Source organism: Myodes glareolus, chromosome 4 (assembly GCF_982192425.1).
Source record: "Myodes glareolus chromosome 4, mMyoGla1.1, whole genome shotgun sequence".
In the NCBI taxonomy this organism is placed as follows: domain Eukaryota; kingdom Metazoa; phylum Chordata; class Mammalia; order Rodentia; family Cricetidae; genus Myodes; species Myodes glareolus.
In genome coordinates, this window is record NC_142029.1 from 35,220,603 (window position 1) to 35,292,691 (window position 72,089).

The window sequence follows — 72,089 nt, forward strand, 5'->3', positions numbered from 1 at the left end:
TTTAGTCTCCTTCCTACAGAGCTGACTCTCTATCCATCATAAAATTTAAGTTTCAGAGTTCTCGAACTCTTCCCCACTTACTTCTGTTCTTTTCACCAGTTATTTCTAATGCGAACTACATTTCCACTGACATTATTCTAACTTCTCTTTGAGGAAAGTGTTGATATGGATTTGCAGCTCTCCTAGAAACCACTATGTCAAATCATTCTCCTGCCTCGGCTTCCCCAAATCTGGGATTAAAGGCATAAACAATCATGGAGGTTCTTTTGCTTGTTGTTTGATGTCAATGTCATAAAATCTGAGACTTCTATATACTTTGTTTTTAACTACTTGACAATCTATACTGTTTGTATATTATCATTGTTGTTTCATGACTAGAAGAAACTAGATGACAAAATTAAAGGAAGGACTAAGGTTACCAGTAGGTGGCAGTAACAACAGATGGAGGAAAAGCATTCAGGTGCAAGGCCATAATTGTCAGTGGGAGTAGAGCAGAAGTCCTAGGGATGTGAAACCCACACTTGGCTGGAAGAGAGCCCTGGACTCTGCGCAAAGGAGGGGAATGTTAAAGGGTCTACAAGTCTACGTCAGAGAGTGTACTGAGTGACTTTTTGGGTATTTATGAAAGTAATATCTCAATTTCTATTTCATATAGTTCATTGTTATTTGAGATAGAATGAAATAAAATGTTTAAAGACATACTTAACTCAGGAAAATAGTAGAAAAATGCAAAAATCTGGTGAACGGAATTGAAGTCACAAATTAAAGGAAAAGTGTCTTGGTCTCATGGATAGGAGAGTAAATATTACGATGTCCATGTTAGCCGAGTTGTTTGCAAACTCAAACAATCTTTGCTAAAGATTTATTTATTTCTTATTTATTTATTATTTATTCTTATTATTCAAATCTTATTTATTTCTCATAAGCTGAAAAGATACCTAGAAGTTCATAAAAAACATCCAAATAGCCTAAGTGAGTCTTGACAAAAGAACGAAACTAAAGACATTATGTTTTCAAAATCCACAGAGCTAATGAAAACGTATGATTCAGGTATAAGAGCAGTAATATGGACCAACAGAATGAAACCAAAAGCCCAGAAACCAGACCAGGTGACTCAGGACCAACTCTCTTTAAAGTAAATAAAGATAGCAATGAGACACCATGAATAAAGAATAAATAAAGTCTTTAAAGCATTGGGAAAACAAGACATTAGATACTAATTTCACAGCATATCCTAAAATCTATTCATCATGGACTTAAACACAACAAAGACTTAAACAAAAAATATGAAACTATAAAAGTACAAAGCATAGAAGAAACACCTTGATGAACATTCTAAAAGCATGATGTCAAAAGCATAGACAACAAAATAAATGCGATGACATGAAACTGAAAATCTGCACAACGCAGACAATAGCCACTAAACGTGGAAGCACACAATACCAACAGGGAGGAAATATTATATGCGCGTGCACGCATGTGTGTGTGTGTGAGAGAGAGAGAGAGAGAGAGGGACAGAGACACAGAGACACAGAAAGAGAGAGACTAATGTTCAAGTATATGATGAAAATCCCAGACAATTCCATACCATTGATTAGATAACATGATTTTAAAATCAGTTAAGAGAAATTTTGTTTTAAGGAATGCCTAGAAATTGACACTAATCACACAAATAGATGCTCATGACTGTCACTAATCTTGCAAATGCAAATCGAAATCACAGTGAGATGTCATCTCACATGAGTTTAGATGACGTTAATCAAAAAAGAAAAGAAAGATCAAAAGCAAATATTGATGAAGGCAGTAGGCAGGGCAAAGCTTGAACATTGTTGGTTAGAATGTAGACTGATGTAACCATTATAGAAAAAAAGGAAGTTCCCCCCCAAATTAAACATAACTACTATACAACTATTGGTATGTTTCATGACTATATATTCAGAGGAAATAAAATGATCACTTCATAAAGATATTTGCATTCTCATTTTAATTGAAATATTATTCACAGTAGAAAATTATGGAAATAACCAAGATATTAGTAAATGATTGGATTAGCAATTGATTAATTAATTGTGATATACATAGAGGAGGAGAGAGGGAAATAAAAATACCTTATGATCTGAGTTCTCTATGTTATTTAAAAGTATCAACAAGAACATGGAAACAAAGCTAAAATGGTTGACACAGGGGGTATATAGGTAAAAACAAAGAGTAGTGCAAACTTGTAGTTATGTAAAAAGAATAAATATAGATAGTGAATGCAGAATTGAGGACTTAGTTAATTATATTGGTTTTTCTTTTATAAAAATCTTTACATTGTTTTTATTGAGCTATATGTTTTCCTCCTCTCTCCTCTTTCCTCTTTTCTCCCCTCTCCCCTTCTACCCTTTCCCATGATCTCCATGCTCCCAATTTATAGGCGATCTTGTGTTTTTTACTTACCATGTAGATTAGATTCATGTATGTCTCTCTTAGGGTCTTCTTTGTTGTCTAGAATCTGGTATTGTGAATTGTAGGCTGGTTCTATTTGTTTTATTTCTAAAAGCCACTTATGAGTGAGGACATATTATATTTGTCTTTCTGGGTCTGTTTGACCTCACTCAATATGATGTTAGCTGGGTGGTGGTAGCACACACCTTAAATCCCAGCATTTGGGAGGCAGAGGCAGGTGAGTCTCTGTGAGTTCAAGGCTAACCTGGTCTACAGAATGAGTTCAAGAATTGTCATGGATACATGTTTTTGTTTGAAAGTCAAAACAAAATAATAATAATAATAATAATAATAATAATTATATTGTATTGTCTACTGACAACTTGCCAAGAGAGTAAATTTTAAACATTATCACAATTAGAAGATAAGAGCATGAAGTGATGAGTATATTAACACTAATTATATCATTATTTATCAAACATATCACACTGGCCATTTTTAGCAAACTCCACATCAAAAATAAAACAAATGAAATTAATATATTTTAGTAGAAATAGAAAGAATCACAGGATTTGAAAGATACTGAAATAACACATTCCAAAAATGAATCTTTAGATGTATTGCTTGGAAACTCAAGGACTGACTAAAAAGGATAGTGAAGAAGTATGAATGGCAACAGTTGGCGAAACGAAACCCAAATAGTCTCGAGCTGAGGGTACAGTAGAGTAGATCAAGGCACAGGGGAAGAGCCAGACTGAAGAACACTATTCCTGCAGTGAATGGCTACTGTCAATATCTAAAAACTTCTGTGTCTAATGCTTCTGGGCTGGGCATGGAGGGTCCAGCCTGACATCTGGAGTGGATACCCATAGCTAAAGCCTTATTTCTGCCTCTCCCCTTTCTCTCTCTTCACATCACAGGATGTTTGTTCTCCAGTAGTTCCTTACAAAGACCTTTTAGGTTGGCAGTTGACTGTATTTTGAATTCTACCATGTCTTCCTTCCTGCTTCAGCTGACTTTTGATTTTTCCTAATTATCCTTGTGTCTTAGTTCTTGATAGCTGTTTCAACATCCTTGAATAATTTAATCACCCATAGGAAAGCAAGAATATCACTGACAGTGTTCCAAAACCACCACATCTTTTCCCATTGTTAAGCATTCCTATTATCAGTACTAAGCAGTCTGAATTTTAAAGTCAATTTCACCTCTCAATGTTACAGACACCACATTTATATTTTATCATTCATGCCTGTGGGTTTGAGAGAAGATGTTTATGGCAGACTCATTTTCAACCTTGCAGAATATAGTCCTACATTTATTGTCTTCCCTCTGGCATGGCATGAAATAAACTACCTGATATTTACAGCCTGCCCTTTTCCTTTCTACATACAAATCACCTTTAACTAAGAATTTTGATCCTTCTATAGAACATTGGGTTCTAGTAGCATTTCTAAATTGGAGAAATGGATAGTTAAACTTTTATCTAATACCCATGTTCAGTGTCACCTTTCTGAGTGCCTTTCAGCATGAGAGATTTCTACCACCTGTCCCCCTGCCTCCTGCCAAGTCTCAAATATTAGGTGCTGCTTTTTGTCTTACCTTTTCCCTTGTTTGCCTATTCATGAGGTGACCTGCAGCATCCAACCAAAAAGCCACAGCAGACATTTCTTCAAATTTGTTTGATAGGAAGAAAGGAATGTTGCATGTGCAAGTGTAAATGAATAAAAATTAAGTAGGATAGTCTTAAGTGACTGTCAATTCACATGACTATGCTTTGACCTTTGATGAGTGAGTTTCACATTAGATATGATCATTGTCTAAATTATTTGAGAAATAGAGTCAACTATATAAGGAACACATTCCAGCATGCACACAAACACACCTCAAGGTACTGTTTTCATATTCATAAACTAAAGAATCAGAGATTCTCTCTATTGTACTTATCACAGGGCCCACTATTCAATTTTCAGATATTCAATATTCAGAATGAATATTCAATATTCAGAATGTGGGGGAGATCACTGCAAATCTACAGCACTTCATGATTTTGAATTGTTGCCCGTGGATAGAATATAAGTTTTAATTCAGTGTATCTCATCCGCATGTTGCTATTACAATATCTTTTATATTAATGTCTCTTATAGAACTTCCCTAGGGTGATGCTCCCCACCCCTATGCAGCACCAGCCCCTCAGTCCACTCTCCAAGGGCACACAGCTACTAGTGGCTGACAAAGTCCTCTCAATGTTAGTAAAAGACCCGGTGAACTACCACAGATGCCAGAGAGGACAGATTGACAGCTCCAGGACCTCATTACCTTATAGTTTGTTCTGTCATTTTAGGATTTAATATGCAAAAACATTGGCAGTACACACTTAGAAGGCTAATGCAATGTTCGGCATCCATATGGTATATTAAGCAGAACCACTGCTTTGTGACTGAAAATTAGAAAAATCACAGAAAGTTGTATATTTTGGAGACTTTGCCTAAATGACAAGTCTATATTACCTCAACTACTTAACATTTCTCATGACCAGTAAATGATCTCCTTCTGAGCCAAGTGCTAAAGGAAACAAAGAAGGCTTGCAAGACCAACACTGCGTCAGAAAATCACTAAAAGACTTGCAAGAAAATAGATGTTTCTGCCAGAGTCATTTTCAATCTTCACCCTGGGACAATCATGATCAAAGTGGATTCATCTTCAAAAATTAAAAGCCAAATATGAAGAGTATGGATTTTAGTTATTTGGTTTTCTAAAATTTGCAAATATCTAGAACATAAAGAAATTGAGAGCATGTAAGAGGTTCAAAGAGACTGACACACTCATCTGACAACATTTGCTGTGTGCCAAAGAACATGTGAAAGTCATCACAAATGGAAAGGTGCACAGTAGCATTGGTTTTTATGAAAGTTAAACTATAAGTGATGATGTAACACAAGAAGAAAGAACTTTTTTTTCTAGAAATTTAAACCAAGAGAAGGACTCAGGCAAGAGGGCATTAAGTCAAACTAAGTCTTAAAATTACAGTCTATAAGAAAACTTCCAACCTGTGGTCAACTCAAAAGAACAAAGCTGAGAAGAGTGTCCTGTATGTGATACTCTCAGAGAAAATACCCAAAAGGCAATGGGGTACAGAGTTGGAACTATTACAAATCTGGACCAAATTTACCAAACATAGTTAGACTCATAGATAGACTTGAAAAAAACAAATGAATCATGAATGCTTATTTTCTTTAAGACAAGGATCTTAATACTCAGTTCTATATCACGTACATAATGAGTACCCAATAAATATTTGTTGAATGGAAGAGAAAGCAAAGAAATGAAGTTATCAAGAAAATATCTCCTCTGAGGATTCACAACCATACTATGTAATTATTGGCATTTTATGTAGATCAGAAGTTGTTAGTCTCAGTTGCATAGATTATTTAAAGTTATGAAATTAAAAAGATCTTTCAAAGCATAACAGTATAAGATTAGGCATTATAGATGAAAATTTTTCTGATGTCCTTTCATAACCTTAGTCTTACTTCCACTGATACAATATCATTATTGCTATCATTTATTTATTTGCTTTCTACATAAATTTGTATTATAAGTAAAATATTCTATAGCTTTGAAAATTTTAAAATATTATAGATGAATTATAGATTCTGTGTTCTGCAAATTGCAGTTTATTACATTTGTGAGATTATGCTCATGAAATTCTCCCACATTCATTTTTATGACTGCATAATATTATAATACATAAAATACCATAACTCATTTATTGTCATCTTTCTGTTTGGAGGCTATTGCAGGTAATGCAATTATCAACAGCTATAATTCACTCATATAAATTATTTGTTTATGGAGGTTTTTAAAAAATCTTTCTTTCATGTCTTTGAGGTAGGACAGTGAAAGACAAGAAGCCACATAGTAAAAATTAAACTCGGTAGCTGTGGCCATGCCTGTATTGTAACTGCATGGAACTGTTTCTGTGGATGTCTGTGGTCTCCAGGGGAACTCAAGGACGCTCATCAGTAAAGCTCTCATTAAAGCTGCCAGTTCATGTGCACACCTCCAAAGTCACCATTTTTTATCATATTTGTTCAAACTCACCCTTTTAGTTCAGTTTTTGGAACTATTTTCTCAGTTCCCAGAATGCCCTGTGATGTAAGACTTCCTTTCAGTCTCTGTCACTCAGGAGTTCCCCTAGGCTCTCATCATCCACCTGTTCAGAATGTACCATGGTTGTCACTATAATAAACTTGTTCCTGTTTTTTCTTCTGTCTGTCTTTGGATTCTTTTTTCTGATGGTGATAAGCATCTCAGGAACCCCTTGTCCTTGGCACTCTTCTGTACAGGATCATAAGGACATTTTTCTAGGCACTCTTACAAAAATATAGAAGGATTTTATTTTTCAATAATAATTAATTTGATTAAAAATTATTTTTAAAGTGTATGAAACAAAAAAAGTTTATCCAAATTTCTGTTGTAAATCTGTGGAAACTTTTGACACATGGGTTTCTTTCTCCCAATGGGAGCTATGTCTAGAACTGCTAATGGACTGGGTTGTGCCCTCTAGTTTCATATGCTGAAGGATTATCCCCTGGTGTGACTCTATTTACCTAAAGATATCTTCGAGATAAGAAAAGATGGGAAGAATTTTGCTACAATCTGATATGATGGGCATTAATGCAGAATCTACGTAGGCTGAAAACATAATGGAGAAAATGCTACTTAAAGTCATAGTAAGAAGACAGTAATGTCTAAGACAACTAAACCTTTCAATATTTCATCATGGATTTCTGGCCTCCATACGATGAGAAAAATTTAAGCCATCCACTCTCAGGGATTTTGTCATAGTAATTTTTGAAAATCATTTCATGATTTCTTCATAACTCCCCAGCCCTTCCAATGTTAGAAAGCCTTAGTATAACATCTCAACTTGATACTTCCTGAAGAGGTAAGGCATGAAGTGAGCCCTAACTCATCACATCCACCTAGGATTTCCTGGACCTTTTGTTTCTCGACTCTTTCTGATTGCACAGTTAAGCATTTGTTGTGGAAAGACTGTTTTCCATCTCCCTATGTTTTTAACTAAGTGTGCACTTACACCTGACTTTCAGGCTTGTGCTTCTATCTGTGCTTAGTCCTGTATCTTGTGTGCTATAGAAAATCCCCCTGTGGCAGGCTGTCAATATATAAGCTCATTTGAAAACAACCATAATTTCAGAGATTTTTTTCCACACTCTTGAAAACAGACAATGAGCTTAGAGTAAACGTCATTTGCAAAGGACCTACAGACAGAGCACATGGGAAATCATCAAGATTTGATTTTTTATTTCAAGTCATAAGTATCTTACCTACAGACAGAACATATGGTAAAACATCAAGATTTGATTTTTTATTTCAAGTCGTAAGTATCTTACCTACAGACAGAACATATGGTAAAACATCAAGATTTGATTTTTTTTATTTCAAGTCTTAAGTATCTTAAATCATATACCTTTTAGACAAATGAGATCAAAGTTGGCATCTCGATTATTGTAGTTGTGGCCACTGGTATAATTACCAGAATGAACTCAGGATAAAGCAAAAAACAATGACAGCATTCAAAATATTTCCTGAAAATTTAAAAATTCCTTATGATACTCCATTTTCTAATCATAAAATAACACAATATTTATAATTTTATTGAGATTTAAATTCCTTATTATTTTTAGAAGATTTATGCTGTGTGTGTATGTATGTTGTGTGTGTCTGTAGTCTCCTTGCCTGCTTGTGAGAGTTTATGTACACAGTGTACATACATGTAAGTACATGCAGAGGACCAAAGAGAGGATCAGATCACCAGACTGTAGTTACAGGTGGTTGTGTACCTGTATGCATGTACCTGACATGCATACGGGAATCTAACCTGGGTCACCTGCATATAGTCCATGCTCTTAATGACCTGGCTATTTGCTCAATCCCATAGATGACTTACTGACAACAGGCATTTTAGTTGTCATAGGATTGCTTTCTCCAATGTTTTAAAACTATAATCTATGACATAAAACACCATGTGCAATGAGTAGAGCGTAGTGGTGCAGAGTGTGGCTAGCTTACATGAACCCTTAGGACCCCTTAATGAGTCCCGTGCTCTAAATGAGACATTTATGTCACACACCCTTGCTTTCAAGGCATAGGGGTCATTTAAGAAGAAAGAACAGAAAGTCTATAAGAGTCAGAGTTAGTGGACAGCTGCAGACAAATAGAGTTTTGCCAGGCATTACAAAGTCACTGTACACATGAACTCACAGCACCTGTGATGGCAAGCAAAAGATCTGGACAACATCAAGCCAGCCAAACCCCCCAACACTGATGAAGGGGGCATTTTTAAAGTTCTCCCACTGGCTAAGGTATTATTAGAGTAGGGGTGTGCTCTCTAAGAGGTTACTCATGTTCTATGGATGCCCTACACCTGTGCATATACCTGCAACGTTAAGTGGACTTGGTTGACTAAGAAACAGAATGCATGATAAGTGGATTCCACAAATTCCTACCTCTAGGTGAAGAGTTGCTTTTGTTTTCTCCAAAGAAAGCTCTCACAATCACAATCATTATCCAAACCTAGGTTGTCAGCCATGAATCCATATGGGCATAGGGGCAAAGTTAAATGGACTCAATAGGTTGTGTGTGTGTGTGTGTGTGTGTGTGTGTGTATACATACATATATAATAGTGTTAGTAATGAAAGAAGAATGTGTGAATTTGGGAGGGAGAAGGGGTGACACAGGAGTAGTTGGAGGGGTCATAGAAGAACTGGGGTGATGTAAATATAATACTCATATATGATGTTCTCAAAATAAAATTAAAACATTAAAATTATCTTATAATGTACTATTCATGTTTTTTTCAAACAGTAACTCATGTTCTGGAAAACTAAATTTAATTCACACAGACATTGAAAAAGAAAAGGAGGTCAGAGGTTCATTCTTTAAGCCAAAATAAATACAGCCCCCCCTCAATTATGCTGTAGGGGACTTCCCTCAAAGAATAACAAGTCTTGCAGAGTCAACTGCAAAGGCATCCAGTTATGGAGGGAGACTGTCTTTGTAGATACATATTGCGCAGAGGTGAACATTTTGTGAAAACTCCACTCATCAACTGTTTAGATTGTCTGAGCCGACTATGAAGGAATTTCCATGCTCAGCACCATGAACCCAGATGCGGGTCACATTTTTTGTGTTATCATCCTGACTCTGAGTGAGACTCAGTGAATCCTTCCGAGGAGGATGCAGCACATTCACATCAAAACTGATGATCTACTGGTTAATTGAGGGGCCTTAGCAAAACTTGAAATATTCCTGCAACTCAATCTTGTCCACATGCTGAGATGATTGCCGTAATGAAAAATAATAAAGAGAAGATCTTTCTGAACCCAGAATTTGAGACTTTTAAGGGTTTACTGAAAACAACAACAGAAGGACGGTCTAAAGGAGCTCGTTAAAAGCAGAGAGAACCACATCACTGCAGTGTGATTAGGAATGACCCTGTAGAGGCACTTACCCATCACATCCCTAAAGTAAACGTGTATCAAGCCCTAATAGTCACCACAATAGCAGCTATTATTCTTACAGGGTGGTGGATAGTTCATCACCCTAAGATGATAGCAGCTCCAGTAGCAGAGCAGTTTCTAACTCTCTTACTAACAACTGAACTCATGCTGCTCAAATAACTCATGATATCTCTTGATGCTTTCATGTAAGATGCTACATTGAGGAGTTATTTTCTTAGCCAGTGTGCCTAGTCCCAGCTCTGCTCTTGGGATTCTTCTCTTCATTTTTTTCTCTCTTTAAGGGTTATTAAGAGACCTTTTTGTTTATAGCTTACCAATTTAATTCTAATGTAGACAAAACAATAATGCCAAATTGGAATTTTAAGAACGATGTTTATTTCATGAGTTTCTACTGCTGTCTTCCCAGGGAATCATATTCCTTCTTAATGCCAAGTACATATGGGAAATTATAAAAGCTTGAGAATGGAAATATAATTATCATTTAATGAAAATCTATACAAAGTAAAATTCTGAGATATATTCTATATTATTTTCATTATATGTGAAATAACATCTAATTAAACATATACTAATGAATAATCAAAAAGTTTTAAGAGAGAATGCTATGTAAGGAAATGTGTTTGACAGTTTTGAAAATAAAAATGGTACACTGCACTGAAAAAATTAATAATAACTATTGAAACCAAGATGTGATGGTATATGCCATTAATCACAACACTTAGGAGACAGAGGCAGGCAGCTCTCTGTGAGTTCAAGAAGCCTGTTCTACATACCAAGTTTTAGGCTAGCCATGTTTACATAGTGAGACCTTGTCTAAAAATGAAAACAAAAAGGAAAAAAGAAAGGAGAAGTGGCATAACCATTCAGATCAAAAGGGTATAAAGTTCTGACAACTGGAAAAGAAACAAAATAAAACAGAGCACATGGCATTGGAAGTAAAAAGAGATAGCAAAGGAATTGGCGGGAACAGAATGGAGGATCGATTACTCAAAATGCTTTCTAATGTGGGATTCCCTCAGTATGCTGTGAATATGTTTTACTACTATTGGTTAATAAAAGAATCTGCTTCAGCCTATAATAATGCAGAATAAACAAATAAACAGAAAATGATGAAAAATATCCCCAGAAGTATATTGCATAATGCTTAATTGGCCTTGAATTTTCTTAATTCTAATGAGAAATAAACCACGACTGCCGAGAGACATTGGATAATAGAAAAAATTACTTCTAAATCAAATCAGTCCATGTATTTCAAGGTTGTATTGACCTCAGAAAAGAAAGCTAGAGATGTGTTACATTGGGGAAGGGGTTTTGCCTTTGTTTCCACAGGAGAAGAAAAGCCATGGATGCCACCAAAATTAATCAAGATTTGGTTTGAAAAGGAAAAACCTCTTGGCAAAGAGAAATGACAGCTTATCCACAGAGGTGACAATTCTACAAGTTGTAAGGAAACCTTATAATGGTTGGGCCAAGGCTCTGTTCTTGTCTTTGCAGGAAAATAACCATCTTTGAAAAGTCAAGAGACTTTGGACTTTCAGATGCCTAAAGAAGAAAAGATAGCTATCAGAAAGAATCAGAAAACAAAGAGAAATCTGACTTATGATATCCATATCCTTTGAAGGGTAAGATCTTACTGACATACATATAATAGTAGTTGCCATTTATTAAAAATGAAAGATGGCTTTGGAGTTGAACAATGGCTGTCCTCTAAAACTAAGCATGTTGTTAAAAGAAACATTCAGAGTTTCTGTCTCTTATCAGGAGTCACCTTGTGTGGGACACAAGGAAGATAAAACTTAGGGACTACTATTATCAAAACTTAGCTTTCAAATTTTTTTTTACTTCTCCATATACCTATTTTTATCTTTCTGGGACCTTTCATTGAATGTATGTCTATACGAATAATATTTAAGTTTTCCACAATAAACAATAAATTTTCCTGCTGTAATTTTTGAAATTTTGAAGAAAAAGATGTCTCCCAACAAAGATTCTACCTGGTGGATATGATTCCATTATGCTAATAGCACTACTTTAGGATTGGTTTTGGGTTACGAACTGTTAGGGTGATTCCAATTTGGATAGCTGAGATGGTGAACCTTTTTACAATGTTCTGTTCATAACTTCAAATAAAACTTCAGAAAAGCCCTACTAACTACTCACAGACTATTTGTAATTATACCATATAGTAATCTTGAAACTTTTAGTTTTTTACAGGTTCCCATAGAAATAACATCGCCCCCATGACAGCTGGAAGTAATTCTAAAAGACAAAGTCCCTCTCCCAAAAGATTTTTTTCCTCAAAGTTAGTGGTTGTTTATAACTGGTATAGGCTTGGGGGTGGAAATGAAGTAGGCTCAGGGAACTTTCTTGAAAAAAAAATAAAGGGGAATGAATGAGATGGGATAATAGGCAGATTAGTATGAACTCACACTAATAATAATAGTGAGTAACAGTGAGATTACTTATGAGCTATAATTCATAGACAATTTACATTAGTATAGATTCTTGTATATTGATACAAATTCAAATTATATTTGTTATATTGAATATGTTGCTATTTTTGCTTACAATATTTGTACACCTATGCAAAGTTATTTCATTATATTGTATGCATGCATGTTTTTACCTCTGCTTAAGGTATTTTGTATATTGATGCAATTTGAGTATATATTTATTATATTGTACTATACATTTCTAACTCTGATCAAAATACTTATATATTGTTTACATTTTGAGGTCATTGTCCTCATCTGCTGTACAGATGTTTAAATATTGTTTAATTTTTTAATATGAAGTCATAGTCTTTAGAGTATATAGATATTAAAAATTGCAGGTCAATAGTCATCCATATTTACCATACTTAAAGTTAGACTAATCAGACTTGTTAAATGTGTAAAGATTGTATTCCACATAGATAGGTAATAAAACACTTCAAAGAACTATAGAAAATGGCATTTAAATAATTTAGGATTCTGTCAACGTGAGACATGATTGCTCCTGGCAGCAATGATCTATTCCTGAGAGAATGTTGGGATCCAAAGACAATTGGAGCTTGTTTTCTTCTTGGCAAAACTGCCCTTTGGGCAAAGAACTGTTCCTGCCTCAATCGCTGACAAAATATACAGTGTCCAGACTGGACAAGCAGGATACAAGCAAAAAGATTGCCAAATATTGCCAAGACAAAGTAATATGGCTTTTCAAATTTTCCTGCCTCTGAAAATAGTCTGTCAACAAACTCTAGGCCTTAGCCAAAGTTGGTTGCCCCAAAGTAGCAAGTGAGATTATGGATGATTGTTCAGGTAGCCGGTTATCTCTGTCATTTCTTGCACCTTTCGGAAGTTGCTTGATTGCACTTCCTGTTTACTCAAGTACACAGGTCTTTGATGGAGTTGAAGACTAGATAGTCATAGTTTTTTTTTCCTTTCATGATTTAGCTAAGCCATTTTTAACATAAGACTTAGACTCCTCAGAATAGAATAACTATTGAAACATTTAGCACATATTTCTTGTTTGATGTTATTCATGCTGCTTGTATTTCTACAATTTCTGCTTTTGCCTCTTCTTTTCCCTGGACAATATTTGATATTTGTTCTTATAGTATATTATTTTATATTAGGCTTAGACCTCTCTTATTTAGACAAAATGGGGAGGTTCTTTAGGAACTCCTTAAGCCAATAGCCTTTAAGATACTGGCCCACTTTGGTCATGGTCTCATGTACTATAAATGCAGATGAAAAGTGTGTACAAGTCTCTTGACTGTCTGAATTCGGTTCCAGTTCCCAGCACACACAGAGGACTGCAGATCGTTACCCTTTCAGTGAGTCTAGTCCCAAATAAATAAACTTTGTTATACTTCATTCTGGGCTATTGTGGATTTCTTTTGTATGCTGACAGTTTTCTATGAAAATATAAATTTCTCAAGTAGTAAAATAATACAGTTTAAAAACACTGTACAGAAAGTGAGAGACATTGGCACTCTCAGTCCTAACTGGAACTTGTTCAGCAAATTCCTCCACTTCCAAACCCCATGGATCTGTGTGGACGAGGAGACAGAAACACTATAAGGGTCATGGGTGAAGGAAATGGTGTCTTCCAGACACAACTGTCATGATCAAGTACTCTTTATATTGCTCTGAATTTCTTTTGTGTATATCTTAATGTTTCTCTGTTCATTTCTTATTCTGTTATTTTGGGTTGTTTCTTGTCCAGAGGTCTGTTAATTGTATTTGCTTTCACAAATAAATGCATTCATTGAAAAAAAATGTCTATACAGTTTTTATAGCATTCCAAGGTTATTCTCTGATTCTCTGAATGAGGACTATGCAACCAACATCCTGGTGGTAAAAAGCAGACATTAAACTTAGTAACATAGATCAATTGACTGCTTCACAGGTTACAGTAATGGTATAGGATTGATAAACTCAGTAACGGAAATGTATGCTCGCAGAAGGGAAGATGTGAGAAAGAAAGCGTGCAGGCTCTATACTTCATGTAAGAGATGATTCTATTATAAGTTAAGATAGGCAGTTCAGATGCAAAGAAAACAGAAGGTTTCAGAGATAGCTGTAGTGATTTTATATATTCTTTCTTTTGTTGGTGTGCGTATGATGAGTGAGTAGGAAGTGAGCATCACAGTGTGCACGGCCAGATCAGAGAGCATTTTTCAAGGGTCCATTCTCTCCTTCCACATTGTTGAGGCAGGGCTCCTCTTGGTGCTGCCTTCCTGTGTACTCCAGCTGGTCCTCAAGCTTCCAGAGCTCATTCTTTCTGACCACCACCTCCATATTGCTTTAGGAATTGTGCAATTGAAAGTGCAATCACACTCAGATTTTTTAAAACATGCTTACTATGGATTGAGTTCCAGTCCTCAAGGTGCAGAATAGCACTTTTATCCACTAACTCATCTTACCAGCTCTATGTTTTCTTTTGATAGATTTTTAATCATGATATTACTGACATGGCAATTCAAGAATTATAAGGCAAATAGCTATTGTTAATGATTAAAAAAACTGATATATAGCTTGGTAAAATATTTTAGATGAGAATCAATAATGTGCAGAAAACTGCACATAATTTTTACACCGAAAACTTTACATTTATAATGTATGCATTTCATCCATCTGAAAAAATATTCTCCCATCAACACTTAATATGAATACTTGACAAGTCTGTAATTTTTTAAATCACTGAAGCAGAATACACAGTGTGAATACATCTTCGGCAAATATAACCTCTCCAAACATCTAATTTACTTATTGCTATCCATCAGTAATTATTAAAAATGCAGGAAGAAAAAGAGGATAGAAATCATGATGGTTAACTTTGACTGTCAACTTCACAGGATTTAGTATCACTTTGGAAACAATCTTCTGGCATGTGTGTGAGAGATTTTTTTTTCAATTAGATTAGCTGAAGTAGGAAGACTAACCCTAGTTAAGCAGAATCACCATATGGAATAGGATCCTGGGTGGAACAAAGGGAAGGGGAGTTGGGCAGAAGATATCATCCCTCCTTGCTTCCTGATTGCAGATTCAGTGTCATCATACATTTCAAGCTCTTCCCTTGGCTTCCTTTCTAGATGGACCATCTCTCAAACTGAGCCTGAACACAACCTCTTACATTGCTTTTGTGGGGCTTATTGTCATAGCAAAGGATAAAGTAACTGAGATGGGAAGCAAAGAGTAAAGGGAAGGAAAGAAGAAAAAAAGGAAGGGAAGGAAAGTGGGATAGAAGAAGATGAAGAATAACTAATTATAAAGGGAGAATTATTACTCCAGCATATGTTAGATTTTGCTTGCATTTTAGCTTTAATAGGGAAGTCTTGAAACTAGAATGCCCATTACCTTATGACCGAGTTTCTCTCAAGAATTTATTCTGTAGTTTAGCTATTCTATTTGACCCACATCCCATGGCAACTGCCGTTATGACCCAGATGTAGATCAGTCAGGGAGTGAGATACCAAAACGAATGAAGAACTGAAAGAATTCTCAATCCACCAGTTTCATCACCCATCTGCACCAGCTAACGCTGCCCTGAACACCTGTTCTGTTCCCTGTCACTAAGCCTACTGAAAACAAAGCTAAGGTCTGTTTAGATTTAATTTCCTATCTGTAGTTATTCTTCATATGGAAAATGTTTAGATTACACAGTTATATTATAATAAAACAACTATTAAATAATAATTATTTTTTAATGTTAGTAAAGAAGAGAAAACATAAATTATTTTTAGTAATTTCTCTTTGAGTATTTTGGTCAATAGTAAATTTTATTGTTCTGAAACTGAAAAAAAGAATATTACCTTCCTACAATTTAAATTTCCAACTTGAGTTACTATGTTTGAAATGGCAAATACGCTTTATACTAGGTGTGAGTTGAAAGGGATTGCACAGAGACTACATACTTCAATAATCATTACAAAAGTAGATAATACATTCGTGTATACCTAGAGTTTGCAAAAATAAAGTTTGAAAACCATTTGCTTAACTAGATTTATTAAATTCACTTGAATTTGAATGAAAAACTACTTTACTTGCATTGAAAATTTTTAAAATGCCCTCCCTCTATCACACCATGGTATAGGCCTGCTTACTTCTGACGTGAACAAACTTCTCATTTTTATATAGGAACATATCGGAAAACGTTAGTCTCCGCCAAAATACACCTAAGCTAATTCTGTCACCGAGACTGCTCTTCCACAAGTTCATAAATAACTAAGACTCCTGGTGTTTTGCCCTCATGTTAGTGTGCTGGTAACTTTTTAGAGGTGTCTTCTAACAGTGGCCAGCACTGCTACTCCTCAGGTGCCCAGAGCTGCAACAGGTGTTGCTATCTAAACTTTTCCCTGCCATGAAAATTCACCAAGCCCACACACTCCAGGGGACTTAACTCAGAGGTCCTATCCACATCCTCAAGTGACAGGTTTCCTTTTTCACAGAAATGTCTTGCTGTTGAGTTTTCCGTGTGACTGTTGTTTTCCTGACACTTTGAAGAGATGCAAACAATTGAGACATGATAGAGCCAAGATCACCAGCATGAACATTGGATATCATCTACTTATCATTAAATTGTACTTGCGCTGGGTCTACTACTGAAGGAGCCCCCCATTCCAGCATCCTTTCACACTTTTTAATCATGTAGTATTTAATTGACTAGCAGTTCTAAAACTGTGTATAATCTCACACACCACATGTAGGGTCAATATGGTGTAATGCCTAAATTTAAGAACTGACAAATTCTTTGCCTCACCATTATCCTTTAGCGCTTTTCATGAGTACACTGATTTTTTATTACTTGTGGTCATCATGTGATGGAGTTGATCTACTGAATTTTTTATTGATTTTTTTATAAAAGTTTATTAATTTATAAAAGTTTCCATTTCTGCCCCTCCTCCCAACACCCTCCCAATCCCCCTACTCCTTCTCCTCCTCCCTCTCCATCCCTAAGAGCAGTCAGGGTTTCCTGCCCTGTGGTAAGTTCAAGTTCCTCCCCCTCTCCCTCCAGGTCCAGGAAGATGAGCATCCAAACAGTCTGGATCCCAAAAATCCAGTATATGCAGAGGAAACAAGTCCCACTGTCATTGTCAATGGCTTTTCAGAAAGACCCCGTGCCAGCCACATTCAGAGAATCCGGCCACATTCAGAGAATCTGGTTGGATCACGTGCTCGTTCAGTCCTAGTCCAACTGGCCTTGGTGAACTCTCATTAGATCAGTCCCCTTGTATCAGTGGGTGAACGCACTCCTCACGGTCCTGATTTCCTTTTTCATGTTCTCCCTCCTTCTGCTCCTCATTTAGACCTTGGGGACTCAGTCCAGTGCTCAAATGTGGTTCTCTGTCTCAATCTCCATCCATCAACGGGTGAAGGTTCCCTCTGTTGTTGCCTTCTCTGCTCACGTTTTCTTTCCTTCTGCTTCTCGTTTGGACCTAAGGAGTTAAGTCCAGTGTTCCAATGTGGGTCTCTGTCTCTATCTCCATTCATAGCCAGATGAAGGTTCTATGGTGATATGCAAAATATTCATCAGTATGGTTATGGGCCAAGGCCGGATCAGGCACCCTCTCCTCTGTCCAGAGAACAATCTGGGGGTCTTTCCTTGAACCTGGGATCCCCTTTATAATCAAGTCTCTTGTAAACCCTAAAATGACTCCCTTAGTTGAGATATATACTTCCCTGATCCCATATCCATCCTTTCTCCCTCCCCCCATCCCAATCCCCCGAGATTTCCCGATTCCTCCCCTACTGCCTTCTCTCTAACCGTCTCCCCTTCCAACAATCCCCCCACACCACCCCCATGCACGCAAGGTTGCCTGGCAATCTTGTCTACTTCCAATCTCGAGGAGGATAACTACATGATTTTCTTCAGGTTCACCTTCTTATTTAGCTTCTCTAGGATCATGAATAATAGGCTCCAAGACCTTTAATTATGGCTAGAATCCACATACGAGTGAATACATACCATATTCCTCTTTTTGGGTCTGGGTTACCTCACTCAGTAAAGCATTTTCTATGTCCATCCATTTGCATGCAAAATTCAAGATGTCATTGTTTTTTACCGCTGAGTAAAACTCTAATGTATAAATGTTCCACACCTTTTTTAACCATTCTTCTATTGAGGGGCACCTAGGTTGTTTCCAGGTTCTGGCTATTACAAATAGTGCTGCTATGAACATAGTTGAACAAATGCTTTTGTGGTAAGATAGGGCATCTCTTGGGTATATTCCCAAGAGTGGAATTGCTGGGTCTTGAGGGAGGTTGACTCCCAGTTTCCTGAGAAACCGCTACACTGATTTCCACAGTGGCTGCACAAGTTTGCATTCCCACCAACAATGGATGCGAGTTCCCCTCTCTCCACATCCTCTCCAGCATGAGCTATCATTGGTGTTTTTGACTTTAGCTACTCTGACCGGTGTAAAATGGTATCTCATAGTTGTTTTGATTTGCATTTCCCTAATCTTTAAGGATGTTGAGCATGACCTTAAGTGTCTTTTGGCCATTCGAAGTTCTTCTGTTGAGAATTCTCTGTTCAGATCAGCACCTCATTTTTTAATTGGATTAATTAGAGTTTTAGTGGCCAGTTTCTTGAATTCTTTGTATATTTTGGAGATCAGGCCTTTATCTGATGAGGGGTTGGTGAAGATCTTCTTCCAGTCCGAAGGTAGCACTTTTATCTTACTGACGGTGTCCTTTGCTTTACAGAAGCTTCTCAGTTTCAGGAGGTCCCATTTATTCATTGATTCTCTTATTGTCTGTGCTACTGGGGTTCTACATAGGAAGTGATCTCCTGTGCCTATATCTTGTAGACTACTTCCCACTTTCTCTTCTATCTGGTTCAAAGTGGTCAGATTAAAGTTGGGGTCTTTAATGCATTTGGACTTGAGGTTTGTGCATGGTGATAGATATGGGTCTACTTTAATTCTTCTACAGGTTGACATCCTGTTATGCCAGCACCATTTGTTAAAGATGCTTTCCTTCTTCCATTGCCTACCTTTAGCTCCCTTGCCGAAAATCAAGTGTTCATTGATTTGTGGCTTAATACCTGGTCTTCTATTTGATTCCATAGGTCGACTTCTCTGTTCTTATGCCAGCACCAAGCAGTTTTCAATACTGTAGCTCTTTAATAGAGTTTGAAGTCAGGGATGGTTATACCTCCAGAAGTTCCTTTATTATATAAGATTGTTTTGGCTATCCTGGATTTTTTGTTTTTCAAAATAAAATTGATTATTATTCTCTCAAGGTCTGTGAAGAAGTTTGATGGTATTTTGATGGGGATTGCATTGAATCTATAGATTGCTTTTGTTAGAATTGCCATTTTTACTATGTTGATCCTCCCAATCCAAGAGCAGGGGAGATCTTTCCATTTTATGGTATCCTCCTCAATTTCTTTCTTCAAAGACATAAAGTTCTTGTCAAATAGGTCTTTCACTTCCTTGGTCAGGGTTATCCCAAGATATTTTATGCTATTAGTGGCTATCATGAAAAGTGAAGTTTCTCTGATTTCCCTCCCTGCTTCTTTATCCTTTGTGTACAGGAGGGCAACTGATTTTTTGGAGTTGATCTTGTATCCTGACACATTACTAAAGGTGTTTATCAGCTGTAGGAGTTCTTTGGTAGAGTTTTTGGGGTCGTTCATGTATACTATGATATCGTCTGCAAATAACGAGAGTTTAACTTCTTCCTTTCCAATGCGAATCCCCTTGATCCCCTTATGTTGTTGTATTGCTATTGCTAGAACTTCAAGCACTATATTGAAGAGGTATGGGGAGAGTGGACAGCCTTGTCGTGTTCCTGATTTCAATGGAATGGCTTTGAGTTTCTCTCCATTCAGTTTGATGTTAGCTGTCGGCTTGCTGTAAATAGCTTTTATTATATTTAGGTATGATCCTTGTATCCCCAATCTCTTCAACACCTTTATCATAAAGGGATGTTGAATTTTGTCAAATGCTTTTTCAGCATCTAATGAAATGATCATATGGTTTTTTCTTTCAGTTTATTTATATGATGGATTACATTGATAGATTTGCGTATGTTGAACCATCCCTGCATCTCTGGGATGAAGCCTACTTGATCATAATGGATAATTTTTCTAATGTGTTTTTGGATTCAGTTTGCCAGGATTTTGTTGAGAATTTTTGTTTCGATGTTCATGAGTGAGATTGGCCTGTAATTCTCTTTCTTGGTTGTGTCTTTATGTGGTTTTGGTATCAGGGTAACTGTAGCTTCATAAAAAGAGTTTGGCAATGACTCTTCTGTTTCTATATTGTGAAATACCTTAAGGAGTATAGGTATCAGCTCTTCTTGGAAGTTCTGGGAGAATTCTACATTGAAACCATCTATCCCTGATCTTTTTTTGGTCGGGAGGTTTTAGATAACAGCTTCTAATACTTTGCGACTAACAAGTCTATTTAGATTGTTCACCTGGTCTGGATGTAACTTTGGTAAATGGTATTTAACTAAAAACCAATCCATTTCTTGTACATTTTCCAACTTTGTGGCATATAAATTTTCGTAGTAAGATCTAATGATTCTCTGAATTTCCTCTGTGTCTGTGGTTATGTCCCCCTTTTCATTTCTGATCTTATTAATTTGCATGTTCTCTCTCTGTCGTTTGATTAGTTTGGATAGGGGTTTGTCAATCTTGTTGATTTTCTCCAAGAACCAACTTTTTGTTTCGTTGATTTTTTGGATTGTTTTCTGTGTTTCTATTTTGTTGATTTCAGCCCTCAGTTTGATTATTTCCAGTCTTCTACTCCTCCTGGGTGAGTCTGCTTCTTTTTTTTCCAGAGCTTTCAGGTGTGCTGTTAAGTCTCCAATGTGTGCTTTCTCCGTTTTCTTTAATTGGGCACTTAGTGCTATGAACTTTCCTCTTAGCACTGCTTTCATTGTGTCCCATAGGTTTGAGTATGTTGTGTCTTTATTTTCATTAAATTCAAGGAAGACTTTAATTTCTTTCTTTATTTCTTACTTGACCCAGGGATGAATCAGTAGCTGACTGTTCAACTTCCACGCATTTGTAGGCTTTCTGGTGTTCGAATTGTTATTGAATTCTAACTTTATTCCATGGTGATCCGAGAAGACACAGGTGGTTACTGATTTTTTTGTATCTCTGGAAGTTTGCTTTGTTACCGACTACATGGTCAATTTTTGAGAAGGTTCCATGAGCTGCAGAGAAGAAGGTAAATTCTTTCCTTTTTGGGTGTAATGTTCTATAGATATCTGTTAAGTCCATTTGATTCATTACCTCTAATAATTCTCTTATTTCTCTGTTGAGTTTCTGTGTGATTTGCCTGTCCATTGGTGAGGGAGGTGTGTTGAAGTATTCTACTATTAGTGTGTGTGGTTTGATGACTGCCTTGAGTTCTAAGAGTTTTTCTTTTACATAGTGGGTGCTTTTATATTAGGGGCATAGATATTCAAGATTGAGACCTCCTCCTGACAAATTGTTCCTATTATGAGTATGAAATGTCCATCTCCATATCTTCTGATTGATTTTAGTTTGAAGTCAATTTTGTTAGATATTAGAATGGCCAGACCCACTTGTTTCTTAGGTCCATTTGCTTGGAAAACCTTTTCCCAACCCTTTACTCTGAGTAGATGTCTATCTTTGTGGTTGAGGTGTGTTTCTTGTAAACAGCAGAATGTTGGATCCTGTTTTCGTATCCAATCTCTTAGTCTGTGCCTTTTTATAGGTGAGTTGAGTCCATTAATATTAAGTGATATTAATGACCAGTGGTTGTTGACTCCGGTTATTATTTTTGTGTGTGTGTGTGTAGTAGAGATTGTGTGTTTCTCTTCTTTGAGTTGTGGTTTTGAAGGGTTGCTAGATGTCTGGGTTATTGTAGGCAGTGTTGGCAATGTTGGATTCCTTGGGTTGCGATTTTCCTTCTATTACTTTCTATAAGGCTGGATTTGTGGCTACGAATTGTTTAAATTGATTTTTATCCTGGAATATTTTGTTTTCTCTGTTCATAGTGAATGATAGCTTGGCTGCGTATAGTAGTCTGGGTTTGCATCCATGGTCTCTTAGTTTCTGCAGTACCTCTATCCAGGACCTTCTGGCTTTCATGGTTTCCATAGAGACGTCCAGTGTAAGTCTGATAGGTTTACCTTTATAAGTTACTTGCCCTTTTTCCTTTGCAGCTCTTAATATTCTTTCTTTAATCTGTATGTTTTTTGTTTTGATTATTATATGGCGAGGGGATTTTTTTTGATCCAGTCTATTAGGTGTCTGCATGCTTCTTGAACCTTCAGAGGAATATCATTCTTTACGTTGGGGAAGTTTTCTTCTATAATTTTGTTGAATATATTTTCTGGACCTTTGATCTGCAGTTCTTCTCCTTCTTCAATCCCAATTATTCTTAGATTTGGTTTTTTTATTGTGTCCCAGATTTCTTGAATGTTTTGTGAAGAGAATTTGTTGGATTTGCCATTTTTTTTGATCAGAGTGTTTATTTTGTCTATGGTATCTTCAGAATCTGAGATTCGTTCTTCTATCTCTTGTATTCTATTGGTTATGCTTGATTCTGTAGTCTCCATTCGTTTACCTAGGTTTTCCATATTCAGCCGGTTCTCGGTTTGTGTTTTCTTCATTGCCTCCATTTCAGTTTTCAGTTCTTGAACTGTTTCCTTTACCTGTTTGATTGTTTTTTCTTGGTTTCCCAGGGTATCATTTATGGATTTACTCATTTCTTCAAACTTTTTGTTATACTTCTCATCCATTTCTTTAAGGGAGTTATTCATATCCTGTTTAAGGGACTCTAATGCTTTCATAATGGCACTTTTTTCCACTTCTTCTGGATTAAGGTGTTCAAGTCCTTCTATTGTAGGGTCGTTGGGATCTGGTGTTTTCATGTTGTTTTTCTGATTGTTGGAGGAGGTCTTGCCTTGGCGTCTGCCCATCTCTTCCTTCAAATGCTCTCTATTGGATCTTCTGGTACCAGGTCAGGTTCCCTTCTTTGGCAGGGACTTCACTGACAGAAAGCCTACCTTTCCTCAGGCAGGCTATTGAAACACAGGCACTCCCTCCTTCCAGGTTGCACCTACAGCCCAGGCCCAGTGCTCAAGGCAGCTGAGCTGGGGAAATTTTATGGCCCCAGGGGGAAGGGATAAATATAGAACACTATACCTGGATGGAAGCTGGGATGGCAGGCGGGAGAACTTAGCAGGGTGGAGCCACCAATGCAGGTTGCCCTGAGAGTCTATGGGGCTGGTAAAAGCCTGAACTCTTCCTCGCCCGGCTCCTGCCGTGGGCCAGAAGCAAACTCACCCCTCCAATGGCTGTCTGCTAGAAGTTGGTGCCCCTTGCTGGTCAGGAATGTCGCTGAGATGACACTACTGAATTTATGCCATCTTTTCAACCAAAATTCTGTCTTTGTCTCAAATCTCCCAACTTGGGCAATCCCTAGGTTGTGTACCACCTTCCTACTTTCTGCTGTTTTGAGTAATCCTGCATCAGCGCCTGTATTTTGTAAGTCTGTGTATTATGACTATATGAGACCTCTATTTTTGTGGGTGGCTTATTTCATTCACTGCAAAATGTCATCCAAGATCACACACCTTGTCACAAATTATGAGATGCTCCTCTTTCATGTAGACAAAAGACATATGTACTCAAATTTTGTTCTTCACTCATATTAATGAACACCCATATCTAGCACACTGTGAAAGTTACTCAATAAGTTGGGAAACAAAGATATTTCTTCAACATATGATTTAAATTCCTCCAGTAATAAAGCCGATAGAGGTATTCATGGATGATATAATGCTTCTATTATTATTTTTTTTAAAAAAACCTAGATCATATCCTAAAGTGAATACATGAACTTTCATTCACATGAAATTTCTGTGTGGATTCCCCTATCAATATCTTCACAAATACTGTTTGTTTCCACTGGCTATCTCCTCCATGACAACCACACTAACAGGTTGTTCAGTTTGCATTTCTCCAGCCAGTGATTAATTATGCTGAGAATCTTTTCCAGTGTCTCTTGGCCATTCATACATATTATTGTGATAAATGTATAATCAGAACACTTGTACATATTAATTTTAGTTAGTTTATAAAATAGTAGATTTCAATATGGTTTTTTCATAATCCTTAGTTTGGGTTAACCATCTATATTTCCCCTCATTCTCTCTATTATCCGTACTCCATCCCCCTTGAAACATTACTCCACCTAGATTTCCTTATTTCACTTTAATATTACGTTTGATTTGCCATCACCTTCCCTTCAGACCCTTTCCCTGATCCCACCACTCACAGCTACTTTCTGCATACCTAGACTATACTGACACTCAGTCCAATTTAAACAGAGCGATCTGAAGATTCCATTGTACTATTTGCCTTTCTGGGCAAATACTTTCCCAGTATTGTCTTTCTGGGCCTGACTCACTTCACTCAGTATAGTATTTTCTACTTTTATATGCTGTAAATTTCATAATTTATGTTTGGTTACTTACCAAATAGAATGTCCTTGTTCAAATATATTGCATTTTCATTATAATTTATCACTATAATTTACTGATGGACATCTAACTTGATCCTGTGTACTAGCTATTGTTAATAGGTAGCAATGAATATGGATATGCAGGTATCTTTAATAATGGGACTATTGAATCCTTTGGGTCTATGTCTTGAGTGATATATATTGATCGTATGGAGGACTGACTTCTAGCATTTTGAGAAATGTGCAAAATTCTCTCCATAATGACTGTACTAGTTTACAAGTTCATCAAGACTATCTAAAGGTTCTCCATTTCCCACATTCTTGCAAGAATTTGCTGTTATTTGTTTTCTTATAAAAGTCACTCCTACTAGAGTGAGGTGGAATCTCAAGCTAGTTTTGATTTGTGTTTCCCTGGCGGTTAAGGATATTGAACACTTTAAAAACTATTTATTAGTCATTTGCATTTGCACTTCTGAGAGCTCTTCCTTCAGTTCCAGAGGTTTTGTCCTCTCCATGTTTACCTTTATGTGCTCTTTGTATATTCTAGACACTGGTCTTCCACAAGACATAGATTTGGCAGCATGTTCTCCCATTCTACAGGCCACTTCCAGTCAGTAGACAGCTTCCTTTTTGTAAAAAGCAAAAAGTCTTTATTTTCCAAAGGACCATTGCCAAGAGTTAGTCTTATTTCTAAGGAACAGAGTTCCTATTCAGAAACACCTCATTTGAGTTAATGCCCTTAGTGCACTGCCTGGTATTCCTTGAGCATTCTCAGCATTCTCAGATCTTTTTATTTTAATTTTTAAAGAAAACAAACTTTTTTCATTATACATACCAATCCAAGTTCCCACTCCCTTCCCTTCTCCCATTCCCTCTATACACCCTCCCACCCCACCCCATCCAATCCTCAGAGAGGGTAAGGAACATTGCTTTGGGGAAGGTTCAAGACCTTCCATACTATATCTAGGCTGAGCAAGGTATACAACCAAAAAGAAAAGGTTCCCAAAAAGCCAGTACAAGCAGTAGGGATAAATCCTGGTGCACTGCCAGTGGCACCCCAGTCTGCCCCATCCATGCAACTGTTACCCACATTCAGAGGGACCAACGAGCTCACTCACAAGCCAATTTGTTGATTATTCATTTGACATATATTAATGTAGAGTCTAGGATTTTAGGAGAAATTGAAAGTAAAAAGTTAAGTACTATTGTAAAAGTGCTTTGAAAATTTCAAACTTCATTAAATGTATCGGGAAGTACTTATTTTAATTAACTAATTTATTTGCAAAAAAAAAATACCCCAAGAATGGGCCCGGTCCTATCCTGAGAACTGTAGCTACACAGACAAAACAGAACTTGTCCCAGCCTCATATTTGTGTTTTCAAGCTTAAACAGAGATATATTTTATAGATATATAAACATTTCAGAGATCTACAAAATATGTCATTTAAGATGTTTTAATAACATAAGGCTTTTCATGACAGTAAGACAAATCTGCTCCTGGCAGCACCAGTCTACTTTAATGAAGATGATAGGCATTGAAGAACCCCTTTATGGAGTTGGCTTCAAATGTGGCAAAGCTAGTCACTGGGCAAATTGCCCTTGCCTCTATTGCTGATAATATTCTGTCCCTCTTGGACAAACAGGACACAAAGGAAGTCAACTGCAGAACTTTGCCAAAACAATGCAAGCCAGTCCTTCAAAATTTCTTCTTCACAGAAAAGTCTGTCAGATATTTTAGACCTGTAGGCTAAATATAGCTGTTCTAACATTGCAGAGGAAAACTGATTAACTGTCCAGGTAGGTAGTTGTCTCTGTCATTTCTACAGTTTTGAAAATCTCTTGATCTGTACTTTCAATTTACTCAGGTAATAGTTTATCCTTCAGGTCTTTGATGGAATTGAAGACTAGATAGTTGTAGTTTTTCCGATATAGGCTTTATTGTGGATTACTCAGAGGATTTAATATTTTTCATTTCTTCCTCTATATATTGACATTATCATGTGATTTTTGTCCTTTATACTATTTGTGTGCTGTAATATAGTTATTGTTTTTTGTAAATTAATCCATGCATTCATAATTAAACAAAAACTAACTTGATCATGCTAAATACTTATATTTTGATTATTCATGCCTTTGTAGTTCTTATGGCTGTTTTATTTTTTAAACAGCATCTCACTATGTGCCAAAGATTGTCCTAAAATTTTGATCTTCCTGTATCAAACTCCCACGTGTTGCAATTAGAAGTGTTAACCACTGTGCCTAGTTGCATACAATTTCTCAAATGAGTTATTCAACTCAATTGAAAATTATTTTTGATAAAGTCTCCATATATATTTATCAAGGAAAGATGGTATTAATTTTTTAAAGATCAGAGGAAATTTATCATTGAATCTATCTAGTCCCAGGATATTTTTTTATTAGAAAGTTCTTAATGTTACAATATAATTCGTTGTTAAGTTAATACACCAAAATGATGCTTACACATGTTTATTTATGTACTACTCATAATAGCCAATATATGCAACCAACCTACATATCTATCAAAAGATGAAAAGAGAAAATGTGGGATATGGAGAGATGTTGGATATTGTATTTCTAAAAGAAACAAAGGTACTTCACAAAATTGAACATTCTTTCTTAATGAAAGCTCTAAAGATGTGAAGCATAGATGGATCATACCCCTAAATAATAATGGCTAGATGCATCAAAGTTATGTCCAAAGCTATATTATGGAAACAAATTGAAATAATTTTCTCTCAAATCAGAAATGAGGCACAGACATATACTTTTCCCTCTCTTATTTGATATAGTACTTTAAGTCTTAACTAAAAAAATTAGAAAAATAATGACACAAAAATGTAAAAATAAGAAATAAAGAAGTCAAGCTATTTTTTTTACAGATGATATGACAATATGACATATTGATTTCTTTAAAGATGACTTAGGTGTTAAAAACAGTTGCTGCTCTTTCTGATACCCATGATCAGTTCCCAGTAGCCACACAGTGGTTCACTAAAATCTGGAGCTCCAGTCCAAGCAGATCAAATGCCCTCTTTGGTATCCATGGATATTGCATGCACATGGCACACAATCAAACATGGAGAAAAAGCACCCAAACACCTAAAATAGAATACCTTTAAAAGACAATATTGGGTCTATTAGAAAACTCTTGTGCCTAATAAACACAGTAAATCTTCAAGATATTAAAGTAATATTAAAAAAATGAGTAGCCTCTGTATGTGCCAACAGTGTACTCGCAGAGAAAGAATGAGCAAAGTATCCTACTCAAAATAGCACTAAGGGCTGGGAATGTAGTTTTATGATAACCTCCTTGCCTTATATATATGAGGCTCTGAGTTTAATCCCTATCACTGCCAAACTAAGCAAATAAAGCCTAAATAAATTTAAGTATTTAGGAATATATCTAACCAAAGAAGTAAAGACCTCTACAATATACTGAAGAGAGAAAAGGCAGAAGAAGCTGGATTATGCAGAGACATTCCATGTTCTTGAATTGGCAGAAAGAACATTGAGAAAATAGATATGCTATCAAAATTAGTTTACAGTTTTAATGCAATATGTATCAAAATTTCAATGCCAAGACAAAAATTTATGTGGAAACACAAAAAGAAAAAGAAAACCAACCTCACAAATATCCAAAACAACCTTAAAGAGTAAGAACAAAATTGGAGGTATTATAATATTCCAACTCAAATTATACTACAGAGGTATAGTGATAAAGAGAACTTGGTACTGGTATAAAAACTTACAGGAAGATTAATGGACTAGAATAGAGAACCCAGAAATGCAACAACAAAGCTATGCCTGCTTAATTTTTTACAAAGGAGACAAAAACAAACACTGAAAGAAAGGTGACTTATTTAACAAATGGTGCTAGTAAAACTGAGTTTCTACCTGCTGGAGAATGAAATCAGATTCATATCATTCACCTTGCACGAAAATAAATTTAAATGGATCAAAAGACTTAAGATTTAATGGATCAACAAAGCTTAACTCTAAAAATATAGAGACTTCTATAAGAAAATGTAAGGGATAGCCTTCAAGACATTGGAAAAGAAGTTTTGTTTTTTTTTTCTTTTTTTTTTAAAGTAGAACACCAATGCCATAGAAACTAACCCCAAACATAAACTGGATAACTGGATGTCAACCTGTAGAAGAATGAAAATAGATCCATATCTATCACCATGCACAAAAATCAAGTCCAAATGGGTTAAAGACCTCAACATTAATTGGACCACTTTGAACCAGATAGAAGAGAAAGTGGGAAGTAGTCTACAAGATATAGGCACAGGAGGCCACTTCCTAAGTAGAACCCCAGTAGCATAGACAATAAGAGAATCAATGAATAAATGGGACCTCCTGAAACTGAGAAGCTTCTGTAAAGCAAAGGACACCATCAGTAAGACAAAAAGGCTACCTTCTGACTGGGAGAAGATCTTCACCAACCCCTCATCAGATAAAGGCCTGATCTCCAAAATATACAAGGAACTCAAGAAACTAGACACTAAAACTCTAATTAACCCAATTAAAAAATGGGGTGCTGATCTGAACAGAGAATTCTCAACAGAAGAACTTCGAATGGCCAAAAGACACTTAAGGTCATGCTCAGCCTCCTTAGTGATCAGGGAAATGCAAATCAAAACAACTATGAGATATCATTTTATACCGGTCAGAGTAGCTAAAGTCAAAAACACCAATGATAGCCTATGCTGGAGAGGATGTGGAGAGAGGGGAACTCTCATCCATTGTTGGTGGGAATGCAAACTTGTGCAGCCACTGTGGAAATCAGTGTGGCGGTTTCTCAGGAAACTGGGAGTCAACCTCCCTCAGGACCCAGCAATTCCACTCTTGGGAATATACCCAAGAGATGCCCTATCATACCACAAAAGCATTTGTTCAACTATGTTCATAGCAGCACTATTTGTAATAGCCAGAACCTGGAAACAACTTAGGTGCCCCTCAATAGAAGAATGGTTAAAAAAGGTGTGGAACATATATACATTAGAGTTTTACACAGCGATAAAAAACAATGACATCTTGAATTTTGCATGCAAATGGATGGACATAGAAAACGCTTTACTGAGTGAGGTAAGCCAGACCCAAAAAGAGGAATATGGTATCTATTCAGTCATAAGTGGATTCTAGCCATAATTAAAGGTCTTTGAGCCTATTATTCGACATTCTAGAGAAGCTAAATAAGAAGGTGAACCTGAAGAAATTCATGTACTTATCCTCCTGGAGATTGGAAATAGACAAGAGTCCCAGGTAACCTCGGGTGCATGGGGGGGTGGGTGGGAGGGTTGTTGGAAGGGGAGAGGGTTAGAGAGAAGGGAGTAGGGGAGGAATGGGGAAAACTCGGGGGAATGAGATGGGGGAGGGAGGAAGGATGGATATGGAATCAGGGAAGAATATATCTCAACTAAGGGAGTCATTTTAGGGTTTACAAGAGACTTGATTCTAAATGGGATCCCAGGTCCAAGGAGAGATCCCCAGATTATTCTCTGGACAGAGGAGAGGGTGCCTGAACCGGCCTTGGCCTATAACCATACTGATGAAGATTTTGCTTATCACCATAGATCCTTCATCCGACGATGGATGGCGATACAGACGGAAACCCACATTGGAGCACCGGACTGAGCCCCCCATGGTCCAAATGAGGAGCAGAAGGAGGAAGAACATGAAAAAAAAAAACTCAGGACCGCGAGGCGTGCGATCACCCACTGATACAAGGGGACTGATCTAATGAGAGTTCACCAAGGCCAGTTGGACTGGGACTGAACGAGCATGTGATCCAACCAGATTTTCTGAATGTGGCTGTATTCTCTGAATGTGGCTGGCCCGGAGCCTTTCTGAAAAGCCATTGACAATGACACTGGGACTTGTTTCCTCTGCATATACTGGATTTTTGGGATCCAGTCTGTTTGGATACTCACCTTCCTGAACCTGGAGGGAGGAGGGAGGAACTTGAACTTCCCACAGGGCTGGAAGCCCTGACTGCTCTTAGGGATGGAGAGGGAGGAGGAGGGGGAGTGGGGGAGTGGGAAGGTGTTGGGAGGAGGGGCAGAAATGGAAACTTTCATAATTTAATAAACTTTGAAATAAATAATAAAATAAAATAAAAACAAAACATAACAAATAAAGTAGAACACCAATGCCATAGAAACTAACCCCAAAGATAAACACGGGACCACATGAAAATAAAAACATCTGTATGGCAAAAGAATCAATCAGTAGAACAAATAGACATTTCATAGAGTGGGAAAAAAATCTTTACCTTTTGTACTTCAAACAAAAGGCTAATATCTAGGACTTAAAAAGAATTGCTGAAAAACAAATACCAAGGAAACAAAACTGCCAATCAATAAGTTGTCAGATGAATCAAATAGATAGTTTTCAAATAAAAAACACAAAAATTAATAACTATTTAAAAATGTTCAATATTCCTTATCTTCAGGGAAATGTAAATTAAAACTATTTTGAGATACAATCTCACGCTAGTGAGAATGGTTCTTATCAACATATTTGACAACAAATGTTGAAGAGGGTATGGAAAGAAAGGGAACTATTATTCACTGCTGGTAGGAAACCAATTAATACACAAATTATGGAAGTCAGTTTGGAGATTTCTCAAAACCTTAAAAATAGAGCAACAGCATGACTCTGCTATTTTGCTCGTGGGAAATTGGCTAGAGAAATTCATATCCTGCCAGAGAAATATTTGCACCCCCATGTTTATTGCTGCTTCATTCAGTACACAAAGAAATTAGAGTCAACCTGTTTTCTATCAACAGATGAATAGATAATGAAAATCTGGAACATATAAAAATAAATTCTATTTAGTTTGGGAGAAAAATATAGTCACAAAAATTTCAGGAAAATGGATGGACTGAGAATGTATAATATTAAACAAGATCACACAATTTCAGAAAAATAAAAACTTCATGTTATCCCTAGTTGACTCTAAACAAATAGATGTAACATGTGGAAGAGAGAAGGAAGGTTAAATATTAGGGGATAAGGAAGAACTGCATGTAGGTCATGGGTATGCGTTATGAAGAAGGATATAAAGATAATTGTTTTTCTAGTTCTAACTCTCTCATAGAGTTCTCGTTTGCTGATAGTGGATAAATTCATAAAATTATATTCAATAAAGAAAGTGCAAAATCCAACAAGAAGTTCCATAACTTCAGAATATCTATTCTAATTACACAGAGATGTATTGAGATGTATAGACTTTGAGTAAATTTCAGGATGTGATCTTTTTTATTTGCAAGCTCTTAAAAAGTAAGAATTTAATTAAAAGCAAACCAAAAAAATGACACTGGGTGTGAGGAAATAAGATAGGGAGTGGAAGCTGGCTTCTCTTCTGGGGTGCTTTAAGCAATTAAAGTGGAGGCCAGGGATTTGAGAAGAATAGAGTAGGGTGTGGACGAAGTTTGAAGATAGGGAATGGAGAGAAATGATTACATTTTAATTTTTAATAAAAGAGTTTAAAGAAATGCACAGACTCGAAATATTTTTTTCCACAGGTACTGGAAGAAGGACTCCTACACTTCCTAGCTGACTCACTAGGGCTGCAGTAGGGCACCCAACGTGGGCCTTATCATCCAACATTATGGTTGGTAACATCAGGGACCCATGCATGTGTGTATCTCCAGATCACAATGGCCTCTTCTTTTCACTGACTAAATGTGCACATGCTTCAAGAATCAGTGTTTTTTTTTTCAGGAAACTGGTTAAGAAGTAGGTGAATGTTCAGTTAAAAGTCCGTGTGGTGGGGGTGAGCATTTCCATCCAGGACCGACAGCTTAATCTTTAAGCAATGGAGTAAAGCCAATTTCGTGTGTTTCTGAGTCTGTCTGAGACAAAGGCCAAAATAGCTAGATTACACAGAATAACTCAGTGCCACTCAAGTGAGGTAAAGCTTTCTACACTACATTCTCCAGAAAAAGAATAATCTATAAAAGTTACAACAGCGATCGGAGATCAGACTATAGCAACATAATCATTCTTTCCCCAGCTTACGACTAGCCTCCCAACTAAGCTCCTATACTGAATTCTACAATTATTGTGCATTCAATATGTGGTTATTGCTGTCTGTTGTTAGAGGGTTACTATTTCACCATGAGATCATTATGTTACTTTGCACAGTTTTATTTTAAATGAAAAGAAGTTCAAATACCAAAATAAAACTTCAGGTGATAAAGCCATTCTTTAGAAACAGTTTCCCTGTGTTTCTAGATCTTCCTTAAAATCTATGCCCCTAATATAAAGGCACCCACTTATGTAAAAGAAATACTTCTAGAACTCAAGTCCTTCATCAAACCACACACACTAATAGTAGGAGACTTCAACACTCCTCTCTCACCAAGAGACAGGTCAATCAGACAGAAACCTAACAGAGAAATAAGAGAATTATTGGAGGTATTGAATCAAATGGACTTAACAGACATCGATAGAACATTCCACCCAAATAGGAAAGAATTTACCTTCTTCTCTGCAGCTCATGGAACCTTCTCGAAAACTGACCACATACTCGGTAACAAAGCAAACTTCCACAGATACAAAAAAATATTAGTAACCTTCTGTGTCTTGTCAGATCATCACGGATTAAAGTTAGAATTCAACACCAATGCTACTCCCAGAAAGCCAATTAACTCATGGAAGCTGAACAGTCAACTACTGAATCACCACTGGGTCAAAGAAAAAATAAAGAAAGAAATTAAAGTCTTCCTTGAATTTAATGAAAATAAAGACACAACATACTCAAACCTATGGGACACTATGAAAGCAGTGCTAAGAGGAAAGTACATAGCACTAAGTGCCCAATTAAAGAAAATGGAGAAAGCACACATTGGAGACTTAACAGCACACCTGAAAGCTCTAGAAAAAAAAAAGAAGCAGATTCACCTAGGAGTAGTAGAAGACTGGAAATAATCAAGCTGAGGGCTGAAATCAACAAAATAGAAACACAGAAAACAATCCAAAGAATCAAAGAAACAAAAAGTTGGTTCTTGGAGAAAATCAACAAGATTGACAAACCCCTATCCAAACTAATCAAATGGCAGAGAGAGAACACGCAAATAAATAAGATCAAAAATGAAAAGGGGGACATAACCACAGACACACAGGAAATTCAGAGAATCATTAGATCTTACTACAAAAGCCTGTATGCCACAAAATTGGATAATGTAAAAGAAATGGACATTTTTTTAGATAAGTACCATATGCCAAAGATGAACCAAGACCAGGTAAACAATCTAAATAGACCTGTTAGTCGCAAAGAATTAGAAGCTGTTATCAAAAGTCTCCCTACCAAAAAAAAGCCCAGGACCAGATGGTTTCAATGCAGAATTCTACCAGAACTTCCAGGAAGAGTTAATACCTATATTCCTTAAGGTATTTCACAATATAGAAACAGAAGAGTCATTGCCAAACTCTTTTTATGAAGCTACAGTTACCCTGATACCAAAACCACACAAAGACACAACCAAGAAAGAGAATTACAGGCCAATCTCACTCATGAACATCGACACAAAAATTCTCAATAAGATATTGGCAAACCGAATCCAAGAACACATTAGAAAAATTATCCATTATTATCAAGTAGGCTTCATCCCAGAGGCTGGTTCAACATACGCAAATCTATCAATGCAATCCATCATATAAATAAACTGAAAGAAAAATAAAAACATACGATCATTTCATTAGATGCTAAAAAAGCATTTGACAAAATTCAACACCCCTTTATGATAAAGGTGTTGGAGAGATTGGGGATACAAGGATCATACCTAAATAAATAAAAGTTATTTACAGCAAGCTGACAGCTAACATCAAATTGAATGGAGAGAAACTCAAAGCCATTCCACTAAAATCAGGAACAAAACAAGGCTGTCCACTCTCTCCATACTTCTTTAATATAGTGCTTGAAGTTCTAGCAATAGCAATAAGACAACATAAGGGAATCAAGGGGATTCGAAGTGGAAAGGAAGAAGTTAAACTTTCATTATTGCAGATGATATGATAGTATACATAAGCGACCCCAGAAACTTTACCAAAGAACTCCTACAGCTGATAAAAACTTTTAGTAATGTGGCAGGATACAAGATCAACTCCAAAAAATCAGTTGCCCTCCTGTACACAAAGATAAAGAAGCAGAGAGGAAAGTCAGAGATGATGCGATCCCCGTCAAAACCCCATCGAAATTCCTCAAAGACCTTGAGAGAACAATAATCAACTTTATATGGAAAAACAAAAAACCCAGGATAGCCAAAACAATCTTACACAATAAAGGAACTTCTGGAGGCATTACCATCCCTGACTTCAAACTCTATTACAGAGCTACAGTATTGAAAACAGCTTGGTATTGGCATAAGAACAGAGAAGTCGACCTATGGAATTGAATAGAAGACCCAGATATTAACCCACAAACCTATGAATTTGTCAAAAACACCTGATTTTAGACAAGGGAGCTAAAAGTATACAATGGAAGAAGTAAAGCATCTTTAACAAATGGTGCTGGCATAACTGGATGTCAAACCTGTAGAAGAATGAAAATAGATCCATATCTATCACCATGCACAAACCTCAAGTCCAAATGGATTAAAGACCTCAATATTAATCTGGCCACATTGAACCTGATAGAAGAGAAAGTGGGAAGTAGTCTACAAGACATGGGCACAGGAGACCACTTCCTAGGTAGAACCCCAGTAGCACAGACAATAAGAGAATCAATGAATAAATGGGACCTCCTGAAACTGAGAAGCTTCTGTAAAGGAAAGGACACTGTCAGTAAGACAAAAAGGCTACCTTCTGACTGGGAGAAGATCTTCACCAACCCCTCATCAGACAAAGGTATGATCTCCAAAATATACAAAGAACTCAAGAAACTAGACACTAAAACTCTAATAACCCAATTAAAAAATGGGGTACTGAACTGAACAGAGAATTCTCAACAGAAGAACTTCGAATGGCCAAAAGACACTTAAGGTCACGCTCAGCCTCCTTAGCGATCAGGGAAATGCAAATCAAAACAACTTTGAGATACCATCTTACACCTGTCAGAATAGCTAAACTCAAAAACACCAATGAGAGCCTATGCTGGAAAGGATGTGGAGTGAGGGGTACACTCATCCATTGTTGGTGGGAATGCAAACTTGTGCAGCCACTGTGGAAATCAGTGTGGCGGTTTCTCAGGAAACTGGGAGTCAACCTTCCTCAAGACCCAGCAATTCCACTCTTGGGAATATACCCAAGAGATGCCCTATCATACCACAAAAGCATTTGTTCAACTATGTTCATAGCAGCACTATTTGTAATAGCCAGAACCTGGAAACAACCTAGGTGCCCCTCAATAGAAGAATGGTTAAAGAAGGTTTGGTACATATACACATTAGGGTTTTACTCAGCGGTAAAAAACAATGACGTCTTGAATTTTGCATGCAAATGGATGGAAATAGAAAACTCTTTACTGAGTGAGGTAACCCAGACCCAAAAAGAGGAATATGGTATGTACTCACTCATAAGTGGATTCTAGCCATAGTTAAAGGTCTTTGAGCCTATTATTCGTGATCCTAGAGAAGCTAAATAAGAAGGTGAACTTGAAAAACTCATATAGTTATCCTCCTGGATATTGGAAGTAGACAAAATTGCCAGGCAAATTTGGGTGCGCAAGGGGGTGGGGGTGGATGTAAGGGGAGATTGGTAGAGAGAAGGGAGAACAGAAGGACGGGTGATAGCTTGGGGGAATGGGATGGGGGGGATGTAGGAAGGATGGATATGGGAGCAGGGAAGTAAATATCTCAACTAAGGGAGCCATTTTAGGGTTTGCAAGAGACTTTATTCTAGAGGGGTTCCCAAGTCCAAGGAGAGGTCCCCAGATTGTTCCTTGGGCAGCAGAGGAAAGGGTGCCTGAACTGGCCTTGTCCTATAGTCATACTGATGAATATTTTGCATATCACCATAAAACCTTCATCTGGCGATAGGTGAAGAGAGAGAGACAGAGACCCACATTGGAGCACTGGACTTAGCTCCCTAGGTCCAAATGAGGAGCAGAAAAAGGGAGAACATGAGCAAGGAAGTCAGGACAACGAGGGGTGCGTCCACCCACTGAGACGGTGGGACTGATCTAATGGGAGCTCACCCAGGCCAGCTGGACTGGGAGTGATGGAGCATGTGATCAAACTGGACACTCTGAAGGTGGCTGTCAATGACAGCTGACTGATAAGCCAAGGACAATGGCACTGGGTTTTTATTCTACTGCATGAACTGACTTTGTGGGAGCCTGGTTTGTTTGGATGCTCACCTTTATAGACCTGTATAAAGAGGGGAGGACCTTGGACTTTCCATGGGGCAGGGGACCGTGACTGCTCTTAAGAATAGAGAGGGAGGGGGAAGTAGGGAGGGGAAGGGAAAAGGGAGGCGGGGAAGAGGTGGAAATTTTTAATAAATAAATAAATAAATCATAAAAAATAAAAATCAATTCCTATCTTTTGTTTTTTGCAACATAACTTCATTTTTCTTAATCATTTTCTTAATCATTTCAGGCCAATGGAATACCTTCTTAGGAATTTTGGATTTTCTTATACAAATATTAGAACTTTGGCCCTTCATTTTTTAAAAATTTTTATGCATAATTTTGTGTTTTCATAGAATTTGCATGTAGTCTAACCTTTCCCTAAAAGGTTCCCCTACCATCCTGTTCAAATGTCTTTCAATTCGGAGTTATACACACATAGGAATTCATTTATGTGATTGCTATGAAAATCACTTACAGTAAAATTCTTTCACCTAACCATATAGGAAATCTATAGCTAAAATTGATAAGAAAAATACTTATATAAAAGGAGAAATCTTGACTGACTAAAAATATGAAGATAAAGGGGTCCTTTGTTGCTGGGTTCTGTGCTATCCTTTAACCCATTTGCACAGATGTGTGTTCTTAAGTAGGAACTGGGAGAACTTCTTGCTAGTGCACCCATCTTTCAGTCCTCCCACCCTTGATGATGTCCCCCCGCCCCCTGCCCCCCACATCATTACAGTCATAGGTAAACTTCAAGGACCAGAAAGAAGGAAATGGAGAGTCAAGGAGAAGAGTGGCCTCTATGGGTGACAGAATAAACTCCAAATTAAAACAGTTCCTTGACTTTCTGTGAGCTTGTAGAAAATTGAGAGAAGTCTTTAGAAACACACCTGATTAACAACAAAAAAAAGGTATTCTAAATGAAGAATTTTGAATGTTAGGACCATAGTTTCCAGATTATACTTATGCACGCAGATCCCCTTAACAAGAAAAATACATAAAACTCCAAAAATATTACATTTCATTACATCATTACTAACACTCATGAAAGTGGAAATGTATAAGAACTTTTATCACAGTGCTTGCAACACCATATATCAGTACACAATAAACCTAATAGTTACTTTGGAGGATGTGACTACACATCTCTGAGTTGTGTCACTGATAGAAATGTCTAAGTGAAAAACACATAAACTCACAGATGAAACATAAAGAAAAGTTATGTGGGCTAGGATTTGAGAATTAATTTTCAGATACAAACTAAAAACATAGCACATGAATGAAAAAACTTATTAAATTATTTCATGTTAGAATAAAAAATACTCATTCTGCAAACAGCAATTTTAAAACAACAAAAACTACACCATAAACTGAGGGAAAGATCTTCAAATTGAATGTAATAAATTTGCTTGTATCTAAGCTATAGAAAAATAATCCACTAAGTCACCGAGAAATGAGAAGACAATCTTGAAGGTTGAAGAAGAACCTAAATAGATATCTTACTAAAAAAGATAAACACTGAAAGGATCAGCACAGAAAATTAAGAGAAAACAAATTAAAACAATGTATCATGATACACCTACTAAAGTAACCAAAAACAAACAAACCAAAAAAATCAAACCTAAACAACATTAGCAAACCAAACAACTTGTAACTTTCAACCACTTGCATGAAGGTGACCATAAGAAGCCTCAATTTGCGTTGATGGCAGCATGAAAAGCCAGAGAGTTTGGAAAGGCATTTGGCAGTTTCTTTCTGAACAGTTTTACAATGTGATCAAACACTGAGGCTACTAGCTATTTAACTAATATGAAAACTAGTATCTACACATAATCTATATGCAAATGCTTATATTGGGTTCCTTAATAAACCCCAAAATATTTAGAGGAAAATATCTGATACGAGAACAAGACTCATAGGAGACACTGAAGCAATACAATCTACAGGAGACGGTCAAGCAGAGAAAGAGGGCAAGGTTAAAAGCAAGGACACCTGAGTACAACCCACACTGGAAACACCAATACTATTGCTGGTAAATTAACTGTGATGACTGTGTCATGAAATAGCAGGTTTAAAAAAGTAAAACCTGAGTGTCAGGCAGATGGAAACCCTTTTGGCTATCTTCTGAAAGGGGAAGAAGAAATGTGGAGTGCCCTTTGCTAAAATTTATGGCCATTGTAAGGAATTTGCCATTTAAGATTCTATGGTAGTTACTGGAAGGTCTTCGATTCAAATAGAAGCACAATGTAGCAGAGTAATTTAGAAACAAAAGAATCATTCTAACTACTGGATAGAGAAAGACTGTTGGGGGGTATTAAGTTCACAGGATCAGTTGGTAGGCTATCAGAACATCCAAGTGACTGACATATCAAAGGGATAATGAAGGTGCCAGGTGTGTGGTATGAGAAAAAGCCACACCTTTTTATATATGTATTTTTTCCATTCAAAAATTTATACTTCCTCCCCTCCTACCATTCCCCTCCCGCTCCCCCACTCCCCCTTCTCCCTTCCCCTCCCTGCTTAAGAGAAGGCAGTAAACCCTGTCCTGTGGGGAGTCCAAGGCTCTACCCCCTACATCCAGGCCTAGGAAGCTGTGCATCCAAATAGACCAGGGTCCAAAAAGCCAGTACATGCAGTAGAAACAAGTCCCAGTGCCTTTATCAATGACTTCTCAGTCAGCCCCCATTGTCAGCCACATTCAGAGTCAGATGTGATCACATGCTCCTTCAGTACCGGTTCAACAGGGTTTGGTGAGCTCCCATTAGAACAGGCACACTGTCTCAGTGGGTGGACCAAATCCTCGCGGTCCAGACTTCCTTGCTCATCTTCTCCCTCCTTCTGCTCTTCAAATGGACCTTGGGAACTCAGTCTGTTGCTCTGATGAGGGTCTCTGTCTCTATCTCCATCCGTTGCTGAAGATCCTATGGTGATATTCTAGATAATTATCAGTGTGATAGTGGGACAAGGACAGTTCAGGCACCCTCTCCTCTGCTGCCCGAGGACCTAGCTGGGGACATCCCCATGGACACCTGGGATCCCCTCTAGAGCCAAGTCTCTTACCAACCCTAAAATGGCTCCCTTAATGTAGATATCTTCTTCCCTGCTCCTATATCTGCTCTTCTTCCATCTCCACTCTCCCATTCCCACAATCTCTCCCCAGTCTTTCTCTTCTCCTTTCTCTCTCCCCCTCTCCCCTTCCCTCAACCTCACCCCCACCCATACCCCCACCCCCATACTCCCAACTTTTGGCCGGCAATCTTGTTTGCTTCCAATTTCCAGGAGGATCTATATATGTTTTTCTTTGGGTTCACCTTGTTATTTGGCTTCTCTAGGCTTCTGAACTATAGCTTAATGTCCTTTGTTAATCCTAAATTCCTCTAATGAGTGAGTACACACCATATTCATCTTTTTGGGTCTGGGTTATCTCACTCAGGATAGTGTTTTCTATTTCCATCCATTTACATGCAAAATTCAAGATGTCTTTTTTTTTCTCCACTGAGTAGTACTCTAATGTGCATACATTCCACATTTTCTTTATCTATTCTTCCATTGAGGGGCATCTAGGTTGTTTCCAGGTTCTGGCTATTACAAATAATGCTGCTATGAGCACAGTTGAACAAATACTTTTGTAGTATGATTGGGCATCTCTTGGACATATTCCCCAGAGTGGTATTGCTGGATCCTGAGGTGGGTTGATTCCCAATTTCCTGAGAAACTGCCACACTGATTTCAAAAGTGGTTGCACAAGTTTGTATTCCCACTAGCAATGGATGAGCGTTCCTATTACTCTACATCCTCTCCAGCATAGGCTATCATTGGTGTTTTTGATTTTAACCATTCTGACAGATGTAAGAAAGGTACCTTGAATAACCCCCAAGTTCGGGACTTTCCAACTGAACCACCTGGAAGGGTGGAGCTGTTTTCAAGTATTGTTGGGGAGTTTGAAAGCTGGAGAAAGTTTGTTAACAGGAAGGCCTGCTGCTTGTTGGGGTTTCTATCCTGCCCAGTTCCCACAGTCATTAAGTGCCCAAAGAAAATCACACAGAGAGTCTGCATTGAATATAAATTGATTGGCCCATTAGCTCAGGCTTCTTATTAGCTCTTATAGATTATATTAGCCCATCATTCTAGTATATGTTAACCACATGGTTCACTACCGTTTTTAGTGGGGCCAGTCACATCTTGCTTCTTTCATGATCTGGGCAGGACTCTGGAAAGAGCTTCCTTCTTCCCAGAATACTCCTGTTCTCATTGCCCTGCCTCTACTTCCTGTCTGGGTGACCCGCCTATACTTTCTGCCTGGCCAATCAGCGTTTATTTAAAACATAATTGACAGAATACAGACAATTCTCCCATAACAAAAGTTGGAGAATATGAGGCTGCAAGGACTGAAGATGTTGAATCCTCAGTTGCCAAGGAGATTTACCATGTGCAGTTTAGAAAACGTCCCAGACTACGGACACTGAGCAACATGTGGATGGCGTGAGAGTCACGGTGTCTACTGTTACTTTTAATGCTTGACCAGAAAACTTCAATTTGTAACTGTCAGTCTCCAGTGCCTTTAGAGGGTGCATCTCAGACCGTATTAAAGACCACTAATAGAACTGCTATGATAAGTGAGTTGTAGACTTCTTTTTGGGCAGGTTCAAAATATGACAAGGAGACTTATTAATTATGAATTCTCAGCCTTACTTAGCTTAGGCTTCTTTTAACCCAAATTTTTAAATCTATGTTTCTTCTTGCTCTACTTCATCTCCATTATGCCCAACCTGTTATTCAGCATCTTGCTGGTGATTTTACTCTTTTTTTCCTCCCAGAGGTCTTTGCCCTCAGAAGTCCCACCTAACCTCTTCCTTTCTAGCTAATGGCCAGTCAGATCTTATTAAACCAATCACAGTGACACATCTTCACACAGTGTAAAGTAATATTCCACAACAGTGGATATTGGATATTTTTATGTTTATGCTCCCATGTAAGCCATTAAAAAGTTTCCAAATCTCACATTGTACTGACATTTTATTTTTTTTTTTTAAATTGCGAATGTGTATCTGTGTGTGCCTGTGTGGCGATCAATGGTCTTCCCCTGGTGGCCTTCTTCAGGTGCTCCCTATCATATTAATGAGACCGTGTCTCTCATTGGTCTGATGCTCACTGACTTGATAATTTGCCAGGCTTAGCTTCCCCATGGCTGGGATTACAAATGCCTACTGTGCATAAGTTTTCTTTTTTCTTTTTTTTAAATAGGGGTTTGAGAGATCACACCCAGGGAGTAATCTCGCTTTTCTTTTGTAATAACTATCTTTAATATGCTGTGTCCTGAATGGCAGTACACTCACTCTGATACACTGAATAAACAACCTGAAGGATTCAATATTTATAAAGCATTCAATGTTTTTATATTTCTCAGTAACAACAAAATAGCCGATAAAATACTTTTGCATCAAGGTAAAAGAAAGTACAGCAAAGCACAGAGGTTTTTTATTATTATTATTAGTTTCTATTTCATGCCAGAGGGAAAAGAACAGAGCTCATGCCGTGAGCACTCATGGACATGAGGATCAGAGAGAGATGCAGTCACTATCTAGCTGACATCTCTCCGCCTGAATTCAGGATTTTGCTCTGACTAAACTTCCTCTTCCCCAGAGGCAGAGGGGAAGGAGTTTGCCACCGAGGAGCTCTGTAATTGCTCATTCATTTCATCTGCAGTCTTGTCACCTTGGTGACTCCTGACAAAATCCCCAAGCAAGAGAGTGATATACAAGTCTACCCCGGGAACAGAAGGTGCCACACCTCACAGGGAAGAGATGAAGTGGAGGGCAAGAGTGTCATTTAACATATTCTTTTGTGTCTTTTATTAGGCTTTCCTTGCCTCTTCTCCCATCCCTCAGTGACATGGAGCTTGTCATTTATGAATGAGGCCGCTGTCACTTTACTATCCACGACTATATGCCCTACAGCAGCCTTTAAATTGCGCTAGCTGTGCCGGACGAATAGACCCTTTCCATACTGCTCTGTCCAGGATGCTTTCCATTTGAGCAGAGAAACAGTAAAGACTTGCAGCTGGCACGTTTTTATTGCTGAACGGTAAAGAGAGAAAATACACAGAAGTTTTAAAAAATGAACGTGACACGACATAAAATTTCCTAAGTACAGTAATATAAACTTTGTAAATTTCAGTCTGGCTAGGGTTATGGAGGAGACAACCAGTGGCAGGCTATGCATTTCAAATGCTGCCGTGCTTGCTTCAGGCAGGCTAAAATATAAATAACTTCAACACTTGCAATAAAAACTTTGTTTCAAGATACTCCATGCAAAAGAGACCAAAATCAGTCATGTGTGCCCCCAGTACTGTTCATGGCTAAGCATATTTGTACTTTTGGTATTTTTGGAACCTTCTAGCATCGTAAATATGATGATTGGCTTTTAGTAATCGAAAGGTGGTACAACATAAATAGCTATCAACGGCAGCTGTAAGGCTGATGCGGAGATAGGTGTTCTTTCAGCTTTGTACTGTTGAGGAACCATGCTGTAATGCCAGCATCTTGAATAGACATTCTGAGTGTAACTTCCAAAGGTGTTATGAGGCAATCCTCAACCAAACTCAAGATAATAATACTGTCTTTATTCAACTTAGTGTATAGAGAATATTCTCTGAGTCTTTACTACTTTCTTTTACAGTATGTATACATTTTCCTGTAAACTTTCTAGAGTAATCTATAATTTAAATACATGTATTTAAGATAGGCTATCAGGACTTTTAAGTTAAATGTAGAAAAGAAGAGAGATGAATAATTTTCATGTTTCAAAGATGCAAATTTAGCCTCCACCAATACAGTGTTGAGAATCACTTGTTACTATGTATCAAGGAAGTGGAAAGGGCAATTTCTTCCAGAAAGAAAACCTATGTTTAAAAAATACTTCTTTATTGATTCTATGAAAATTTCACAACATTTGCCTCCCAGTCCCTCCATATCTACCTCACCCTGCAGTGCTCCTTAAAAGAAAACCTCTAAAAGAAATTACTTAAAAATAAAATAAAACAAACAAACAAAAAAAACCCTCTCCTTACTCTTCCATCTTTCTCATCTCCCCAACACCCCTTCATTCATCCTAGTGGCTTTGGGAACTGCAGTGTGTCACACAGTAGACCCCTTTGCCCAATCAACCCCACCCACAAACGTTATTTGGCATGAGCCATTGATCTGGTTCAAAGCCTCTGGCCTCCGGCACACCATTATCACTGAAACTCCTCTTGGATATCCTGTCATTGTCCTGAGTCCTGGAGATTCTATAGTTATTGTTTCCACAGGGACAGTCTCTTCACAAATTCCAGCAAGTCAAAGATGGTGCAGATGTTAGGGTGGGTCGACCCAAGACCCAGGATATGAATGTGGTTGGTAGTTGAGCTGATCAGTCTAGGTTACTGGAAGCGCCCTCCTCAGGAGAGGAACAGGGCCAGAGATGGCCCATGCCATCAAGGCTAGCTCTCTCACGCTGCAGTAAGGGGTGTGGCCGCCTCTCCTGAGTACAGAAAGTGAGCAGCTCTCCCATGAGGGGCAGGGCCAGCTTTTTGGCTGCAGAGTCCCTTGAAGGGCAGGGTCAGTCTTTTCAGGGTCAATAAAGGGCAGCATAGCCCTCAGATTTCAACAGGCATAGTGCCTATGACCCACTGCAGTAACATGGTACACGGACATCAACACAGACCCCAGTTGCAACAGGCACACGAACCCAGACATGTCCTTCAGCAGCAGTCCAGGCCCAGAAGATACCAGGCCTGGGTGGTAGTGCAGGGCACCGAGATACATAGGCCCCCAGCAGTGATATAGTCCTCAGACAACAGCACAGCCACAGGCCACAGCCCAGACCATAGGCATCTGTATGGCTCTTGGAGGCAACACTGGCCACAGATCATCAATACAGATCCAGACTGGTAGGACCATGGACACAGACATCGCCCTTGGCAGCAGCCTGGGCCTGGATGTCACCAGGAGGCAGGTAGCAGCGTAGGTCACTCAGATCTGTATAGTCCCGGATGCAACGTGACCATCAGACACCCATCTAGCCTCAGGTGGTGGCCCAGTCTTTGGACATTTGCACGACCTTTGGTAGTAAGAGGAGCCAGGGACATCAAAACAAATCCTTGTTGAGGTAGGGCCATAGACCCAGAAGTGGCCCCATGCTGCGACCTGAGGCCAGACATCACCATGGTCCAGGAGGCAGAACGACTCTCAGACACCAACATGGACTCAGGTGGCTGACTGGGCCCTAGTTATTTGCATGGCTTTCAGTGTTTACTGAAGCTGTGGACTTCAACTCAGACGTCGGCTGCAGTAGGGCCAGGGATCCAGACACTCACTGCTCTTGGCAACAGTTCAGGCCTTACGTCATCATAGCCCAGGACCGTATGACAAACAACTCATTGGCATGACCCCAGTGGCGAGGTGGCCCTAGAATACCAACTAGGCCACAGGTGGTGGCCCAGATCCTGGTCATCCCTGTGGCCCTTGGTGGCAACATGATCACGGAAGTCAACAGAGACCTCGGCTGTGGTAGTGCTATGAAGCCAGATAGGGCTCTCGGCTGACATTCAGCCAAGCCATTACTGTGACTCTGAGTGGCAAGCAGGCCACCCACATCAGCTGCCTCCCCATCACCTTCACTTCTCTCTACAGTACTCCTTCCTTCTACTTCTCTTTCTCCCCCATTTCTCCACCACACATCACTCATCCTAATGACACCTACCATACCCACCAGTGTCGGACAGGTCTGTGGATGCTGTCAGCCAGCCTAGAAAAAAACCTGTGTGTGTGTGTGTGTGTGTGTGTGTGTGTGTGTGTGTGTGTGTGATATTGACTTCTTTATAAATTGGCAATACTACTATTTGATATATCCTAATTTGTAAAAGGAACGGATATCCTTATATCCACTTTGGTTTAGCTTGGTAGCCCATATAATGAAATGTTTCTCTGTATTTAGCTTCTTTATAGTCAAAAATTTTAAAGAAAGCAAAGTGTACATAATTTAGACTCTCTGTGAATTTTTTATTTTTATGTGGTTTATTTTTATTTATTTTTTTAATCTATAACTATCTGTACTCTGTTTTTTAAAGACTTTATCCTTTTTTTAAAGACATTAACTTTATTTTTTATATTTTTTTCTCTCCCAAGCCTATGTACATTTATCCAACATTGTGACCCAATTAGAGGTCTTTTATGTCTGAATCTGTCCTATTGTGAATCTGTAATTTTTTATTATCCAGGAGCATTTCTTAAAATGTTAAGCATTTCTTAAAAACTTAAGTTGTGCCATGTAGAGGTAATATGGTATCGCCTGTTTACTGTCAGTCTAAACTTTAATTATGTTGTTATTAGGATAATTACAATAATTCCTGCCTGAGACTAGCATAGTTTAGCATGGTGGAGCTGAGCAGCTCCTGCCTCAGAGCCATTTGGTGCCCCTGAGCCGCTCATAGTTCCAGGCATATAGCAGTTCATATTGCCATCAAGCAAGACGTAGCATTTTATTTTAAATGTTCCATTCAAAAGTCTGTCTTTTGTAGGAGCTACACGGAGATTGCGATGGTGGCATAGCTCAGAAACTGGTATTTTAAAACTGACATTTTCTAGTAGACCTGATCCCACTGCTTATTCAGACAGGAAGAGCTGAGCCGTGGGCATGGTCTAAGCTACTTTGTTCCTGACCCCAAGTAGGCATATAGACGTTTGGGCCCAGAAATTCTCCATAGTCAGAGTTTGTATTGGCAGTAGGGCCCAGGAAGCCGTGTTTTAAAATGGTTGGCATGACTTTTTTGTTGTTGTTGTTGCTATTATTGAGTTAGGAAATCTCTCTACAGCATGCCCTAGCAAACAGCAAAAAGCTGTGTTAAATTCTGGGTTTTTTTTATTTAAAATTAAGCTCTCTCAGGTTTTTAAGTGGATTTAATTGGTCACATTGGACACCATTTTGTAAAAGGAACGACAGGCTACGTTCCCACCAGTCATCCAGCTAGCTTTACTCAAAATAATTACATGGAAACTGTATTCTTTTAAACACTGTCTGGCCCATTAGTTTTAGCCTCTTATTGCCTAATTCTCACATCTTGCTTTAACCCATATTTAGTAATCTATGTAGCACCACGAGGTGATGGCTTACTGGGAAAGATCCTAACCTGCATCTGTCTCTGAGAGGAGAGTCATGGCAACTGCCTCATTGCCTTCTTCCCAGCATTTTGTTCTGTCTACTCCACCTACCTAAGGGCTGGCCTATCAAAAAGGCCAAGGAAGTCTCTTTATTAACCAATAAAAGTAACACATAGACAGATGACTCTCCTCCATCACTAATTTATAAAAATATTACCAGTGGTTAAAATTGATAATCTTTATAAGTATATATAAACAAGACATCTAACTGAAATAATGTGCTACTCATAAATGAATAGGGAAAATAAGCAGAACAGAACAAAAACACACAAACAAATCGATGAAAGAGTTACTGGATATTTTGCTTATCACCATAGAACCTTCATCTGGCGATGGATGAAGATAGAGACAGAGACACACATTGGAACACTGGACTTAACTCCTTAGGTCCAAACGAGAAGCAGAAGGAAAGAAAACGTGAGCAGAGAAGGCAACAACAGAAGGAACCTTCACCCGTTGATGGATGGAGATTGAGACAGAGAACCACATTTGAGCACTGGACTGAGTCCCCAAGGTCTAAATGAGGAGCAGAAGGAGGGAGAACATGAAAAAGGAAATCAGGACCGTGAGGAGTGCGTTCACCCACTGATACAAGGGGACTGATCTAATGAGAGTTCACCAAGGCCAGTTGGACTGGGACTGAACAAGCACGTGATCCAACCAGATTCTCTGAATGTGGCCGGATTCTCTGAATGTGGCTGGCCCGGAGTCTTTCTGAAAAGCCATTGACAATGACACTGGGACTTGTTTCCTCTGCATATACTGGATTTTTGAGATCCAGTCTGTTTGGATACTCACCTTCCTGGACCTGGAGGGAAGGGGAAGGAACTTGAACTTCCCACAGGGCAGGAAGCCCTGACTGCTCTTAGGGATGGAGATGGAGGAAGAAGGGGAGTGGGGGGAGTGAGAGGGTGTTGGGAGGAGGGGCGGTTATGGAAACTTTTATAATTTAATAAACTTTGAAAAAAAAAGAAAAAAAATAAAGACCCTGCCAAGATCTAAAAAAAAAGAAAGAAAAAAAAGAGAAGAACGAAAAGAAAGGAATGAAGGAAGGAAGGAAGAAAGGAAGGAAAAAAACAAAGAAAGAAGAAAGAAGTAGGTAAATTTTAAAATAAAAGCTAATCAGTAATAAGCCTGAACTATAGGCCAAACATTCTATAATTAATATTAAGCTTCTAAGAGATTATTTAAAAGTGGCTATGGGACAGGACAGAGAAACCTCCATTTACGCCAGCTCTGGACAGGTGGGCCTGTACTGTGTAGGAAAAGCAGCTGAGGAGATCCAGAGAAACAAGACAGTAACCAGAACTTCTCTACAGCCTCTGTTTCGGTGTCTGTTCCAGGTTCCTTCCCTGAACTCCAGCCCTGGTTTCCCTTGATGACAGACTCTAACTCAGAAGCCAATTTGGCCTTTTCTCCCCTGTGCTGATTTTTGTCAGTGCTTTATTACAGCAACAAAAACCAAACTTAGAACAGATGGGTCAATGAAAACGAAGTACCGGTTTCTTCTCCATAATCTTTCCTCATTGAAACTATAATAAATACTGAATGTCACTTTGGTTGTGAAAAAAAAAGAGTTACTGGAAAATTTTGCAATAATACAATGAACAGAAAATTATAAAATTATATATAACTTTATATTATATATATTATGAATTTAAGGACAGGACAACTCAGTGAGGAACACATTGCTATCTTCTTCTTCTTCCTCCCCAGAGATTGGGATGGAACCCAGAGCCTGGACTTTGCTACCATATGTTGAAAACAGAGCAGTGGGCTGCTTTCTGTCACCCAACTCACAGCTAGCTTTACCCAAAATAATTACACGGAAACTGTATTCATTTAAACACTGCCTGGCCCATTATATCTAGCCTCTTTTGGCTAACTCTCACATCTTGCTTTAACCCATACCTAGTAATCTGTGTATCACTATGGGGTTGTGGCTTATTGGGAAGATTCTAACCTATGTCCATCTTGGGCTGGATCTTCATGGAGTCTGCCTGACTCTGCTTTCTTTCTCCCAGCATTCTGTTTAATCTACTCTGCCTATCTAAGCTGCTGTCCTATCAAAAGGCCAAGGCAGTATCTTTCTTTGACTAATGAAAGCAATGTATAGACAGAAGGCCCTCCTACTCCCACAATATATAATCCAGGTTGTTGGCTTATTAGTTCATTTAGATTATTCTGTTTTACTTTTTGTTTGCTTTTTATTTGAAATAGGGTCTTGCTTTCTTGTAAGATAGCCACAAACTTGAGAGTTATCCTCCTCCTCTTCTTCTAAATACTGAGATAAAAGCAATCCACCACATGCCTTATTTCCTTGTTTTGAATAACTGTTCTTGAAACAGTGGTACCATATTTGAGGGAATACAAACACTCAGGTTCAATTTATGTATACCTTACATGTACATTTTGGAAATCAAGACACCATTTTATTCCAAAATTTAACTTGTTAATATAGATAAAAACATAAGAATTTTTGTCAGATTTTATTGTGTTGAATTTTTGTGCTGGTTATGATAGAATAATGGGAACTATATCTACCCTACTACCTTTGAAGCAGCTAAAGAAAAAAGTAAAGAAGAAGGAAAAAATAGATGAAGCAATAGTTTCCAAACATCACAGAGAAAAAAAGTAAAACTTTTATCCCTGAGGGAAGGAGCCAAACTGTCTGCACTCAACCACTCTAGCTCAGTGTAGGAGAGAGTTCCCAGCAACAGTGAACTAAGAAAAGTATGATTTCAGAACATTTGCAGCACAGAGAACTGCTGAGGGAGACTTCAGAGGAGAAAGTTTTACAGAGAGCATTTCAGGGATTCTGGGAATTGTATAACTGAGGAGATATCTGTACATTGACAAGAAATTACAGAGACTGTCAAAAGAGCTTCCTGAAATCTCTTGGGTGAAATGTTGCTAACCACAGTTCCTCCAGACACATGAGACTGGGAAATCATAAAGGGCTTTAGGGTGACAACTAAGGAGTTCATCCTACTAATAAAGTGTGGACAGCATAGAGGAAGGGTAGGTTGCATGAGGTGAAGGAACTTTGAAACAGTGTAGGAGAAAGGGATGGGGCTGTGCTAGGGAAGTTTCTGAAAGAGTATGAAGGAAGATTAGGTATGACAATGTTAAAGAGCAGGTTAAGATAACTCTTGATTCCAAACTGAATATCAGTAAGGAAAAGGGAGAGCCGGAACAGCAGCCACACGGCACATTTAAGCAGTTAGCTATACTCTGAAGTGCATACCTTCAAACTGATATGTTGTAGCCTTAGCCCATAATACCTCAGAATATGACTATATTTGCACTGCTACAGAGCTTCTTAATAAGGTAAAATGAAAGTGTTATTGTTGGCTCTTGTCCAATTTGACTGACATCTATAAAAAGGGAAACTTGAGACAGAGGACACAGCAAGTATACATATACACTGAGCCTACACTATGACAGACCACAGTGGGAAGAGCCAAATGGAAGCCAAGGAGGCAGTCCCCAGAAGCTAAACAGAGACCACATGATTGTGTACTTCTAGTCTTTGATACTGTGAGAGTAAGATTTATGTTGCTTGAGCCCCCAAATTAGTCATTCTTTTTACAGGTTTCTTCACAAACTAATAGAGATATTGAATGGAGAGTGATGACATTCACTGAAAACCAGTTACACAGACAGCTTCAAAACAGAGGAAAGGTAACAATCGTGTCTCAGACACTCCAAGGTTAAAGTTTATAAAGGAAACAGTTTAGTGAAGCTCTTTGCTATGAGTTGTTGTATCTCAGACTAGCTCAGCAGGAGATTCTAACCTCATAGAATCCACTATGTTTTATTAACTTGCAAATTAAACTGGCTTTGATGAAGGTCAAAGAAGAAATTATCAAAACGATCATTGGATTAGAGAACTGTGTTGTATGTTGCATTAGGAATTTTAGGAAACACTTTCATAAAGTATTTATAGAGGCGAAGGGTGTATTAGAGACAGTAACGTGAAAAATCAGTAAGTGATACGATCCAATCATATGTAACATTAGGGGCCTGCTTTGTTGGGGTTTCTGTCCTTCCCAGTTCCCACAACCATTTAGCCCCAAAGAATCACACAGAGGTCTCCATAAGATTATAAACTGATTGGCCCATTAGCTCAGGCTTCTTATTAACTCTTTTAACTTATATTAACCCATTGTTCTTATCTATGTTAGTCACATGGCTCAGTACCTTTTTCAGTGGGGCAGGTCACATCCTGCTTGTTTGGTATATGATCTAGGACTAGGAGGAATGGGCTTCCTCCTTCCCAGCATTCTCCTGTTCTCATCGCCCCACCTCTACTTCCTGTCTGGTTGACCCACCTATACTTCCTGCCTGGCCAATCGGCATTTATTTAAACCATGATTGACAGAAGCCCCTCATGTTACAATCATACATTTGAATTTTGTAAATGTTTATCATGTTGAAAAATAAGTGCCTAGGAGATAAAGGACTGTAGCTTTATGAAGTTTGGAGGCCATGGTAACTATACCTTCATGAATAGATTAGTCTTGTTAGTATGAGAGTAGGTTTGTTCTCTTGGGAGTGTGTTTACTTGTAAATTGATAATTTTGAACTCCTTAGTCATGGGAGGATGAAGAAAGGTGGTGTTTGACAGATGTCAGCCCCCTGAGCTGTGAGCTAACACATTACACTTCATTAAAAATATTAGCTCTCAGCCCTCTCATTCTTGAATGAAGAGATAGCTCAGTAGTTAAGAACACTGGCTGCTCAACCTGCGTTCAATTTCCAGTACCTATATGGCAGTTCACAACTGTCTGTAACTCTAGCTCCAGGGGATTCAAAACCATCACACAGACATACATGCAACAAAAACATCAATTAACTTAAAATAAAAAAGTAAATCATAAACCAAAGAAAGAAAAAGTTAACCATTTCAGATAATCTATTGCATAAACACAAAATGAGCTAAGATGCATGCATTTGTGCATATGTAAATGAAAACTGGGAATCAAATTTCCCTGTTTAAATTCACTAGGTTTAACCTATAACCAATTAAATGAAGTCTTAATAAGTTCTCATTGTAAACCTTCAACTAAGTCTGTTACACATTCTTGTTCTCACTTTGTAATGGTAATACTATGTTTTATAAAATGATTTTATTAAGCTATACTTCTTTCTCTGCTCCCTTCCTTTCTTCTCCCTCCCCTTCAACCCTCCCTCACTGTCGCCATGCTTCCAGTTTATGTGGAGATGTTGTCTTTTTCTACTTCCCATGTAGATTGGATCCATGTATGTCTCTCTTAGGGTCCTCATAGTTGTCTAGGTTCTCTGGGATTGTTATTTGTGGGCTGGTTTCTTTTGCTTCGTGCCTGAAAGCCACTTATGAGTGAGTACATAAAATATTTGTCTTTCTGGGTCTTGGTTACCTCACTCAAAATGATGTTTTCTAGATCCATTCTTTTGCCTGCAGATTTCAAGATGTCATTATTTTTTTCTGCTGTGTAGTACTCTGTTGTGTAAATGTACTACATTTTCCTTATCCATTCCTTGGTCGAGGGGCTTTTAGGTTGTTTCCAAGTTCTGGCTATGACAAACAATGCTGCTATGAACATAGTTGAGCACATGTCCTTGTGGTACGATTGAGCATCCTTTGTGTATATACCCAAAAGTGGGATACTGAGACTTGAGGAAGGTTGTTTCCTAATTTTCTGAGAAATCACCATACTGATATCCAAAGGGACTGTATCAATTTATACTCCCATCAGCAATGTAGGAAGTTTCCCTTTACTCCACATGCTTTCCAGCATAAGTTGTCATCAGTGTTTTTGATCTTGGCCATTTTTACCTATGAAAATCTGTAAGATGAAATCTCAGAGTTGTTTTGATTTACATTTCTCTGATGACTAAGGATGTTGAGTATTCCCTTAAGTGTCTTATAGCCATTTTATATTTCACTGTTGAGAGTACTCTGTTTAGGTCTGTACTTCACTTTTTCATTGAATTATTTGTTCTTTTAATGACCAATTTCTTGAGTTCTTTTTATATTTTAGAGATCAGCCCTCTGTCCGATGTGGAGGTTGGTGAAGATGTTTTTCCATTCTGTAGACTGCCATTTTGTCTTGTTGATGGTGTCCTTTGCTTTACAGAAACTTTTCAGTTTCAGGAGGTTCCATTTATTAATTGTTTTCCTCAATGTCTATGCTGCTAGGGTTATATTTAGGGAGTGGTTCTCTGTGCTAATGTGTTCAAGTGTACTTTCCACTTTCTCTTCTATGAGGTTCAGTATGACTGGCTTTATGTTGAGGTCTTTGATTCATTTGGACTTGAGTTTTGTGCATAGTGATAGATATAGATCTATTTTCATTCTTCTACTTATTAATATCCATTTATTCCAGCATCATTTGTTAAATATGTTTTTTTGATTCCATTTTATATTTTTTGCCTCTTTGTCAAAAATCAGGTGTTCATAGGTATGTGAGTTAATATTTGGGTCTTCAGTTTGATTCCATTGGTCCTCCTGACTGTTTTTATGCCAATACCATGCTGTTTTCAGTACTTGGTAACACTATGTTTTCAGAGCATAATGTAATTAGTGTGGTTTATTAATATTTTCATAGGATGCAGGCTTTTAAAAAAGCTTTTGTTATCATGAAATTAAATAGAATTTACCACCATGTTGTATTACTGCTAAAATTTCATATTAATATCATATATATATATATATATTAATGACTTCTACACATTAGAATTATTTGCAGAGTGGAGGTAATGTGTGCCTCCCTGCCCAGCACACAAACCACTGACTGCCACAAAGCCAACACTCACTGAGCACTTGTGATGAAAATGATTTTCAAGTCCACTATTATCTATTTCTTTCTTAAAGGAGGGCAAAATATTACTTAAGTTGTGTTTAGGTCTTCACTTTTCGATTTAGCCATGTAACAATTTGTAACATATGAATGTCAGAATTCCACCACCTGCAAGATGATTCTATTTTTATTTCTCCCCCAGAGAGACTATCCCAGACAAAACTGGTGCTCTACCATCTTTATCAATACCAGCACTTGTTGGCACCCAGGTGCTAGATGGAATGAGAAGACAACCAGCAGGCTGGCACTGTGGTAGGGAAATGAGCAGCCTGAACACCAAGGGTGGAGCTTTTGTCTGTGCTTTAACATGCTTTAACATATTAAGAATGATAATGATCACATATTTATGAATCTGTCCCCCATGAAGTATGCCACTGAGTGATTTATGTATAACCCTAAATTTAATCCCGCAAAACACACTGCAATTTGGCAGAGGAATTGCTGTTCAAGGTTAGGCAGCTGTAAATTGTTCCCTTCAGACCCCCTCATATCTTCTGATCTCAAGCTCTCATTTTAGCATCGTTTCCTCAGCACAGATTATGAAACAGCACATGGGATACTAAGCACTCTCAGAAGGCTTTTACTTTGTTATGATGATCCACATTGCTTACATGCTTTATTCCATTCATTCGCCGACATAAGCACTGGTTGTTCTGTGTGTGAGATATCCGAGTTCAGCCCCCAATTGAAGCACACCCTGCCCACTTCTGACTAGCAGATCTGTGCTCTAGTATTGTTCATTCTTCTATGTTCCCACAGCCTGTTTGCTTATCTCCAGATATGCATTTGCAATTAGGGTCTGCTTCTTTTTTTTTCTTTTATTGATTTTTATTGAGCCCTACATTTTTCTCTACTCCCCTCCCTGCCTCTTCCCTCTCCTCTTCAACCCTCCCACAAAGTCCCCATGCTCCCAATTTACTCAGGAGATCTCGTCTTTTTCTACTTCCCATATGGATTAAATCCATGTATGTCTCTCTTAGAGTCCTCATTGTTGTCTAGGTTCTCTGGGGTTGTGATTTAAGCGCTGGTTTTCTTTGCTTTATATTTAAAAACCACTTCTGAGTGAGTACATATGATAATTGTCTTTCTGGATAAGGGTTACCTCACTCAAAATAATGTTTTCTAGCTTCATCCATTTGCCTGCAAAATTCAAAATGTTATTTTTTTTCTTCTGTGTAGTACTCCATTGTGTAAATGTATCACATTTTCCTTATTCATTTTTCAGTCAAAGGGCATTTAGGTTGTTTCCAGGTTCTGGCTATGGCAAACAATGCTGCTATGAACATAGTTGAGCACATGTCCTAGTGGGATGATTGATCATCCTTTGGCTATATACCCAAAAGTGGTATTACTGGGTCTTGAGGAAGGTTGTTTCCTAATTTTCTGAAAAATCACCACACTGACATCTGAAGGGGCTGGACCAGCTTTCATTCCCACCAGCAATTCAGGAGTGTTCTCTTTACTCCACATCCTCCCCAGCATAAGTTTTCATCAGTGTTTTTGATCTTGGTCATTCTTAAAGGTGTAAGATGGAATCTCAGAGTTGTTTTGACTTGTTTTTCTCTAACTACTAAAGATGTTGAACATTTCCTTAAGTGTCTTTCAGCCATTTTAGTTTCCTCTGTTGAGAGTTCTCTGTTTAAATCTGTACTCTATTTTTTTTTAATTGAGTCTGCTTCTTGAATCATGGTTCTCGTTCAAGGACTTGCCTATGTTACCCAGATCCCTTGAGACACTATAGCTGATTAACTAGCTCATAACTGTCTAATTTTTGTTTTTCCTTTTAGTATTTCTGAAGATTACAGACACAGTGGTGCATGTTCACATGCGCACACACACATGTGCACATACAAGCACACACACACACACACACACACACACACTTCATTGCCAGTGAATTCATTTACTTTATTTATCCATTAATGTGCTTGTTCTGTGTATTCACTGTGCACTTGATGGTATATGTTAGTGTCAGAGCTGTAAAAAAATACAATACCAACTATCACCTTAAAGAACCTTGTGAACTTCAGACTTTATATATAATGCATTAAGTAAATCCATGGCCATGAAGAATATTCAAATAACTACTTTTTATTCAGTGCTGAGAAAGCCTTAATAAAGAAGGAACTTTCAAAATTAGAGTTAAACAACAAAAACAAGTCAATGTGTATAGATAAGAGAAAACCTACTGCAAATATTAATTACTAAAGAGGAAATTGCTGATTAAAATCCATTAATAGGCCCAGAAGCCCTTATGGCTAGACATGGCACATGGGGAAAACCATAGTAGAAGATGAAACTTAAGTCAGAAGTGATAATCATGAGATTTTGTATTAATTGCACTGAGAGTCAATAAAGGAGTTTTTATTTTTAAATATATTTAATTGAAGTAGAATTACATCACCTCCCCTTTTCCTTCCCCCAGGCCCTCTAAGGTTCCTCCAACCTCTCCCAGAGCCTGAACTCTGAAGTTGACATTTTCCTTTTCTTTGATTATTATTGTTGCATACATATTTTTCAGAGGGGAAGAAATATGATCTAATTTCTCTTTGAGAAAGATTATTCTAGCTGCTAAGTAGACTATGTCTTCTATGGAAACAAGGATGCATGAATAACGACCACAAAGGAGAAATAATGCAGATGTAAATTGTCAGAGAACATTGAAGACAGAATAAGCCATTAGCAACATAAGTTGGATGTGGCTAGCCGCCATATTTAATAACACTTATGTTCTTCAACGTGGTAAAACAATCAGGGAATACAATGATTTAGAGGGAGTACAAAAACAAGAATTTCAATATAACCATAACAAATTTGACATGGATGTTAAAAATTAAAATAATAAACTAGATAAACATCTCTAAAATTGAGAAGAGTAGTCAACCAAAGAAAAATAAATTAGGAGACACTAAAAATTCAATGGCCATTGGAACCATGGGACCCGATGTTGAGAAGTGAATTGATCCTGCGAGAAAGTCCATTTTGCAGAATTTCTTCACATTTCTATTATATTTGTGTAATCATAATGTTCTCAAATGCTTGGTATGATAGGCAATGATGGTTAATTTTGTTCAACAGTACATATTCTGACTTCTCTATGGGCTCTTCAAGGGAAGTGACTTGTGTCCATTTTCACTTAGATGTTGTCGATTTTCTTAGGTTTAAATATACATTTAAAATGAGATAAAATAATCTGAAGGAAAATAAGTTGTCATAGAATGAAGGAATTTCTGGAAGTCACTTAAATAAAAACATTTTTCTTTTGCTTTTGTCTTTCAACTGAATTGACAATAATAGATAATGAATAGCCCTGCTTCTGCATGGTTTCACAGAAAACAATTTTCTTCCTTTGAAGTTTTATTTTTAGTACCATATAAAGGCATTATATTATCATTTCTGCAAATACTAGCGCTGAGACATTCCCATACCCTCGGTTAGGGTAAATTTTGCCAGACTTAGAATACTGGATTTGGGTTAAAGTAGTTTTTTTTTTTTTCTTTAAGAAGGAAGGCATCCCTGTAAAATAGAGAGGCAAAGAAACTGAAGCACGAAAAGGGGAAATGACATTACTTAGTCCATTCCTACTATGGGCAGCTGGAGCCTATTCTTTTCTGGGGAAGTTTGAGACACATACTGACTATCTAGCTTAGAGGTGAGGCCCGTGGGGCCCTGTATGCATTCACTCTAAATGGTCTAGTAAGTAGTCTGTCCTTCTGTCAGTGATGGCTCCAGCTAACAACATTCCTGAACTGAAAGAACACACAAACAAATAGTACCAAATTGTTGTACTTTGGCGGGGGGGTATTTTGGACTAAATGGTTATCTGTAATGAGTGTGTGAGACTGGCTTTTTTTAATAATGATTTCCCGAGGAGAACCACAGCAGCTTTACACTAAAACTTTAAAGGGAAATTTTAAGGAGAAACATGTTTTAACTTATTAAAATTTCCCTGCACAATTGTGCAAAGAGTCTTAGTCTGATTCAGTCTGGGAGACTTTCCTTCAGAAAGGAATGAGGACAGGTTTCTGTAAAGTATTATGGTAAGTCTCTTAAAACAAATAATGATGAGGAGTGAGGAAATAGGAGAAGAAATGTTTGTAGTTAAAAACTAAAACCTAGTCTCTGAATTTAAAATAAAGTCACAACCTGTATCTCCCTATTTTTTGTTCAAGATTTTGGCATGGTAAATGATCCATGTATAATACAGAGCAATGATGGGAATAAAGAACTGGAAAAGTTTTTAAAAAATAGTCGGGGAAGGATAGTACACTCTAAAATTAATTCCCATTGTAATGCTATTTGAAAGTGTGTCTTTGGGGGAAAAAATGTCATATTCATGACAGCTCTCCCTTATGATCTCAGAAATGTTTTTAGGAGGAACCAAAAGAAAAACCAAAACCTAACAGAGTGACCCATACCCACAAACACTAAGGGAAGACCCTGGAGGAACACAGCAAGAAGGCGACCCTTTTCAACCTGGAAGCAGGTGTTGTTCACGAAGAACTGGGTCTGCCTAAACTTGAACCTTGAATATTTTAGTCTTCAATATTGTAAGAAAAGAATCTGAGTTTTAGCTCCAAAGTCATAATCTTTTCTTATAGCTACCCAGGATCACTAAAACAATGGGGCAGACGTCTTTCTTGAAGTAACAGGTAAAAAATATGCAACACCCTCTCCTTATCTTTTTCTATATGCAATGCACAACCTTACCTTTCATCTTTGACATTCTTGCAACGTACGCCTTGAATAATTTATGCTTCCTGAGAATGAAGCATCAAATCAATTGAATAACTTAGATGGAAAAGTTATATCCTAGAGGAGACTCAACAAAATAGCAGATAATCTCTATTTTCCAATTCATAGTCACACATAGCACCTAGTTGTTTCATGATAATTGAGCTGAACTTGTTTCTAAGCACTTTAGGTCTCTATGGGTCTGCTCAGTGCAGTTAGTTATTCAGCAAATCTTTATAAAATAGTTGCTGCTTCATCACAGGGTAGTGATCAAATGGCTACTTGCTAAATTCATGTGGACTTGTCTCAATTATAAGACCTGATGTGTTATTAAGCTACACTTATTAAAAATCAGAAACAAATATGTTAAATGAAAATAATCTATATTTTTCTGTAAAGCACTAACTAGCCAGGCGGTGCTGGCACACACCTTTAATCCTAGCACTTGGGAAGCAAAGATAGGCATATCTCTGTGACTCTGAGGCCAGCCTGGACTGCAAGAGTGTAACATGAGGACTTGCTTATTGGGGTTTCTGTCCTGCCCAGTTCCCACAGTCGTTATGCCCCAAGAAAATCACACAGAGTTCTATATTAATGATAAACTGATTGACCCATTAAATCAGTCTTTGTATTAGCTCTTATAACTTACATTAACCCATTATTCTTATCTATGTTAGCCACATGGCTTGATACCTTTTTCAGTGGACAGGTCACATCTTCCTTCTTCCATGTCTGGACAGGACTGGGGAGAAAAGGGCTTCCTCCTTCCCAGAATTCTCCTGTTCTCATTGACCCGCCTCTACTTCTTTTCTGGTTGTTCTACCTATACTTCCTGCCTGGTTACCGGCCAATCAGCGTTTATTTAAAACATAATTGACAGAATACAGAATTGTCCCACAAAGAGCTAGTTCTAGGACAGGATCCAAAACTACAGAGAAACCCTGTCTTGAAAAACCAAAACCAAGCAAAACATATGGGCACTAACTAAATGTTCACAAACAGATCACTGTGAACTTTTAATTACTAAGTCCTCCACACTAAAGTATCTAGAAAAAAACTTTCAATTTATGCTACCTTATTTTTGTATGTGTGTTTTGTGATAACCTTGGTTTCTTACAAGTCTTTGCCCACCTGATATCATGAGCTTACAGGTATCAATATTCTCATTTGCTTTGAGCACATTTATATCTGCTGTTCTCAGCAGAATGTGATGTTTGCTGAGGGCTGCTTACAAGCATTTTAGGATTGCATTATCCTCTGTTGGTTTACTGTTCCAGTGTCCTTTGTTTGGTCCTTGCATCTGGTTCTCTTATCCATGTTAATATTCACTTAGCTCTTTGTATTACATCATTTATTTACTTCTTTAGTCATGTTGATCAATCAAGCTATTATAATTACAGGATTCAGTGTTACTCACTGAATGGCCAGATTCTAAAATTATTGTTTCTATGTCAACTAATACTTGTCAAAAGGAGTGAGAACATTGAATAATTATGGCAAGCAATAATAGCTATCCAGACACCTGTGACCTTGAAATAGAAATAAAAAATCCTGATCCGGAGATGACATTGCAAGGTCATTTTTCTTATTATTTTCCAGTCTGGTAGAGTCTTTCTTTATAGTGTGGAAATACCTGTTTGGATTTCTATTTTCATCCCACCTATAAGCAGTAGTAGTGTGCCCATCTCATTTCTGGGTTATTTCAACAGCTTGGTTCTTTTTCCTGTTTTCCCTGATCACAAAGCATAAATCAGATCAGTCTTTCTAAAATACCAATTTGGTCTTGTAATCCTGATGCCACCCTTACTTGAGACCTTTAGAAAATCAAGTGCCCTGTATTGACATGCTGGTGGTGCCTGCAAGCTGCAGCCTGTATTGATTGCTCTGTATTGTGCTTCTCTCAGCACAATCTCCACGTCCATTAAGTTGGTTTCTGAGAATTTCTGAAGTATATCAGGCTGTCGTAGCTACAGATCATGTTCATTCTGCTTCCTTTCCACTTGAAATGCTTCAGATTTAATATCCTTCCCAAATCATTCCAAGTTCTGTACTCTTACCCAATGAGCTCATGTATTGAAATATCTTAGAGTTCTCCATAAGCGTGGTTATTTTATGTGTCGAATGAAAAACAAATGAGTAAAGAAATTCCCCTACTCCCTAAGTGTTTTATTTTCCTTCGGAATACATAAATTCCCTGCCTAGCTGATTGTCTGATTGAACTTTGGGTAGAGTTAATCAGTGGTTCCCTTGCACATCTCTCTTCCTGCTTCACTGGACCAGTAGTTATATCAATGTAATGGACTATTACTGGTGTGGGATAATCCTTCTGTACACTGTGTAAATTACACTATGGTTGATTTAATAAAAGTCTGACTGGCCGATAGCTAGACAGGATAAGGTTAGACAGAAAGCAACACTAAGGACACTGGGAAGAAGAAGAGCAAATCTAGAGGAGTGCGTTGCAGCAGAGACATGTTGAGGAAACAGGAGGTGTAAGATGGAAGGAAGAAAATGCCTTATGGCAGAATATATGTTAATAGAAATGAATTAATTTAAGCTGTAAGAACTAATAAGTAGTAAGCCTGAGCTATTGGCCAAAGACCTATAAACAATAGTAAGCCTCTGTGTCATTTATTTGGGAATTGGTGGGTGGCAAAGCAAAGTCCTCCTACATATGAAAGCTGTTACAGTAAACTAGAGTATCAAATGTCTGTACAGCGCAGTAATAGAAACTTTGTAAAAAGGTAAAACAAAAAAGCAGCAAAAGTATCTCACATTCAGCATTGGCTTGAGTAGAATTCCAATGATGTTGTATGGAGATGGGGTAAAAATCTCACTTCATGATGAAACACCTGAAAAATGGTTGAGAGTGCAATAATTATTTGACTGAAAATTTGTAAGGTTTTGCAGGGGTTATGAAACTTAATTTCTATTATAGATTTTCTTCTTCCTTGTTCATGAAAGAATAAGTTGCTTAAGAAAATGTTAAACATGGTCTCAGAATAGTTTATACACACACTCCATTATGTGGTTTTGAGGTACAAATAAAATATTGTGTCCAATGCAAATGGTACACAATCAAACACAGAAAAATCATCTCAATAAATTCACATTTTTATTGTAATAGATGGTGGTAAATTATACTATTAGCCACACACTAAGGACGATATTAATTAAAAAATGTTGTGAGCTGTTGATAAGCCTCAATGTTTCATGAGTCACACAAGAGGAGTTATAAATAATGCTGACAGTAAACAGCTACTCCATGAAGTCTTTCAAAGACCAAGGTGTTGTCCAGTCCCTTGCACTAACATTCCCATGATGCTGAATCACTTAATACTGATATCCACTGCAGCTTCACATCTGTATCTTGTTCTAAAAGATGAAAACAAGGCAGTAAGTAGGTACATGCATCTATTAATCATTTAAAGGAGAAGCTGCATGAATTATTTTGATTCATAATATATAGTTCAACCACCTGAGTGCATGGTCATATTTAGTCTTAAGGAAAGCTGGGGATTAGAATCTATGGGTGGAGATAGTATGGAGAAGGAAGATCCACATGATCAGTATACTTGCCCTCATGTGTAACCTGCAAATAGTCATCTCCTTGGTCCTGGCTACAGACCAGGGCCTTCTGCTTTCTATCCCTTTCTATAACATGGGCTTGAATGAAGTACTGCTTTTTATAGAGACAGCCTTTAAACAGTATTTATTATTTTCAGTCAGTGTTAATATATCTTTATATATTTATTTTTATTTAATAAAAATATATATCTTTATATATATTATATATAATACATATATAATATAATATATATTAACTTTTATATATATCTTTATATATATATATATAAAAGTTAATATATCTTTATATATTTATTTATATTTAGCTCATGAACTTCTGAAGCCAATGTGGCAGGTACGGTGAGAATGACTGCAAATTCAACAGTAAAATTTTGGATTGGTTTAACTTATCAGAAAAGGAAAATCTTTGGAACTTGGTCCAGTAGAAGAAATTTACCCACAATATAATCATTCTATGCATGTGTTTACTTTGGGAGCAAGTAGAATGTGTTTTCATAGTTGAAAATTTATAATCATGGTATCTTATTTTACAACTCGTTTTTTTTTAAATCATTCACTAGTATATACAGGTTCATTAAATCTTTCTGAGTTGGTTTCTTTCCCCATGGCTATGTTTGCATGACTCAGAACTTTACTTAGAATGCCATTAGGGGAAAGTGAAATAAAATATTCAAGTGCACAAACAGAAGTGCCATTTAAAACAGGACTTAACATCTGGGCCGCTGAGGTATTGCACTGACATTTTAGAAGGTGGGCACAGCACTGACTCAGAAATTTCACTTTCATGTTTAACTTTTGGAAATCTATATAGAGTTGAGTTATTAATCATCCATCTCATTAGTAGTTGGCAAATATTATCTCCCATTGTGTAGACTGTCTATTCATCATACTGAGTCTTTGTTACGCAGCAGGTTTTCAATTCCACATAATTCTATTAGTGAACAGATGACGATATAAAAAATGAACTAGATACACACAATGGAACTTTATTCAGCCATAAAGGATATTTAAATAATGGATGTTGCAGAAAATGGATGGAACTAGAGAACATTATGTTAACTGAAATCTGTTAAACTCATAAGGATAAATATTGCACTTTTCTTTCACATGTATAACATGTATATACATATATATATATAGAGAGAATGCATTTGTATATATACATATATATATATATATGTATGTGTATGCTCAAAAGTGTATGTATGTATGTATACATAGGACATGAAAGTAGAAATAGACTATGAATGGGAAGAAATCTTGAGGAAAGGGAATGGAGATTAAAGAGAGTAATGGAATACATATGATGTAAAAAGAGATGACAAAAAAGAGTATTTGTTGCGAAGAAGGGTGCCAACAAAGGAGATAAGGTGATGAACAAGAACAAAGTACAACGACAATAAAATGCATTGCCTTGTGTGCTAAGATTATGGAAAATAATTTTGTTTTTTACTAAATATTTTATTTAGTTAGTTGTGTTGAGTGACTGTTTGGATGGAGGTTAGAGAGAAGTTTCCAGGAGTCAGTTCTCTCCTTCTGGAATGTGGATCCTGGGAATGAAGACGAGGGTGTCAGACTTGGAGGCAAGTATCTTTAAACCTGGATGTTCAAAAATAATTCTTAAATAAAAAAGTCCACAGAAATAATAACCAGAGGATAAAAGAAATTCTACTTTCAGTGAGGTCCTTGCAATAAGCACAGCCCTTTCTTCAGCAGCACCATTTCAGCCTGGTTTAGTACTGTAACATCATTGAGATTTCAGGTGTGGACCCTCAAATCTGTCTGAGTGGGTTTGAATTCTCCCTGTTCCATATTCTAGCAAACAGTACAACACCTTATCTCAGTTCTTCCTTGAAAATAAATAATAGTAGCATCATCCTTGTGTGAACACATTGAAAGTTAAAATATTTAAGTAATTTTTGTTTTGTTTTGTTATTTGTTTTGACTGAGTGGACATTAGGAATCAATTCATTAAGCTTATCCACATGTGAATGTGTTCATCAAAAATCAAACACATGAATCATATTTAGTTCCTAGGATCATAGCCATTAATAAAATGAGATAGAACCCTGTCCTTGGCAGAATGTACATTTTGATACTAGCATATTTCCACTCCAAAGATTGAGCTGCATTATACTTGCTTATAGATGAAGAAACTGAGTTTGAAACTGTGGAACGTTTATCCACATGCTAAATCAAATAAATGCAAAATCAGCAAAGTGGAATTTAGACTGAATTGGCTTCACTCTGAAAGTACTAGCTAACTCTTAATGCTGTATGTCCAGCACATATTTGCTTTTATATCAGGCACAGAGTGAATGAGAGGCAAAGCATTCCTAGGCTTCAAGTAATGATTCAGAGACCCTAAACACAAACACTCCCTGATATACTCTGTTGTATGTAGACACCATCAGATATTTATATTTCTATGGTCTTAAATGAACTCCAAATAATGATGAACATATTTGTGGCAAGGAAAAACTTAATTTAGAGACAAATTATTTGTATTAAAATTATTTAGAAAAAGAAGGAATACTTGTATCGTGTGTTGTGGAGAGAGAATACCTCATTCATGCAATTCAAGGACACAGTCAATATTGTGTGGAGCCAATAAGTGCTTTTTCTGCAAAGTTGAGTCTAAATATGTCTGTAATATTTTAATGACTTTCTTTTACACAAGGGAGCAGTACATGCCAGTGACTGAAGAAAGGATGGATTTTCTTTCTAGCTGCACTTTTTACTACAACTTAAACACCTCTCATACTGTTCCTCTCACTTGTTTAATTATTTTAGAATCTTTAGCATATGAAGGGAGCATTTGTGAGAATTTATTTTTAAGGATAATGCGATTGTGAATCATGTACCCAGAATATTTAAGAAATCTATTTCATTGACTATTCTGAAATATTAACATAAAATAAAAATGTTGTGCATAAAATAAATGTGTAATAAAAGTGTTTAATGCTGAATAATGATGTTGTTTGAATAATTCTTCATTAACTCTTTGAAAAATACCAACAAATAATGCCATAAATAACCATCCTAGTACAGCATTTTATTTTGAGCAGTTTCAGATTTATAGAAAAAAATGAGCAAAGTAGTTCTCTTCAAGTCTTCTGTGTATAACACCTTATATTATTGTTGCAAATTGTCGCAAACAATGAGCCTTTTATTGTCATTATATATATTGGAATCTGTAATTTAATTATTCTGCACTTCCTAATTTTGACAAACTTGTAGCACCCATCCATTGCATACTGTAGTGCACTAAAGTCCCTTAGAGGAAGGAGGAATGGTCTGAGTGAGTCGTGAAAACTGAAGACCTCATTCTTGAGCTTCAAGGACAGTGTCCGTATCCATGGAAGAAGGAATGAACTCTTTGAACCATATCCTATAGAATATAAGGTCCACTCCCATGGAAACTCCTATGCTTCCTTCTACTCTCACTTACCGTTAGTTGAGCCCTAGACAGTCACAGATTTCTAAGTTTCAGCACCGTTTTCCCCAGAATGCCATGTGGTAGGATCTCCTAAGTCTTCTTAGGTGGAGTTTGTTCATTTAACAGTGAGCACCTCATGCTTCTGCATTAACTTTCCTGAATGAAATATCTATCCTTTTATCACAGAATAGATTTTTCTCACCTTGGTGTAGCATGGTTTCTTTATTCGCCTATTGTGCCACACCCTTGTTGCTTCCAAGTTTGACACTTGAGTAAAGCTGTGATAAGATTCCTATGACTTTCGCCATCATTCTGTTTTTCATCGTAGTCTTCGACATCTAAGCACAGGAAGCTTATTTGGTCTCTGTGAATAAATAAACCTCAGAAGCCAGTTATAATCAACAAAGGAATAGTATTACCCCATGTTTAAACATGCTTTTTTTTCTCTTTTAAGTGAAGGAAAACGGTTGCTAAAATATTCTATAAATTTAATTACAAATGCTTAATACATATTTGCATAATGTTATTTAAAAACCAAGAACCAAATCAATTCAAATATAATAAATAACCCAAATTTTCTTTAAATCGGGAAAACTTTCAGAAGAATTATCTTTCTAAATTGATTTATAGTATGTAGCCTTTAAATTTCCAGAGGCCTTTAAATCTTCCTATAGCATGTCCTTTGTGCAAATGTTCTTTTTAAAAACAAATGATAACTTTTAGAATAAACAAAATTCAGTACCAGAAATATGGCAAAAGAAGAGATGGAAAATGATACTTGATTCTAGAAAGTCTCCTGAAGCAGAGGAAGGCTTCTCAAGCTCGCAAAGCAACCTTGACTAAGCAGGTGCGTTTGGCAAAGAGGTGCTAAAGAGAAAGAGTTCAGTATAAAAGGACTGGAGTAATTCCACTTTTGGAGGCAGGAGCAAGACACACTGCCAACACAGATAAAAGAGGTGACACCTGCTGCATTGGAAGTGCCTGATAAGATTCCTTGGCCTCAGCTGTAGGCGTGGAAAGGTTTGACATTGATAGTTGAATGGTGCAGAAGATTGTGGCAAAGCTTCATCTATAGGTCATTTTGTGGCTTTTTGGTCAAAGTCATCCATAAAGAGTGAAAAATGCTGCATTCAATGGAGCTAGACATCATGGAGACAGAGGAACACCTGGACAGATTTGGCTTCATCCTCCTGACCACATCCTTCCATGGAGAACATTTCCAGGAGACCTTTTCATTCCTGTGCCCCTTTCACTTGCCTGATGCTCTGTCATGCTATCAAGAATACAATGGTATTAATCAAGGATATGGGCTTGTTTGCTTGCTGGAGAGAATGCGTATCACATCACAGTCCAGTTCCAAGGAAAAGATGCATTGTTTTCTACATTGACCTTCACTGTACCCAAAATTAACACATTCTAGGGAGGAAGAAGTCATCCTTCTTGGCCATGTCTTTTATCCTGATGATTAATGTTAGTGGGCGAATGACCAAACCATGTATATACTCCCTTCACCCACTCATAACTCTTACAGCAGTGAACCAGATCCAGGGACATACTTAATTAAGCCCACAGCAAGTATTCCTGCCTCAAACTACCAATTGCTAGGATTACAGGTGTGAGGCATCACCACCCCTTGCTTAGCCCTACTGCACTTCTGCCACCAGGATCTTGTCCAAGGAGAAGGAATGCCATTGAATAAGAGCACAGACATTAGGGGCTCACTTGTCCACCTATGTTCTGTGCTTTCATGGCAGCCTTGGCACCTGACAGACTTCCTGTGTCTATGCATGTATATGTGGCCCTGAATCCCAGCCTGAAACTGACTGACAGCCCTTTTCTCTATCTCAGGAAAGAAAGAAAGAAAGAAAGAAAGAAAGAAAGAAAGAAAGAAAGGAAGGAAGGAAGGAAGAAAGAAAGAAAAAGAGAAAGAAAGAAAAAGACAGACAGACACCGGTCAGATTAGCTAAAGTCAAAAACACCAATGATAGCCTATGCTGGAGAGGATGTGGAGAGAGGGGAACTCTCATCCATTGTTGGTGGGAATGCAAACTTGTGCAGCCACTGTGGAAATCAGTGTGGCAGTTTCTCAGGAAACTGGGAGTCAACCTCCCTCAAGACCGAGCAATTCCACTCTTAGGAATATACCCAAGAGATGCCCTATCATACCACAAAAGCATTTGTTCAACTATGTTCATAGCAGCACTATTTGTAATAGCCAGAACCTGGAAACAACTTAGGTGCCCCTCAATAGAAGAATGGTTAAAAAAGGTGTGGAACATATATACATTAGAGTTTTACACAGTGGTAAAAAACAATGACATCTTGAATTTTGCATGCAAATGGATGGACATAGAAAACGCTTTACTGAGTGAGGTAACCCAGACCCAAAAAGATGAATATGGTACGTATTCACTCATAAGTGGATTCTAACCATAATTAAAGGTCTTTGAGCCTATTATTCGTGATCCTAGAGAAGCTAAATAAGAAGGTGAACCTGAAGAAAATCATGTAGTTATTCTCCTGGAGATTGGAAGTAGACAAGAGTGCCAGGCAACCTCGGGTGCATGTGGGGAGGTTGTTAGAAGGGGAGAGGGTTAGGGAGAAGGAAGTAGGGAAGGAATGGGGAAAGCTCGGGGGAATGGGATGGGGGAAGGGAGGAAGGATGGATATGGGATTAGGGAAGTATATATCTCAACTAAGGGAGTCTTTTTAGGGTTTACAAGAGACTTGATTACAAAGGGGATCCCAGGTCCAAGGAGAGACCCCCAGATTGTTCTCTGGACAGAGGAGAGGGTGCCTGAACCGGCCTTGGCCCATAACCATACTGATGAATATTTTGCATATCACCATAGAACCTTCATCTGGCAATGGGTAGAGATTAAGACAGAGACCCACATTGGAACACTGGACTTAACTCCCTAGGTCCAAACGAGAAGCAGAAGGAAAGAGAACGTGAGCAAAGAAGGCAAGACCAGAGGGAACCTTCACCCGTTGATGGATGGAGATTGAGACAGAGAACCACATTGGTGCACTGGACTGAGCCCCCAAGGTTTAAATGAGGAGCATAAGGAGGGAGAACATGAACAAGAAAGGCAGGACCGTGAGGAGTGCGTTCACCCACTGATACAAGGGGACTGATCTAATGAGAGTTCACCAAGTCCAGTTGGACTGGGACTGAACGAGCATGTGATCCAACCAGATTCTCTGAATGTGGCCGGATTCTCTGAATGTGGCTGGCTCGGGGTCTTTCTGAAAAGCCATTGACAATGACACTGGGACTTGTTTCCTCTGCATATACTGGATTTTTGGGATCCAGTCTGTTTGGATGCTCACTTTCCTGGACCTGGAGGGAGGGGGGAGGAACTTGAACTTCCCACAGGGCAGGAAACCCTGACTGCTCTTAGGGATGGAGAGGGAGGAGGAGGTGGAGTGGGGGTGTGGGAGGGTGTTGGGAGGAGGGGCGGAAATGGAAACTTTTATAAATTAATAAACTTTTATAAAAAAGAAATAAAGAAAGAAAGAAGTAAAGAAGGAAGGAAGGAAGGAAGGAAGGAAGGACACTTTTATCAGGAAAGCATGTATATATTCAAATTTTCCTTAGAACTTAGGGATGTTGTTAGATCATCCACAGACCTATGCATCTTAAATGAGGATGTCCTGTTTTTATTAGAATTGGTCCACTAGTTCTCAGTCTTTTTAGTCTGCTGTGGCCTTATGCTCTCTAGAAGACTGGAAATTATCAAACCTTCTGGGTGTTTCCTTGCAACATGATTAATAAAAACCCAGAGACAGATATTGGGGTTCAAACTCAAGGTCAGAAAAACAAAACAGCCAGCCTTTGACTCTTACCTCTTCCTTAGTCCAAAATGGGAATCCTTCATCCAGGAATCCTTAGAATGAGGCTGAGTCTGAGATCTGTCTTCTGCAATCTTATATTCCTCTCTAATACTGGGATCAAAGGCATGCATCATTACTGACTGGTTTCTATGGCAAGCTAATGTGGCCACTGGAACTAAAGGTGTGTGTCACCACTGCCTGGTCTGTAAGGCTGACGCGGGTGGCTGTTTTACTCTCTGATCTTCAGGCAAGATTTATTTATTAAAATACAAATGAAACATCACTACATTTCCCCTTTTTGTCCAAAAATGAGGCTATAACTAATATAAGACAAACTATATACAATAAGTACAATTGTAGGCAGAGACGGTTCATTCATTTCCCAGCTGCCCAGACCTCAATAATAACACAGAAACTATATTAATTACAACACTGTTTGACAAATAGCTTAGGGATATTTCTAGTTAATTCTTACATCTTAAATTAACCTGTTAGAGTTACAGTTACAATATTTGTATTTACTTAATCTTTTATTATAACTAAGAAAAACTATATCTATTCTTCAACTCCATCAAAGACCCTAGAAGGATATAATATTACCAAGTTAACAGGAAGTGCATTGGAAGCAACTTCAGAAACTCTAGAATTGACTGAAACATTTTGCTGCCTGGACAGTCACTCAAAGTTCTGTAACTTTGGGGCATTCAGTCTACAGGTCCATAGTATCAGGCAGACTTTCCCATGAAGCAAGAAATTTAAAGATCTGTTTTGCTTTGTAATGGCAAAGTTCATCAGTTGCTTTCTTCTGTGTTCTACAAGTTGTCTGGCAGTTCTTTCATGAAGCAGGAACCCAGAAGTATCATCTCAACTTCTTTTGGCAAGTTTTGCAGTCATTTTTCTATGGATCCTGCATACCATTTAACGGTCTAGGCAAAAACAGTTTCTTGCTTAAATGACTAGCCTTGTCACATTGAAGTCAAATTGCATAATGAGTTTCTTTGATGTACATCAGTCTCTCTGAAGTAATTGGTGCCGCCAGAAGCAGACATGTCTCCTTGTTGAGAAAAATCTAAGTTCTTAAAACATTTAAATGCCATATTCTGTTAGTCTTTGAAAGATAGAATAACTATCTGTCTGAAATATATCTCTGACATCTGGAAAACCCAACTAACATGACTACAAGCTTGACTATTATATTTGACTATTAACTTGCATTCATTTCTTAATTATACATTCCATTTTTAAATGAACTGCACAAAAACGATACCATAAACAATAGCATAAATATACATATAACAAAATTGACCTTCAATTTATATCAATAAACCAAGATCAATACCAATGTAAAGTATTCATCTCTGTAGCATACCCCCCTTTAAATATAAACAAACATTTTTAAACAATCATTTAGGGAATTTAGTTGTTGGAAGCATTCTTTTAAAGGAATCATGCCTCTCTTGCTCCTGGCAAACAGAGCTCACCTGAGAAAATGCTGCTACCCTGAAGACGTGTTTAACTCTATTTTTGTGTTTAGAATATTTTCCTAAGATTTCTCAGGTTTTATGTGAATGTAGTCGGTACACTTTGGGTGCTATTTGTAGGTGGAGATTGCTCATTCATTTCCCAGCTGCCCAGACCCAAATAATAGTACAGAAACTATATTAATTACAAGACTGACCAATAGCTTAGGCATATTTCTAGCGAACTCTTACATCTTAAATTAATTCATTTCTATTATTCTATGTAGAACCATGAGGGTGTGACCTACTGGTAAGATTCTAGCTGATGACCTGCATCTTTCTCCATTGGCAGCTACAAGACATCTTTGACTCTGCCTCCTTTTTGCTCTATATCTCTGTTCAGATATTTCAACTGGCATTACTCTACTAAGCCATTGGCTGAAATAGTTTCTTTAATAATCAATGGTAATAAAACATATTCATAACATACAGAGGGAAATTCCACATCATACAATGACTATATACAATATATACCTACAATAAATATGTCAACAATGTCTAGTTCATTTGCACTTGACAAATTCAGAAAATACTCCATATCTATCTTATTTTGTTGATTCCAAAGTCTTGTGCCTAATTTACTTTCTCTCATAACTTGCTTTCTGTATCAGGAAAAAAAAAAGGGAAACTATAAAAATCCAGTCTTCAACTCCATCCAATTCCCTAGAAAGAAATAATATTAAATGAGTAAGCAG